Source organism: Ictalurus punctatus, chromosome 24, assembly GCF_001660625.3.
Source record: "Ictalurus punctatus breed USDA103 chromosome 24, Coco_2.0, whole genome shotgun sequence".
In the NCBI taxonomy this organism is placed as follows: domain Eukaryota; kingdom Metazoa; phylum Chordata; class Actinopteri; order Siluriformes; family Ictaluridae; genus Ictalurus; species Ictalurus punctatus.
The window spans coordinates 11249673-11321761 of NC_030439.2; the positions used below are offsets into that span (position 1 = coordinate 11249673).

The 72089-nt window shown below is 38.3% G+C and overlaps 4 protein-coding genes and 1 long non-coding RNA gene across 8 annotated transcripts; 1 reads left to right on the forward strand and 4 right to left on the reverse strand.

Moving 5' to 3' along the window:
- Window positions 1-1221: 1221 nt before the first annotated feature.
- gja4 (gap junction protein alpha 4) lies at window positions 1222-8255 on the forward strand. 2 transcript variants are annotated; one of them, XM_017454807.2, is made up of 2 exons: window positions 1222-1338; window positions 5940-8255. In XM_017454807.2, the coding sequence occupies exon 2, from the start codon at window positions 5949-5951 to the stop codon at window positions 7002-7004; it is 1056 nt and encodes a 351-aa protein (XP_017310296.1). In that variant the 5' UTR covers window positions 1222-1338; window positions 5940-5948; the 3' UTR covers window positions 7005-8255. The 2 variants fall into 2 exon arrangements, with proteins under 2 accessions (XP_017310296.1, XP_017310297.1); XM_017454808.3 differs by lacking the exon at window positions 1222-1338 and adding an exon at window positions 1356-1588.
- A 6117-nt stretch (window positions 8256-14372) lies between these two features.
- Window positions 14373-15857, reverse strand: smim12 (small integral membrane protein 12). 2 transcript variants are annotated; one of them, XM_017454810.1, is made up of 2 exons: window positions 15748-15857; window positions 14373-15358 (listed from the first exon to the last, which is right to left on the reverse strand). In XM_017454810.1, the coding sequence occupies exon 2, from the start codon at window positions 15325-15327 to the stop codon at window positions 15052-15054; it is 276 nt and encodes a 91-aa protein (XP_017310299.1). In that variant the 5' UTR covers window positions 15328-15358; window positions 15748-15857; the 3' UTR covers window positions 14373-15051. The 2 variants fall into 2 exon arrangements, with proteins under 2 accessions (XP_017310299.1, XP_017310300.1); XM_017454811.3 differs by having other exon boundaries at window positions 15739-15821.
- A 698-nt stretch (window positions 15858-16555) lies between these two features.
- On the reverse strand, window positions 16556-20403 carry pef1 (penta-EF-hand domain containing 1). 2 transcript variants are annotated; one of them, XM_017454809.2, is made up of 5 exons: window positions 20299-20402; window positions 19605-19899; window positions 18089-18244; window positions 17759-17902; window positions 16556-17232 (listed from the first exon to the last, which is right to left on the reverse strand). In XM_017454809.2, exons 1-5 carry the CDS (start codon window positions 20314-20316, stop codon window positions 17003-17005), a joined length of 843 nt encoding a protein of 280 aa, XP_017310298.1. In that variant the 5' UTR covers window positions 20317-20402; the 3' UTR covers window positions 16556-17002. The 2 variants fall into 2 exon arrangements, with proteins under 2 accessions (XP_017310298.1, XP_047006439.1); XM_047150483.2 differs by lacking the exon at window positions 18089-18244 and having other exon boundaries at window positions 20299-20403.
- A 1377-nt stretch (window positions 20404-21780) lies between these two features.
- Window positions 21781-25182, reverse strand: gjb9b (gap junction protein beta 9b). The gene is given in 3 exon segments (XM_047150647.2): window positions 21781-23014; window positions 23017-23277; window positions 24990-25182. Coding segments are annotated over 2 exon segments (720 nt in total). The 5' UTR covers window positions 23225-23277; window positions 24990-25182; the 3' UTR covers window positions 21781-22502.
- A 41629-nt stretch (window positions 25183-66811) lies between these two features.
- On the reverse strand, window positions 66812-69866 carry LOC108257418 (uncharacterized). The gene is made up of 3 exons (XR_001810448.3): window positions 68582-69866; window positions 67705-68331; window positions 66812-67541 (listed from the first exon to the last, which is right to left on the reverse strand). It is a non-coding gene; the product is annotated as an uncharacterized LOC108257418 (long non-coding RNA).
- Between the last annotated feature and the right edge of the window lie 2223 nt (window positions 69867-72089).

Sequence of the window (72089 nt, forward strand, 5' to 3'; positions counted from 1 at the left end):
CCTTCTTTGCTCATATTTACCAATCTGCCAATATTATTGGAGGGCACTGTATATATTAAATTATATTCCAGCATTAAATCAAAATCTCACTGTTTCAGTATATTCTTTTTGACATCTTCACAAACCACACTACACCATTTTAAGTAATCTGAAGTGACACCTTGTGGTGGTACAGGGAAATGTACTAGAAATCTATCTCTCTACTGTAACTACCTACTTACCAGTATATACTGGTTTATTAACAAGCATTTGAGTACAATTGAACAAGTTATCCTAGGACAAAATGAAGAAAAAGGAATTAATTTTCTGAAAGTTTAGCGAGTAAACTCCTTCATTATCACAACTAACTGCTCGAATAATAAACTTTCAAATAATGCATGTTTTAAAATCCATCCCATCCATACATTTTCCATGCTGCTTATCCTAATCAGAGTTAGGGGGAACCTGGAGCCTATCACAGGGCGCTCAGGGCACAAGGTAAGGGACACCACCCATCACCATTGCAGGGCACAATCGCACACACTACGGACAATTTGTGTTTGGACTGGGCAAGGAAACTGGAGTACCCCCGAAGCACGGTGAGAACATGCACACAATCCAAGCACTTGTATTTTTGTTTGTATTTTCTCATTTGTAAGTGGCTTTGGATAAAAGCGTCTGCTAAATGAATAAATGTAAATGTAAATGTAATGTCACTCAAGGCAGAGGCCCTGGAGGTGCGAAGCAAACATGCTAACCACTATGCCACCGTGCCCCCCATGTTTTAAAATGTTAATAGTAAAGAGGAAAAACTATATAAATTCAACCCTTCTCATTTTTGTGTAAACTGTAAACATTTTCCTTTCTTCACCCAAAAAGAATAGGATGCAATTGCACTCAACTGTAACTTCGACTGACCTCCTAAAGATTCTTAAGAATTTTAATAGCCAATGAACTTTCAGATGGTCACCTTTATGTAGCAGGCTCTAAAAACAAAAACTAAAACAATGTAGCAGGATAAATCAGGGCCAATGTTGAGCCCTTGAGATCATAAAGAAGGAGAAGAGTCTGAAGACCTATAAGCATAAATCTGTAGCTTCATGACCTTAGGGTTGAATCTCTCCATGACGACATTTGGCCAGTGTAAAGGCAGAAGAGAAAGCGGGCTATTTTTGAACACATCCATCCCTTTTTCCTGGACCATGTTCCTGTGGGAGGGCCTGGGAAAGTTTCTCTCCCTCCACTCTTTTTCTGCCGATAACAGGAACTCCTAGGCATCATTACAAGTTTTGTTACAGCTCTAAACAGGCATACGGGAACTACAGGATCATTAGAAGACCAGGAAAAACAGAGAGACAGGTAGTGATCAGTTCATGTCTAGTTACAAAGTAGATTTTAGTGTACATTTGTGTAACAGAGAATGCATTGTCCTATTTGAAAAGTACATCTAATTGCACCCAGTTGATAGTTTATTAGACCGGATAGGAAAGGCTTATATAGTAAATCTGTGTATACCACTTTTACATTATCCTGATACATTAAATTTATATCTGTAAAGATTTTATTGTGACTGAATAGGAAACAAAGGTTCACCTGCTGCCTTAAAAATGTGAGTAAACTCAGCTTGAAGATACTCTTTGAAGTTTCACAAATAGATTCATTTAAGTTTAATTTTTCTAAACTTCAGTTCAATATCTAAAACTTGTCATGACAATTGGAGTTAAAGAGAAGAAATAAGTTCATATAACTTAATGGGGGTATAATGTTTTACTGCGAGTGTTTCTGTTCTGTTCACTGCTCTTCTATACAAATTACCCTTGCAGATCTCATGAATGAATTGTTGAATATCTTAAGCAGGAATTGAGTCATCTTAAAATAAATAAATAAACAAACAAACAAACAAACAAACAAATATGCTAATAGTAAGCATTATACAACAGTGATGATGATGATGATGATGATGATGATGATGATAATAATAATAATAATAATAATAATACTTTTAGTGAGGATGAAGCACTGATGCTACCGTCTTGGCTTTCAGCATGCGTCAGTATTTGCATGTAAAAAGCAGTCTCTTGGGCCAAAAAGAACTGCGCAGATAAGACCACTGTGATTCAAAAGATGTTTACACAGATGCAAATCATCGCAAATGCCAAAGTAGTAGAACTGTTTTGTACCCTGGGCCTAGCAAAAGTGCATGAGAAAACCACTGAGAGGTATAATGTTTGAAATGAGAGTGAAGTCACCAGACATGAGATATGGAACAAACAAGATTTCCTGTGTAGGTCTTTAAATGTTTGCCTAAAAAGTGAATACAAACTGGGACAGGAATAATTGATTTAAATATTTAATTAACTGGTCATATTAAATAAATGTCAGTCACATATGCAGGCTGTGGCAATTGGGCTGTTACAAATGTCTAATTAAAAATTGCAGTGATATTAAACCAATACAAATACAAATATGATCATCAGCTTACTGTTATAATTATTGAAACATTTGATAAAAAAAAAAAATGTATAATTCTCTGACTTATTTTACAATCTTAAAAAGGTTCATCTTGAACCATTAAGAGTTCCTTTATGAAGCTTAGAACACATAAATCTATTTAAAATGTTTGTACTGTAATAAAATGGGACACAAACATTAAATTTGCTTATTATTTATCATGTGGTGTTACCTGGTGTCATTTTCACAAATTCCTGAGCACATTTCACGTCCAATAACAACATGTGGATTATGTGTACTGTAATAAATACAATTATAATGTTTTTAAAAGCACAAAGAAGAATGAGAAACACAGGTTAAGCTGGAGTTTTTACCATTTACTCATCCTTCTTTGGGTTTTTACAAACAGTTTACAAATTTATTTATTACAGTACAAAGTGTATAATCCATATGTTGTCCTAGGACACGCACCACCCCCCCCCCCCCCCCCCCATGTTATCAAGCATTTATGAAAATGAGGTAAAACCACATAATCAGTAATAAAAAAAATAAAATGTTTGTGTCCCACTTACACTATAGTATCTATAGTAACAGCTTGTACACAGGGACTTGGCAGAGTATGGTAGCCTCTGAATAAACAGAATAAACAGATTTAAAAAAAAAAAAAAAAAAAAAAAAACCTTGTTAACAAAGAAAAACATTATGTGGTGAAGTTTTTTTTTCTTTGGGCTGTTTCAGAGTTTCAGCTGTCAGAACTTTGTAAAAGTTACAGTGCTTTCCAAAGTTTTCCAACACAGGAAAGTCAGAGGACAAAGGAGGTTATGCTTTCTGGTTACTTGGTATAATTACAAACTGAATTTTTTTTTAGAGTGAGAGAGAGAGAGAGAGAGAGAGAGAGAGAGAGAGAGAGAGAGAGAGAGAGAGAGAGAGAGAGAGAACTAAAAACTACAGGAGACTATTCTTATTCTTAGAGATTATTCTTATTCTGAGATTTTTTTTTTTACTTTTCTAGTTTCTTTAATATAACAGTTAAGCATGTTAACATGTTTTAAAAACCCTCAGACCCCCACACCTTCAGTCTTATACTGATTCCACTTTAAATAAATTTTTAAGAAAAAAGTCCATAGTCCGGTTTAGAGTGTCTTCCGTGCTGCTGATGTCAACTTTCTTAGCCTGTATCTCCTGCGTGGTGAGAGTACTCTTAGCTTGTCGTTTCTTGTGGCATTTTGTGCTGATTTTAACAAATTTTTCCTTATCAGGGAAGTAGCTGTAGAGTGAAACATTCCTTTTTCCTGTGGTTAGTTGTAAAAAGCAGTTTATCTGTGCTGTACATATCTTCTGGCTGTTTGTGTGGGGTTTCTGTTATAGAATGCTGGTTCATTTGAGTCATTCTCTCTATCCTAATTATGTGTGAGATCTACTCCTGTAGTACCTGTGCTGCACTCTGCTCCTTTACTGTCCTGCATCATGGCATTCTGTGATTCACTGTAGTTTTTTGGTTCTGTTGACGGTTTGGTTTGTTCATCTTCACCTTGTTTTCGGTTGTTACCTTCCCTGTGGTGCCTCATCAGTGTTGTTCAGTGCCTGTGGGTTCTTCTGTTGCTGTTTTATGGGGTCAGCATTATCCTCAGTGCAGACATTAGGGGGCACTGCTAGTGGCAATGGTGGTATTGGGTTTAACACTAATGCTGTTTTTGGTGTCTGTGTTTGTGTTAGTGTTAGCATTGGTGCAGGTGTTGGTGTTCCTGGGTACTGTGTTTCAGTGCTGCTATTATGTTCGTCACTGACCTCCTTTAACTCTGGCTCCAGTGTGTCGCTGCTCTGCGAGTCCTTTGCCCCAGGCTCAGATTCTCTGGTGTTCTTCCACTGGATGTCCTATATGCTGTTGCTGCTGTAACCCAAAACAACTCAGGCGTTCACTGGTGGCAACGATGGTGTAACTATTGTCGTTGTCTTTGCACTTGAAATTTACATCTAATGTTTCGTCACAGTTGTTTAGAAACAATGAACACTTGTCTGTGGAATGACGGGACATGTTTAACTGCAGAGTTATTACAGCGGAGAGGAATGCTTGTCATGGGGCTTGTGAACTTTCTGAAGTGGGCCAGCTCCTTCATGATCAGCTCATATTTTATGAAGCGGGGCATGTTGGAAATGACGACTTGCGTCACAGGGGCAGATACAGTAAAGGGGTGACTCATGTCATGATACATTTTAACCACAATTCTCTTTCAATTAAATCACAGATGAGTCTTTGCTCTTTCAGGAACACCACCACAGCAGAGTCAGGAGTCAGAGTAGATGTTCTCACACCCGACCAGCTCTCCTAGCACTAGCAGCACCTCCACCTGTGCTCCACATGACACTATACTGGAGAGACAGCGTCTCCCCAATGGTCTCAGAGGCCATAGCATCCCGCTCACTCTCACACACTCTCAACTTTTTTTCTGGCCTCTGATAACCCACTTATAACTTGAAACGTTCAATAAATAAATTGAAAAAAGCAACAAAAAAGACAATTTTGTAAATAAAAAAAAAGGCAACACACCAAACAGCTTTCATAGACGCTACACGGCACACTCACTCCACTTGTGCAGAGAGAGAGAAAAGGACATGCTGGAGAAGGAACGACTATTTATCGTTGCTATAATGTAAATGATAACAGGGACTATCTTGTCTCGCAGATGTTCCACAACATTAAAGCTAACTCTAACTCATTAACCAATTAAACATCGCAATCATTGACAAATTGCTGTGATATAAGTGGAATAACATACTCCAGACTGTGCTGTTATAGGAAAATCATCCACTCTGCATCAGGTCATATCACACCAGCCCAGCATGGATTATTTTTGTATAACAGCACAGTCGGTTGTGTGTTATTCCTTACTAAAATAATGCTTTTTTTTGTTTTGTTTTTTTTGTTTTTTGTTTTGTTTTGTTTTGGGATTTTTTGGAGCAGAAAGGAAGAAAAAGGTGTTACAAGCTTCATCAAATTTGAGTTAAATTCCAGTAGAAATTACATAGAGTTCATGTCTACAGTCAGGCAATCTTAAAATACTTAAACAAGATGGTCCGGGAGTAATGTTTTAATATTCATTCTTTTTGACTTTCCAATTTTGACACTATTGCAACCTGATCTCATCAGTAATTTAGACAAATCTGAAGTCATAATAAAAAAACAAAAGTCTGAAGTCATAATAAAATGTGCAAATGATTAAAAAGGTACCATAATCTTAGTAGACCTTATTAAACTTATAGCATACTAAAATAATAATTCTGGACATTCTAGTAGAGAATTGAGAGATTGATATAAACTGGGAAAATATGTTTCAAACAAATGTTACTCTTCATGCTGTACTATGGGGCTCTGCTCTTAGTCCACTGATGTTCCTATATGCTATCACTTGTCATGACAATGTATTAAATTATATTATGCACATTTCTTTTCAGCTAGTCTGCATATTATTGACTCAAATTCTGTTGTGTGTACGTTTATATCTCTGCAGGTGCAGAGGATGTCCAGAGGTGACTGGGGTTTTCTAGAACACCTGTTAGAGGAAAGTCAGGAGTTCTCAACTGGTGTGGGGCGTGTGTGGCTCACTGTACTTTTTCTCTTCCGTATCCTCGTCTTGTGTACTGCGGCTGAGTCTGCATGGGATGACGAACAGGCCAATTTTGTCTGCAACACCAAACAGCCCGGCTGTGAGTCTGTGTGCTACGACAAGGCTTTTCCTGTCTCCCATTTCCGATACTTTATTCTGCAGGTCGTCTTTGTCTCCACACCCAGCCTTTTATTTTTTGGTTATGTGGCCCTGAGGAGACACAAGGAGCCAGGAGAGAAGCCAGAGGAGCAGCATGGGAGAAAGAAGGACAGAAAAGCCAAAGAACTCAAGCTAGATGTGATACAGGAAGAGAATGAAGATGCAAAACAGGTGCTAAAGGCAAAGAAACTTCCCAAGCATCCTAAGCTCAAGGGGAAGCTCCTGGGTGCATACACTGTGAGCATAGTCCTGAAGGTCCTAATTGAGGTTAGCTTTATTGTTGGATTGTGGTTCCTCTATGGATTTGTAATTCCAGCCAAGTATGAATGCGAGCGAACTCCCTGCCCCCACACGGTGGACTGTTTCGTCTCTCGGCCCACTGAGAAGACCATTTTCACAATATATATTCAGGTCATCGCTTCAGTCTCTGTGTTGCTCAATGTTGTAGAGCTTTTCCACCTTCTTCAACTGTCCATCACACATTATTTTGAGACGAAGTACCAATATCAGGAACTAGGGATTCCTCGAGTAATAGAGAAAATGCCAACAAAACTGCAGCCGACAGAGGTTCAGGTTCGATCTTACCAGGAAAAAGGCCATCTCTATCTTCCAGCAGACAATGGCAGCTATGCTCAGTCTGTCATGGACTGGACTGAGAGTGGGCCACACCCAACAGAGGACATGCTTCCGACATACTTAAACTGTATTGGTGACACTACACATAGAGGTCACTATAAAAAGAATGTTTGCACCAAACCCAATACGAGTGATCTTAAAGAGAAACACTCAAATGATCAACTTTATGTATAAGCATAGACAACCAGCGTAATGGATCGTGTTTTGGAATATCAGAGGGTGGGGTGAAATTCTACTTTTTGGTCCCAAAGCCCCAAAGCATTACTGTGAGACAATTGCATTTCCTCCATTTCCTGTTTGGATGAACAGTGGAATGTACTGTGCTGTAGAGTAAACTCACTTTTCGAACAGGATTTAAGGATGGGATAGAGATAGGGGGTAACACTGATTGCCAAAATTAGACATAAATTAGTGTTTCTGGAGAACCATTTGAACATAGATAGCAAAGATAATTTAGTTTGAAGCAATCTGCTCAAACAGTAAATAAGGTACAGTTAAAAAAACAAAACAAAAAAAAAAAACATAATTTAAGGAAATGTCTACTGTAGAGTTTTACAATTTTCACTCAACCGAATGCCTGTTATTGAGCCAAAGTGTGTATGATCTGTTCAGACTGATATATATATATATATATATATATATATATATATATATATATATATATATATATATATATATATATATATATATATATATATATAAAACTGTTAATGAACAATACTGTAAGGGTGTAGGTTTGAGACCACAACTCATCTTCTTTATTTATAGTATTTTTCAATTAACATGCAAAAAGTAAGGTAGCTAGGCCTAATATTTAAGTCATTATAAAATGTCACTTCTGACCCTAAGTCCATCTGCTTCTGGCCTGCTTCTGTGTTCCTTATTTTCTCTCTGAAATCAGAATAGCTATTTGTAGCTAGGTAGAACTGCTTATGCTAGTTAATGTTACTTTAGTGAAGCAACAGTGAGAACTGTTTGTACAAAATTATCGTGGTGATATTATGGATATTTCACAATTTAAACTACAATACATACACAACTTGGAATTATGTGACACATTTCCAATAGACAGCTAGATCACTTTAGCAGCTAGCATGTCTTATGTTCACCTGCCTCTTCTCTCTCCTGTAAATAGCATGTCAGATCAATGTGACTCTTTATGGCAATGAAGGGGAATTGTAAAATATCTCACTGATCTCACCAAGTCTCTCAGGCAACCATGTACAGTTATCCACACTGTTAACAAAGAAGTGTATTTCTACTTGCATTTTATATATATAAAAAAATTAATAATAATCAACTATGCGCAAGATAAATATGTGAATTTTAAAAAATATGATATATTTAAGATTCACTATATTTAAAAATTTATTCAGTATTTCATATTTATTCTAATTTCTTCTAATAAAGTCCTTTAATGTTGTCTTCCTTTCTGTATGTCTTGGTCATGTACACACACACACACACACACACACACACACACACACACACACACACACACACACACACTGTGAAGCCTTAACATTAAAACCACCTGCCTATATTTATATATTATAGGCTATGCTAACTATGCTAGCAGGCTGAGCAAAAGCCAGAGCACCAGGACTCCCATTCTGCTTTATAATGCGATGTTGATATCCCTTAAAGTTTGCCTTTTACATTGCACACATTTTTTAACATTTTGTTTAATAAGTTCGAGTTTATTTGCCACTTATTTATTTAATCTTCATATAAGATATAAGACAAGATATTTGTTTAAATTCTATTTTGTTTTTGACTGTTAAAACTAAAATTATTTGTTGTTTGCCTTAATAAAGTGGGTAAATTAAAAATACAGTGGTTAAATTCAAACCTTTTTTCTACTGGGCTTTATTTAAAAAAGAAAAAAAATATGAATAATTACTGATACCGATAATATTGAATTATTGATTGAATGATATGAAATATTATATTGTGATGCATTTTTTAGCTGTAATGCCCAGCACTATCAATATGTCCTGTTTCTCTGTAAATTGTATGCTGTGCTGAATTTCTTGCTATTCCTACATTCCTACTGAAGTACAGTGCAGTTCCTCCTAATGTAAATAGTGCATTGTTAATACCCAAAAGGAAACTGTGTTTGTTAGCTACCACTCTATAAATGTAAGCAAATCACCAGCTGTCATTTGAATAAGTCCACTTAATGCATAAGATCTTTTTACTGGGATCTGAGTAGTAAAATATAAACAGATGTTGTCACCTAAAAGTATGATACAATATACAATGTACAATATAGCTCAAATGTCCATTACATCCACATACATTCTGAATCAGAAGAGGTGAATATGATTTACTACTTAAGCAAAGTCTTAGATATTATGGGAATAGTATAAAGAGTAAATAAACATTTTCAGTCTTCAAAATCAAGCATTTTTGGCTGCAACAATCACAAAAATTGATATCCTGTAAGGACTAAAGAAATGTGCTACAGAGAAGTCTGATTTCTAATTTCAAGACTATTACTACTTTTGTGTATGGACCTTGTTATCATACCTGTTTTAGCATCATTCCATTGGCTGGCCTGTTTCCTTTAGAATGGACTGCAAATTGTATTACCAGTTTTTAAATTTCTTAAGAGTATTGAACTTGCACCCATCTCTGAATGCCTGATAAACTATGCCCCGGATTGTGTGTTAGGATTAAAAAGAGCTAACCTTTGCCAGATTACAATTATAAATCTAAAAAAAAAAAAAACTGGTGAAGCAGTTTTCATCAGGCACCGTTTATCACTAAAACATATTTTCTACTTTAGCATTTAACTAGATTTTATTATTTGCCTTACTGTTAATGCCACATTACTTTACCATTACTGTTGTATTATTTTAATTATTGTATTTTTATTCTATTCTTGCACATTTCACTATTCACATTTTATATTGTTATTAAATTATTAATTTATTCTGTCATTATCATTATGCATTACATTTCTATTACTTGCCTATTTTACTTTTTATTTTTGATCATATTTTGTTTCTGGGGAGAATGGTGGCTTAGTGGTTATCATGTTTGACTGTTTGCATGTTCTCCCTTTGCTTTGGGGGTTTAATCCTGTTTCCTCCCCCAGTCCAAAGACATGCATTGTAGGCTGATTGGCATTTCCAAATTGTCAGTAGTGTTAATGTGCCCTGCAATGGCCCTGAACTCCATCCAGGATGTCCCGACCTTTGCCCCAAGTGTCCTGGGATAGGCTCTGGGCTTCCCGTGACCCTGTGTAGGATAAGCAGTATAGAAAATGGATGGATTTTTTCCATAGAAAAAATGTATAGTAGGATAAGCAGTATAGAAAATGGATGGATTTCTCTGTTTGCACACTGTAAATTACCAATACTATTACTAAAAATACAGTAAAACATCCATGTCCTCATCATAATAAATCAAACACACTGAAATTACTCTTAATTTGTTTGACATGGTTGTGAGTGACTATATATCAAGATGATCCTAATTAAATATCCTGATCCTCTTCAAGATGATTAAATATAGCTCAGGTAGATTAGTGTCATTTTTATAATTTATCTCCATTACAAAGTTTTCTCCATTGATCAAACTCCTTGTATCCAGCTAGCTTTATGCAGCAGAAGAATTCTGCTCTAGGTGGGGGAAATGAAACCACCAGCAAACGAGGGCAGAACACTTACACTTCCTGCCAGCTGAACTGATGAAAGCACCTTTTTCCCCCAGCTGTAGCCATAACAAAGAACAAAAACACAATACCGCCATGGAGAGAAACAGAGGCCTAAGAATATCAGAGATGTTTTGCCTGGTACACATCACAAAAATATTTAATACAAAGGTAAACATATCAACCCCCAAAATGAACTTTCTGATACAGCAGGCAAATTAAAATAACTGTTGCCCCCCCCATCTAAGATGACCATAGGACCTAAACTAAAAATTAAAAAATAGGGGGGTTCTAGTGCATTTGCCTGAGATCAACATAACTATTTGCCATTATCCTTAATTTAGACAGCGAAGAGGAAATGAGTTTGTGTCTGCTTCCTGATTCCATCATGGCTCTCTCCAGGGATTGGTACAGAGGATTGTTTGCTCTGACAATGGAGCAGCAGTGGGCATTGTTACATTGTTTATAATGAAGCCCCACCAGCACTATACAGATGTCACAGCCACCTCATCAAAAACCTCTAATGGATGAGGCTATAGGAAAGACACATTGCATATGAAACCCATTAAAATTAAAATTACTTTTTTCCCCAGCAAACATTTGATTTTCATTAATAATAGTAGTGTGACGCTACCAAATACAGTATATCATTCAATATTTTAGGATAAATTTACAACCACAATAGATTAGCCATTTTAATAGGTACGCTGTATAGCTGCTCATATATGCATTTAACCCATTAAGATGGTAGCAGCGCAATTAATAAAATCATGCAGACACAGGTCAGGAGCTTCAGTTAATCTTCACAGATAGAGTCATCAGTGACTCTGATGCTGGCACAGGCCCACCAAAACTGGACAGTTGAAGACTGGAAGAAGATCAGGTGACATTTTTCCAATCTGTCTAATTTGACAACACACTGGTATGTGTTATAAGTTAGTTATTTTAGTCTACACAAAAAATGCTATCATGAATCTTAGATTGCGACTCAATGAAAACATAATTTGTTGACTAAATTTTTAATTATTCCAATATACCTCGCTGAAATCATATTCTGCATAGAAATTCACAACCTTACAGGGTCAAAATGACACTAATGGAACACTAGGGATTTATCCTAAGAGAAATGGAAGTCATTACTCCAAACATCTAGTTCAGTACAGAAAGTTATGGGAATTGAGCCATTTGACCCATGGGAAAGGGAAGGATTTTGAGTTTTGCTCAATTGTTTTTTCTTCTTTTTTTTTTTGTGGCTGATGGGAATCTCTGTATTAAATAAACGTGCCGGCATTGTGCAGTGGGTCTGTACACATCCTGGTTAAAAAGGCCAGAGAAGGCCGTTGGCGTCGCTCCCACTTCCCATTTCTCAAGAACAATGAAGCCATGTGCCTCCTGGGACAATCGCACTTCAGTGCCAGAATCTCTGTGTCCTATTACCTGTACTCTTATTCTCACACTCACATAGACACACACTCCATCTCGCAAAATGAAGGATGAAATTGTTATATGTAACATTATGTTCTACTGCTATTATCTTGAACGTTAGGAACATCCTAAGACACCCTCTTAGACTCAAACCTTTGATTACATACAATGATGTAAGAAATAAAACATGGCAGGTCATGCTGTTATAGGGAAATAATCAACAACTGACTGATGTGATGCTTAAATATACCCCCCTGAAATTGGTCATTTTCCAATAACAGTTAACTGCTAAATAAATGTCTTCTTATAGAAAGCTTCATCACAACATTTTTTAAATGTTAATTAAAAGTTTTTAAATTATGTTTATTATTAGGCTTATATTATTTGTAGTGTCTGGCATGCATCCCCTTGAACCAATTAGGACAAAGTATTAGAACAAGCACATTAATATAAACAAATCAAAACAGAAAATTCAGCAGTGCATTCATATGTGCTGCGGTTTAAAAAAACAAACAAAAAAAACATTCTACCACTATGTAACAATTAACTTTGTTGTTAAGAGCACTGAGAGAGCACTGAGAGAGTATAATTACCATTATACCATAAGAGGCATTTTTGTTATAGAAGAAAAGTTTAAATGTATGCATGGCAGTGGTAGCTCATGGTTAAGATGACTGATTGGAGAGTTCTGAGTTACATTCTCAGCACCGCCAAGCTGACACTGTTGGGCTCTTTAGCAAGGCACTTAACCCTCAACTGCTCAGATGTATAAATGAGAAATCATTCTGAAATCAATCATCAGAAGTCATACTGGATAAGAGTGTCCATAAATGTAAAAGTCCAACGCCTGTGTTGTAGAATTGGCACTAAACTGGCTGACTTGTAGGATGTGGAAATCACTGAACTTTGTTTTTAAAACCACAATCAGGATGTTTTGAGATTCAACTCTATTTTGGGCTTTTGGCGTTACTGTTGACACTGTTGTATGTTGTATGTAAAGTTGCTTGATTGGGGGTGAATAAAAAATGTGGATAAAATAAAATGAGCTATAATTAGACAGATTTAGTAAAATTAGAACAGTGAAGTAAAACCTATATAATTACTGTTGACCATTAAACATTTTATGTATGGACTTAAACTGATGATTTTCAGTGCTGTTACCTGAAGATGCATGATATTCAGGAATGTCCAGAAAGATATGGTTGCCTGTTTTTCTGGCTGATTACATTGTTACAGAGCAATACACAAATACTTGATATTTATCTGGTGCATCATTCCTAATACTTATAAACTTATACTGGCTACTTGGTAACAGTGAAACAAACACACAGTGGTGAAACATAATGCTTTCCCGTCATTAAATGTATACACAAGGCTAGTGAGAGTTGTCTCTCTTTTTTTTTACTTTCAGCTTAACACACACGGAGAGATGTGGAATTTTGCTAAAGTTATAAATTAATGTTGTTTAACATACTGTTAAATAACATCTACATGGCCATCATGTATTTTCTTTCCTAAAACCTGGGCCGAGTACCATAATCTTGCACCGTGTGATATTTCTTAGAAACACTATGAACTGTGGATACATTTGAGTGACTTTTGATGTATTACCTTAGGTGCAGTATCTGAAATGTGATTAGTGGATGTTTGGTAACTTGTCAAAAACCTGAAGAAGAAAAAAAAGATTGAAAACATACAGAATAGTACTAAACAATAAACCAGTCCATACAGGATTTCGTGAAGTTGTGTTTGTGATTTTGCTGCAGCTTTTTTCAAAATTTGTGATGCAACTTGGAGTTTTTCTGGAAAACTAACTGAATTGGCAACTGTTTTGCACGGTCTTTCACAACGATGTTTGTTGGTAAATGCGACCTTTTAGCTGTACTCATGTTCGACGCTCGTGAATCGAAGAGGGCTCTGGCTGAATGCGCTTTGTGATGATGTCACATATGGCGAGTCTGAGATAATTTTGAAAAATTGCAAGCTCCTGCAAATATTGCAGTTTCCTTGATTTTGCATAAATTTCTGTGATCACAAAATCCTGGATGAACTGATAAACCAAACATATTTACAAACATAGTGCAAATATGATCTGTAGTGACCAGATACCACACAAAATATGCTTCAATTCTGTAATAAAATAATCCACCTTGAACAACTACCCATTAATCTTTATAATTAGCATGTGATCTTCAATTATAGCCAAGATTTAGCCTGTAATTAAATTCAGAGTTCACGTTTTTTGGCTCATCAACATGTTGGTCTATATTCGCTAACCGTTTCCTACATTCCCACAGTACTGTTGCTGATAATTGTGCAAGTTGGAGTTAGCACTTGCTTCCTCTCTACCTAAAGAAACTGAGGTACAGCCACAGCAGTTAACCGCTATCTTCTCACAGGAACAGTACAAATACACCACCAACCACCAGAGAAGAAATATAAATCACACATCAATATACTAAACACATCAGAACTATTTAATGATAGTTGTTTAATTTGTTTTGGGTTGGAGTTTTCCTTTAGTTCAATATGTGAACACTAAAATGCAGTGACAGTTGATGTTGGCTAAACCTTTCACACACAACTTCAAGAATGAGCTGATGCATCATGTCCTTGCAAGGGAAGAGATGATTTTGTAATCCCTTTTTAGTTCTGCATCTCTTCCATGCTTTCATCCAGTCACACATTAAACAAGAAGCCTTTTCATGCTCAGTCTTATGATAATCAGTGAAAAGGGAGGTATCTAGAAGCTTCTAAATATTTCTCCAATGTGGGATAAAGTCATGTGCCCATGTGCCTGGGGAACATTAAGCCACAGATGAACAGAAGTCTTTAATACATTCACAGGTCTTTTTCCAGTAAGGGAACATTACAGAATGTCATAACCATGCCACACATAGATTCTCAACCCCTGTCCTGGACAGTTTAGTGTTTTCTCAGCTCCAACACACCATCTTTAATTCAGGAAACGATGTAGCTCATTACTGGGTGAGGTGTGTTAGAGCAGGGGAAAAACAAACCCTCACATGTGCAAAACCAGGGTTGGAAACCTATGATTTGATGGATTGTAGATCATGAACTTGCAGTGCACATAATGATATAATTATCTCTTTGGGAAAAATGACATGGCTCTAGCTAGCTCTTCTCAGGCCGGTTCTTTTCCAGTACTGCCCTGGGGGTGAACTCCAGTTTGTCCTTCAGACTGAGGACTTGCGTGCTGTCTCGGCCCACCAGCTCCTCGAGTTTCCGGTCCTCGCGCAGCTCCGCGACACCTTTCTCTTCTCGTGGGGTTTTGGGAGGTCCCCGGATGAACCACTCCAGGTGATAGCCCACCGCGCCCACTACGAAGGCCACAGGGAAGGTCACGTAGGGCCCATAGGTGCGCATAGCGATCCACACCATTGGCCACATGGTGGCACAAACGATCCAAATTTAAAATGGTCTAAAAATATAAATAAATACATAAATAGGCGTTATAAATTGTGTCCGAAAAAGCTAACTGTAATCATTATATATGTTATAGCAACAAACACAAACTTAAGTATGCCTTAAAACTATATTACATTATCGTTGTGTGTAAATTCATCTATTAAGCTCTTATTTTCCTTATTCTTATTTTTATTTATACGGGCACTTAGGTGAAAAGGTTCAAAGGTTTGAAGTCAGTTAGAATGGTGCCACGATGCCTCCATTACCTAATAACGTTTTGTAGGAATGGCGTGACAATGCAAATATACCTCATAACTCTTTTAATTACGTTTAGTTAAGGTACAACCACACGTAATACGATTATTAAGGATGTATTTATAAAGAAAAACACACCGAATTTACCTGCTATAGATGCTTCCGAGCAATTCTTGAACTCTTTCAGGCAGTTGCATCAAAAATCCACTTCCTGCTTTTAGGTAACGCCTCTATTGTGACGCAACTGCGACGTTTCGTGTTGTCATTGGTTTAAAATGCCGTCAGTTTTAGCGTGTTGCGGTGACGACAACATGTAGTCTATGGCCGACACCTAGTGTTCACCCTGTGCAACAAGCCTTCTCATTCAACGTTTTATTGCCCTTCTGCTTTGTTATTTAAAGATTATTTTAAATAACGCCTTAGCACATAAGTTTCTATTCCTGCACATTCCATCTCCAGGACACTGGCGGCACATTAAAGACTTGTTTTTGATGTTTAGGTTAAACCTACTCAGTTAAAGTGATCAGTGAAAAGGGCTACTGACTATAAGAACTCTACTAAATATAATAATTTTGATAATGGTGGGTGACTGCCTGGGTATGCTTTACTGACCGCTGAGGGTCCCTGGATCCTACTTTAAGAACCACTCTTCTACATGCTGTGTACCTTTTGTACTTTTCACTCATAGGAGATCACAATTAAAATTCTCTAACTTCTAGCAGAAATACACAAATTACAGTCTACATAAGTTCTGGCACAATGCTGAAGAAGATATTGAGTGGTATATTACAACATTTTGACATTTTCAAATATTACTGTTTAGCCAGTTTTCATTAAATTATCAGAACATAAAAGACCCAATCCACTCATGCAATGTTTGTCAAATGTTACTTACACCCCCTCTGAATCAAAGCCTTCAGTCTAGAACAATAAATCAATCTTAGACTGCACCATATCAATTATAATGACTTTATATTTATCAGTAACATAGAAACTAAATAGTTTTAGCTGAATGCAGTTATAATATAAAATAATATAGTTAATAAAATAAAGCCCCACAAAATACATGACTGGCAACAGATATAATAATGCAACTTCACTCCCTGAGTGAACTAGTTCTCCAAATTTCTATTTTAGGCATTACATACACAATTATGGCAAAGGTAAATAAACACTACTTGTTAGTTGTTCCTTTAAATTGCACTTTAAAATCGAAACAAATAACAAGGAACGCAAGAAACAGGAGTGCATGTGTACAGAGCATTTAGGGTAAAGGAGGTAAACTGCAGTGAAAGGCACAGTTATGAAGGAACATCCAGAGTGCCTGGTGGTCTTTGGCATGAAAAAGCAGTCCTCATTACCAGTGAAAGGATCAAACTGCCGTCTCATGGAATGTAAATCTTCACATGAGCCGTGTGATGGTGCAGGACAGGAAGTCCTCATAGCTCATGCGTACGTTGCCGGTCATGCCGGTGTCCTTCTCACGAAAGGCCTGGGTCGTGCTTTGCAGTTGAGTGCACACCTGAATAAAGGAGTCAAGCTGGAGGGCATTACTCATGCCACGGACACAGTGACGGTTCACCAGGTTCTGAATGAACTGCGGGCTCAGGTTATAACCCAGCTGAGAGAGTGCTGAGGAAATAAATGAGATTCATAGTATGATGGTCATATAAAAATGGCTGAATAATAAATGAAGATGAAAATACAGAGCACAGGAAGGCTCATAAAGTTCTGCAAAATGTCAAATTATCATAATTGTACAGAAGGCACATTTTGACAGGGGAAAAAGAGGTTATCTTTACTATCATTATGTATATATTATGCACCCTTAATGTGTTTTATTTGTTCAATTTTATAGTAGGTCTAGCCATTACAATATTGATATTATGAAAGCCCACAATATGCAAACAAGCACTCTGACACAGCAGATTTCTGTGTTCTGGAAGCATATGGACAGATCATACAGGTTCCTGGCAAGTCTTGTGTGGGTATTTTGATAAATAATCTCATTACCATGACTGAAAAATATAGGCTTGGTCAAATGAATGTGGGTTATCGTTTAACCTTAATTCATCATTGGGTCAGTAACCACTGTATAAAATTCTCATAAGAAATTATTAAGAAATGATTTTTTTTTTGCCCCCCATGTCTGACTAACCTTGATGCAGCTCATTGCTGTTGATGGAACCTGAGCGGTCACGGTCAAACTGGTGGAATATTGCCCGCCACTGCTGCAAAAACACCCAAAGAGCTGAGAAGCCGTATATGTCAATGCGGCCAGTTTTGGTCTTGTCGAACATATCTGCAAAACATAGTCTTTTAATGGTCTTTCAATATCTGGATTCCAATATCGGTAACGCATGTCATTGCATAACTCACTAAATCATTCACATTCACCATTAATATGCTTAAATGAAGTCATCCATTCAGCAACAGAAATGGCTGATTAGTAGAGAACAAGATTTAAGCTGTGTTAAAAGGTACTGACTAATCATCATCAGGCAGGTTTCATCATTGAATGCTGAGTTATTGGAGTTGAGCAGGGCCTGCTTTAGCTCCTTCAGGTTGATGTAGCCACTGCGATCGGAGTCAACAGTCTGAAACCACTGATATGCTTCAGGGTTAACTCCTGGTGGGATGTTACCTAGAACATAAAACCTATTTGAAACACTGTGACATAGCGCTGAAAATCAATATGCTCTCAAGTGGTATATTAAAGTCTGAGAAATAGCAGATACAGCACCATAGCTGAAGCAACATTAAAGAGTAAGGAAAAATAACCACTCTACAATAGGTTTCCCTTTCGGCTGAAGTAGAAGAATCTAAATGTGTCCCTGATAAAAATAGATACTGACAGGAAATGAATGGACTGTATCACTATCATACTGTAATATTTCACTTTGGGATGAAACCAAATTTGCTGTAGCCTCTTAGAAATAATTACTTCCTTTCAGAGATACAGTGATTTAGGCCCCATGGAGAACATTGTCACACATTTCACACTATAAATAAAATCACATGATGCACACACACATCACACAGTCACTTGACATTATCACATCCAACTCTCTAATTTCCACTACAGGTACAACCTGTACAATATTGTTATATGCTACGGATTCTGTGTGCTTGTACTGCAGTCAGATATCAGTCACCGAGTAAGGGATATAAGACAGCTGCAGTAAGGAAAATAAAGAAACTTGTCTGCAATACTTCAATTCTTGTTTTCTGTGTTTTAAGTGGTAAATTAAATGGTAAATGGCACACTTATATAGCACTTTTACCCAAAGGGCTTTACACTGTGTCTCATTCATCAATTCACACACACACACCGATGGTAGCAGAGCTGCTATGCAAGGCGCTAACTTGCCATCGGGAGCAACTTGGGGTTCAGTGTCTTGCCCAAGGACACTTCAGCATGTGGAGTCACGTGGACTGGGAATCGAACCGCCAGCCCTACAATTAGTGGAGAACCTACCAACTGAGCCACAGCCACCCCAGTCTGTTTTATTCACAGACTTGAGGCAATACACACCTGGCTGCAGCAGTGCGTGTATAAATTTGCACTCTGAACCTTGTGATCTGGGGGAGCATGATGGCTTAGTGGTTACACATTTGCCTGTGCCCTGCGATGGGTTGGAACCCTCTCCGGGGTGTCCCCCGCCTTGTGCTCCGAGTTCCCTGCTATAGGCTCCCCGCAACCCTGTGTAGGATAAGTGGTATGAAAAATGGATGGATGGACCTTCTGATTATCAGCCAAATCAGACTGCAGATCACTAGTCATCAGAGAACTCTTATCAACGTCATAGGTGTGGTTATACGATACAAAACTGATAGTTCTGAAAAATTTAGTTCAGCTGAAAAAAGTGCTATTACATACTGATAAATTTGATCCGATGTCAAAAATGTTAAGACCTGGTGTATGGCACCAATACAATTCAGTTAAATAGTGATTAATTGGACTGCAGTCCGTTAAACAAACAAAAATCTTAATGTTTTCTCACCTCCAGGAATATGCTGGCCATATGGTCCACCCTGAGGCTGGCCATATCCACTGTAAGGGGCTCCTGGGGCTTGACCACCTCCATAAGGAGCTCCAGGGGCCCCAGGACCACCACCATATCCACCATAAGGTCCTCTATACTGTCCTCCTGGTGCACCACCGTACTGCGGACCCCCAGGTGGAGCCTGACCCCCATACGGCCTTCCTACAGGACCACCTGGGGGTGCACCACCTCCATAGGGGTTACCTGGAGAAGGATGCTGTTGAGGAATGTTACCCCCTGCTCCTGGATAGCCCTGTGAACACAGCATTGTTTTCAACGTATACTACAGAGAGATGCCTAATTTATAAAACCTTTCAGTTAGCAATCAGTGACATGCGACTTCATTAGTCGGTGTTCATGAATCATTTTAAATAATAACAAAAACTAATACAGCAGATTGATATATATTAGATACAAATACATTTCTAGGTACTCGTGTGCACACACTTGACCACAGGATAATGTTTTCGTTAAATATCGTCCCCGCTACGTTAGCATAAACACGGTAAGCTCTGAATATACTACCTCAGTTTAAGTTTAGTTCCGGGATTGTTTTAAACAGAGTCAACATGCACTCCTATCGTTTTGACGAACAAGAGCAGAATACAAATAATAACCACATAAACGTTTTAAAACCCGGAAGCAACATTACCTGTCCGTAAAAACTCATCTCGCTGTATGAAGGAACTTCGGCTTGAGTAATAACGTTTGATTTTTTTTAGTCCCGCCTCTCGACTCTAATTGGTCCATTTCAGAGTTTGTCATGAAACCTATATTATTTTCCCACTCTCATTGGTTAAAATTACGGAAAAACGCTGAAACCCGGAACTATGAGTCATACATACAGTGGACACACCTCAATGGAAAGTGAGCACTCATTTGGTAACCGTTTAATCCATCTGAAGGACCAGTAGTTAAGTATAATATAGGTTCAATACAATATAGGTCAACTAAATCTTACACAGGAACAGTTTTTATGAATATTTTCATCCGAATTTCAACTTTTATTTTAACTATATTAAAAATTAGAATAAAATTAGAATCAGGTGCACAAGATTGTGTGCCAGTGATTAGAATCTGTTTAGGGAGTGCAGGTGGAACCTGTCTTATTTATACCCCTCTCATATCTAGTGTCTGGTGTTCCCTTTGTTATTGATGTGTGTGGTATCATCATACCAAGCTCTAAAGGGTTCTGTAAGGCCTTCAGAAAAAAAGATTGTGGATGCTTATGAGTCTGGCAAGGGATTTAAAAAGATCTCCAAATTATTTGAAATACATCATTCCACTATAAGGAAAATCATCTAGAAGTGGCACAAATTTCAAATGACTGCCAATTTGTCCAGGACTGGCTGTCCCAGCAAATTCAGCCCAAGAGAAGACCGTCGGATGCAAAAAGAAGTCTCTGTGAACCCCAAAATTTAATCTACAATCAGAAAGAGATTGCACAAAATTGACCTGCATAGGTGGTGTGCCAGGAAAAAGCCTTTGCTATCTAAAAAGAACATTAAAGCAAGACTACAGTTTGCCAATGAGCATATAGGCAAAGACCAGGCCCTTTGGAATAATGTTCTCTGGCCAGATGAACCAAAGATAGAGGTGTTTGGCCACAATAACAGCAGACATGTTTGGCGCAGACCAAAGACAGCTTTTCAGGAGAATCACCTCATACCAACATTGAAGCATGGTGGTGGAAATAATTTGGAGTTGCTTCGCTGCCTCAGGGACCGGACAGCTTGCATTCATTGATTTAACTATGAATTCTGTATCATATCAAATAGTGTTTGAAGATAATGGGATGCCATCTTTTCTTGTGCTTTTGTTCAAGTATATCAAATTTATTAATAAGCACTGTCAAAGATCATTATTCAAAGAATCATCATTCAAGGATGATCAAATGTTTGTTTGTCCAAATATGTCAAAAAGGCCAACTATTTCCATGGGGTGTGCTTATTTTTTCATCTCACACACACACACACACACACACACACACACACACACACACACGCACACACACACATGCACAAATTCAGTTAAATCTTCAGTCAGGTGAAATACAAATTTCTTTTTTCCACTGGTGTAAGTTGGACTTGGTTCCACTTTGCATAATGGCTTATACTTTTCATATACACTCTCTACCTATGCTAATATCTTCTTATTTGTCTTCTAGGATTAAATGGCAAACCATGCACCATGATATTTGAAACTCCTATTACACCCATTAATTTCACCAGCACACTTTGGTTGACGAAGCAGTGGATTATTAAACTGAATCCAGTGTATACATTTAGGAATTTAATAAATCCATGAAACAGCTGGGGTGTGAGGAGGGTTTGTATTCATTTATTTATCAATAATCTGGAAAATGCAAATAATTGTTGTATTGTATTGTCAATTATTCTAGTTGTGAATCAATACTCACGTCTGAAAAGTTCCTTATAGTATTTATATTTGTCCACCAGGGGGCAGTATTTGGCTTTAATCGCAAGACAATTCTACTGAAGCCTACACAAACATCAAAATGATAAAAAAACGAAATTCTAAAAACACTTTTTAATTTACATATATGGCAAAAGAAGATGTCTCTACACAGTATTTATATATGGTCTTAATGACAGTTTAATCACAGTTTAACAGACAAAACTAAGATGCCAGATATTTTCCAAAATAATGAAGATATAAATATCTTCTTTGATTATTGTACAGGATTATTTTGCAGTTCATATGACTGTGAAGCATGCAGCATCTTTAATGTGTTTCACATTAAGTCAACTGTATGACTACAACTCCTGAAATCATGGTCTGTCATGTGTAAAGGATTCCAGACAGAGCAGTGACACTAAGTGATATGACTAGCAGTCATGTCTTTTTCAGTTTGCTGAGGCTGTGATTGGAGGATGCAGTAGGACCCACTCTACACTCACACCTTGCCTGCCTGCGCGCTTTCTCTATGTGTTCATGAAGCACCTTGTTACAACGCTTACACACCAGGTAGGTCATCTCAATGATACACATGAGGATACACAGGGCAGAGGAGGTGACCATGAAAATAGTGAAGTTCTTCTTTTCTGTAGGACGGGACAGGTAGCAGTCCACCACATTAGGGCAAGGATCGAGACTACATTTCGTCAGAGTGGGCAAGTAAAATCCTTTATAGAGATAGTACAGGATGCAGAGGAAACCAGTATCAATGGCTGCGTTAATTATCAGACTAAGCAAGTAGGTCCACCAGATGCCACCACGCTTCTTTCCTGGGTTTTCATACAGATGTTTGCCTTTCTGAATGATGACATTATCTTGATTCTTCTTTTCACGGAACTTGACATGGCCCACCACCATGAGAGATGGGCAGGTTATTAAGATAAGCTGAAAGGGAAAGTGTGGTCATAGCACACATTGGTGCAACCCGGCTGAACTGTGTTGCACACAAAGTCTTTTGAATTGTCACCCCAAACTGGCTGTGCGGCCACCACAAACACCAACATACGGAAGATAAAGACCATAGAGAGCCAAACACGACCAAAAAGGGTGGAGTATTTATTCACGCCACTGATTAGGGCCTGCAGGGATAACCAGTTCATCTCTTAAGCTGGAGGTTGGCAGAGTATTCACCAATGAGTTCAGGAGACAGCTCCTGTAGAGAACATGATAGAAGATATAGAATCTGTATCATTTACTATGTACACTGTGGTATTTAGGCAATCAGAAAACATACTGTAAATATTATTTGATCATTTCTTTTATTATTATTATTATTTTAGAATTTGTTTGTTTTAAATTTCCAAAGGGAAAACCAAAACTAAAGCTGTTGTCATGCCACATTTAGGTGACCCAGACATCACCTTGGCCTACTTATTAATGGGACATTAGGAAAATAGATGCAATTAAAACAAAAAAACAAACAAAAATGTTTAGAAAGTCATTTGAGTAAAGATACTGAAATGATGTCTGCACTTCTCATATTATTCTGATTTAACATCCATCAAATAATGAGTTCAATGCAAATGACTGAACGGAACCTTTACAGGAGTTTTCATCGTTTTGAAAATAAATAAATAAATAAGTAAAAATTTTAAATAAACTAACAAAAGTCGACCACCAAGATGAGCAGTGAAATTCTGAAATGTTAAACTTTTGCTTTCTGATTTATCATTATATAGCACTAAGCCATATTTTGATTATATTGACTTGTGCTAGTTTAATATTGAATTCAATCACTTTGTGCCATAAACTTCTCAAATACTCACCAACCAGCTTGCACAGAAGTACACGCTGTGCCTAAACATGGTTACAAGTTTTCACTCACTATCTTCTGCTAAATATTGCAGTATTTATTTAATTTTTATTTTTTATTTAATGACATAAATAGCTGCTACCTGAGTCAATTAAAATTTCCTCTCAAAGCCAAATGCATGCCAGCTTCTGAAAGTTCTTAGGTTCTGTTTTGCTGTCTCTGCTTCGTATCGCCTGATAGTTTCCCAGAGGCTGAGGCAGGGCGCACACTGCTTTACCGGGTATGATGGATGCAAGTAGGATGTTTCTCCTTGTTTATGCCTTGTTTGGACTCGACAACAGTTCTAGGTTTGGTATTCACAATAGTGAATCTGTGTCTGTGCTTATTAGTGCATTGCAAGCAGTTTTCAATGAAAAAACAAACAAACCGTGGCCTATTATTTGAAGACTTATTCTATCTCATTTATTTATTGTATTTAGCATGTTGTGGCTTAAAACTTTTGGGGTAAAAGATTTTCAGAGAAGTGAGACTGAGACAAGTGTGATTTACTCTGTGGATCTTAGATACTTGAAATGTAATTGTAATGTAATTCTTGAATAATAATAATAAAACCATGTAAATGTCAACAGAATGTTAGATGGTGTTTGAAGTCATAGAAACACTGACACTCACCCATGGAAGGAGCACACACATGCGTGCACACACGAATATGTCGACAATATCAATAGGAGAGGACAAATTTTTTTTACAGCCACCAACATAGTAAAGTAATTGTTGTATATAAAAACTTGTGAAGGCCTCTAAATGAACATAATATAAATAAGGGAACAGGCTGAACAGGTTACTATATCCATTTTCTTTCACAGCTCTCTCTTTAACTATGCTACAGTACAAAGATTCCTTCACTAAGCCAGGGGCTGTAAATAATCAATTTTTTCCTCTCACACTATCTCAGTGTCTTCCTTTATACAGCACTGTCTTTAAGTCTAGACAAACGTCAGCACAATAGCAACCACCAAATAATGTTCCAAACATTGTCATCTCTAAAAGCAAAGCACATAGTTTGAAAATTTACAAATTACAAATCTTGAACTATGAAAACCAAATCCTACCTGTACGATCTTTAAGATACCATAGAGAGCAGGTGCCTGAGTCTCTCCCTTGTTTGTTTGATGATCCAGATTAACATGATAAATATAAAAGTTTCTTGAAAGCAATACCTCACTATAGCTAGAGTACAAGTGGGTGGATGTTTCAGCAGCCTGTTAGACAACTCAAAACTATTCTTATAGGTATGATCTACAAGCCAAACTGCCACACAAGTGATTATTTAAGAAAAATTTAGAGTTATGCCAATTTTGACAAGCTCATGCAGGTTTGTTTTGCTGGTGCACCATGTGAAGCATTTACTGTGTACAAGTTCTCTTACTGGATGTTTAAATTGGATGTGTCTTCTGTATTTCTCTTGAGCAAAATAATTTGGTGACTACGGGCCAGTGTTGCATGGTCAAACTACTTATCATCAAGTCTCAGTCGAGTCTCCAATCAGTAGGTCTGGGTCACGCTGGACTAAAAGATTTCATGTCCAGAATAGAAGTATTTTATTCACAGCCCAGTGGACAAGTGGAATAAAAAGCCTACTCCTTTACTGACTATCCCTAAACAGGTTTTCATTTGGTATGTAGGTTATGTTTAAACATAATGTGGTGCACAGTGATTCACCTCACAGCTGTAACTATAGCACTGTAAGCTATGCATGTGTTGCTGCACTACACACTGAAAGTTTTTTTTTTTTTTTCCCCTAAGAATGCACATTTGCATGGAAAGTCTGACAATACTGAGCAAATCTGAGTTATTTAATTATAAAACCAAATTAAATGCATTAAATCTAGACAGAGTTGGTGTCATACAACATTCATTTACAGGTGACCTGTTTCACTGTGGCCTCTCTACTCATTAATTGAACATGGTGAGAACGAATGCAATTTGGATAGTCAGTTGAGTAAAAGAATTGAAATAATGTCTCCACCTGTCATATTACATGTTAACATCTAACAAATAATGAATTCAGTGGAAAGACTGTGTGACATTCTTTACAGGAATGTCTATCTGTTTCTTAAGAAACTATTAACTCTTCTGTTGAAATGTGACAGAAGCACATGTAGTACTTGAAGAAGGTAAAGTCTTTCCTCATTGTCTTCTGCTAAATATTGCAGTATTTGTATTATTTATTTATTTTGTAACATATTATTTGATTCAAGATTCAAGAGTTTATTGTCGTATGTATGACTGTTACACAGTACAACGAAATTTGTACTCTGTGAATCCTCCCAGCAAACTCTGACATATTTTAAACAATACATAAGGAAAACACAAAAAAATAAATAACAAATAGTGCAGTATACATACATGAGCAAGAGAAAGTGTATACATGCATTGTAAACGTGAGAGGTTCATGTGCAATAAAAAGTAATATGTACAATGTAAACATCTGCAAAGGTCTGCAGAGGTAGACTCGGTAGTGGTCCATGGTGTTGTTCTCATTTGTAAATGTGTGTGGGGTAAGGCAGGGTGGGGTAAACCAATAAGTGTATAAAGAAACTAAATAAAATATGTGTAAGAGCCATTATGTTGTTTTCAATGTCTGTTGTAATATCATTGTTTAACACTGGGTGGACTGTGGGTCTAATTAGAATATAGGTTGCCAGAGAGTAAGAGCCGGGAGGTGTGTAATGGAGGGAAGCACAACAATTTTTGACCGTGTCAGGAGATGTGCAGCTGGAAGCCAGCTTGTGGGATTACTATGTGTGTATTGGAACTGCGAGTTTAAAATGACATCTATGAGCTTTGTGATATAAAGTGGTAAAAAAAAAAAAAAAAAAGCAGTACTAGACTGGAAGGATGTTTTGTTTGGATTTCATGCATCGGAAACATCCCTAAAACACCTCTAAGTGACAAGATGGTCATTTGCCACTACAATACGTGTGATTTATATGGGGCAACAACAGAGAAGTGACAACATGAACACTCCTATATAAACCAAAAGAGCTCAGAAGACATGCCACAGTTGAACTTGCCAACAAACTTCAAATTAAAATAGCATTCTGCTAAACAAGCAGTGAACACAGAAGCTGATTGGATAGGAGAAATAAAATTCTGGAAGAAAAAAAGAGGATATACATATACTGAGATTTTACATTTAAACATGAAAACTTAAAACTGGACTGGTCTAATTTACCTAACAAGAATACGAAGATAACTTAACATGAACATTTTTTAAACTCATACATCATACACTAACCGAAAGTAAGCATTGTATTAAAAACATAAACACAAAGGATATTTCATAAAATATTCAAGATGTGATGTGGCTAAGTATAGGTAGGTTAGCAGTATGGTGTGTTCTCAAATGGAGCTGCTAAACTACTAAAGAATGTTCTGTTAATAACTGTACAGAAGAAGAAACCATTGATCTTATTTTAATACACTGATCATGCTCAGCAAAGTTATGGCACAAAATAAAAAATCTAGGATTAGACATAAACATAAATGAAGAATCAATAAAATATGGAATCTTTTGACACAAGTCAAATGAATCGTAGATGATAAAATTTGGAAGACAAGATGTAAAATGATTTTCACATCTCTGTCATATCCCTGCAGAGATGGTTCTTAAACAGATTAAGAGTGAATTGAAAAGACAAAGGGACAATGGACAGAAGAACAAGAAATAAGCATCCATGGACTTTTTGTGAGATGTAAATATTCTGTAGATATATGTAAATGTATGATATATAAGTAACTGTATGATATATTTCAATTAATTATATAAGTTGTGCTTTTGACTATTACAAATATGTGTATGTCCATATTGTGAAATGTGAATGAGTGATTGTAACCTGCTATGAAATTATTCAATAAAGGTTGACTTAAAAAGTAAAAAGTAAAGCTTGGCACTTTAAATATTTAATAAAGTCCATGGGTGCTCATTTTTTGTTCTTCTGTCCATTGTCCTTTGTCATTTTAATTCACTCACAATCTGTTTAAAAATGATCTCAGCAGGGATATGGCACTGATTGATAATCATTTTGAATCCTGTTTGCCATTTTTTACAGATAAATACAGATAAAAAATCATGTAAAATTTTCCACATTTTTTTTGTAATTATTTTAAATCAATAATTTTGTGCATTATTGTTTGTCATTTATGTTTATGTACAATCCTTTTACACTTTTTTGCCATATCTCTGTGTGAGCATGAACAGTGTATTAAAAGATGATCAATAGTTTCATCTTCATCACAAGTATTAACAGGGCATATTTTCATGGTAACAAAGCAACTTCATTTAACTACACACCAACAATACTACATCATGAATATTTTCTGAAATGTCTTTTGTGTTTATGTTTTTAATACACTGTACACTTTCAGTTATTGTGAGATATTTATGTTTAGAAATACCTCCATGTTCACATTCATTTATTTTCTTATAAATAAAAGGTCACATTTTGTTTCTTCCCCTTTATCGCTTCCTCTTTTTTTCTTCTTCCCTGTTTTTAATTCATGCATCCAATCAGCTCCTGTATTTATGGCTTGTGTCACATTTTTGCAGAAAGCTATTTTTGGCTTGTTGACAAGTTTGATTGCTACAAGTCCACCAAGCTCTTTCGGTTTATATAAGTGTGCTCACGTTGTTATTTCTCTATTATTACCCCAGAGAAATCGTACGCACGTTTATTAAATTTTATAATACACTTATTGTCAGAATCAAAAACTGTGGCTAGGAATAGTTAGTATTTAGAGAGAATAAAAGTTTTAATTATTTAAATTCTAGTTGTATATTGTAAATGCAAATGATTGATTGTAATGAGTTTTAAAATTATTATTTAAAGTAAAGCTTGGCAACTTTCAGGATCAGAGGACAAACTGTGTCTGCAGTGTTGGGAGGAAGGGTAGTGGATGAGAGTTGTTAACAAGCCTTATGGCCTGTGGGTTTTTCAGCCTTGTTGTTCTTGCTTTTACAGCCCTGTAGCATCTGCTGATGGTCGGAGTGTGAATAGGCTGTGCTGGGGGTAACTATTGTCCTTAATGATGTTCTGGGACACCCTGGTGACTCTGGCCTAGTAGAGGCTCTCCAGCATTGGTAAGGCTGTTCCAGAAATGGTTTGGGCAGCTTTCACCACCCTCTGTAGCGCCTTACAGCGGTGAGCTGTGCAGCTTCCAAACCAGACTGTGATGGAGCTGGTGAGTATGCACTCGATTGTAGAAGCTGCTGAGGATTCTGCTTGGTATGCCTAATTTCCTCAGCGTTCTCAAGAAGTACAGAAGCTGTCAATATTTCTTCACCAGGTATGTAGTGTTGAGCCCAGTTGAGCTTCTCATAAATCACTAAACCATCTCAGTCATAAAAACACAGTGGCAAAAGCTGAAGCATAATGGGGGGAAAAAATCTACCTAAAATTTTCAGTGTTTAATGTTGCGTGTTACTGATATTTTTATATACTGATTTTGTCCTTTTACTGTATTATACATAATACTATTTTTTCTCTTTAAAATTATTCATTAGTTAATGAATAATAAAATGAACGATCTAATACTTACCTTGGTGTGTGTGTGTGTGTGTGTGTGTGTGTGTGTGTGTGTGTGTGTGTGTGTGTGATGTATACAAACATAAATAGTGTGTCCTTTTTGATTTCCTTTGGGTGAGTCTGGAGGAACATGGAAATAAAAGGGACTGAAAAAGGTCAGAGAACCATACTACAACTGAAACCAGAACATCCTCATTTTATGTGTACACACTCCCACACACCTAGTAGAGAGAGAAAGACGCAACCGTCAATATGACTCGGCCTTTAAAGAATATAACAATGGATCTAAAGGCTGTGAGAAGAAGGACCTAACATAGAGATGACTGTGTATGACTTTTTTGTGCCTCATCAATTCTTTACCTCAAACTGGTGGTGCCATGGTTACAGCATGATATAGTATGAACAAATAGTGATTAACTACAAACTGCTCTGTGAGACTTTTGGGCAATAATTGGGCAAATTATGCTCAAAGGCTTTTAGTGGGCCAAAACCCAGGAGCCTGCTCATAAAACACAGCAAGATTAGAATGTTTATTGCTCTTTTTATAATGCCCGTTGGCACATTCACACATGCAAGACTGAAACCTTTCTAAACCTTTCCAGCATGTTCTGACTTCTGCAGCTTCACTTTTACCTCATCTGCATTGACAGTGTCACACACAAACATACATACATCTCACTGCTACATAGAGATATAGAGAAGGAAAAAAAACATAAATACATTAGAAGAAAGTTTCAATGTGTCCTGTGACCAATTAACTTTCTGGTTCATTCCAAAACCCCTCCCTCATAATGACCTCACAGTATCCATCCATCCATCCATCCATCAATTTTCTATACCGCTTATCCTACTGGGTCGTGGGGAAGGAGCCTATCCCAGGAGGCATAGGGCATAAGGCAGGGTACACCCTGGACAGGCTGCCAATCCATCACAGGGCAAAATCATATACACATTCACACACCCATGCATACACTACACACATTTTGGATATGCCAATCAGCCTACCATGCAGGAGGAAACCGGAGTACTCATAGAACATGTAAACTCCACACACAAAGGGCTGTGGTGGGAATCGAACCCCCAACCCTGGCAGTGTGAGGTAAATGTGTTATACATTAATGTAATTTGTATTACGTTACATTATTGTAAAATTTATACTGTAATTGGGTTATATAGCTACAATGTTCTGCAACCAATATACTCAACCAACCTGCATGGTATTTGAATAATTAGACTATGTTCATAAATTTAATCTGTGGTGTGAACAGGACATGGTCTGCTGATTTAAAAAAATATATATTATGTGTATATATATATATATATATATATATATATATATATATATATATATATATATATATATATATATATATATATAAATAAAATTTATTTATTTATTTATTTATTTTTACAAAGGGAGAGATGCCTGGCTGTAAAAATTTGAGAACCCTTGGTGGAGCATTTACAGTATGAGACCAAATCTTGTGAAGAAGAGCATTTAATAGGATTGGCTATACTAATTTGCCACAGGCATGAATGAATGTGCATATGTGCTTGTGCATGGTGCTCTGTGATAGAATAAACCGTCCAGGGCAAATTCCAGCCTCATGCCTAGTGTTGTTCCTGGGATAGTCTCTGGATCCACTATGACCCTGACTAAGATAAAGAGGTTACAGAAGATGAATGAATGAATGAATGAACGAACAAACAAATGTTGCTATGCTTAATTTGGCAGATATACTTTTTCAAACTGTGTTTAGTCTTTTAGTCTCTATTTGATTCTCATTGCTACAAAATCATGGCATTAGAATTTGGATTTTGAAGGGCAGATTACTATTACTGTAAACGTACCTTCAACTTTGTCATTTTTGATACTATGTGAAGCGAGAAAGTAAGAAAATTTATATTCATTGGTTAACATTATGACCATTCCTTTAGTGGTGTCACTGCAAAGAACTGGTTACTGCCGCAGCTGTGATGGAGAACGGCTTTTCAGGAGCTAAAACTCCCTTGCTACTGAATAAGTCTACATTTACCACCTTTGTAAGCAAGCTGTAAGCTGTGGGGTGGTAGTGCATGGTTTAATGCCTCTTTTTAGAAGGCACAATCGATTTTCCCTTGAAAAACATCATTCCCTAAGGTCACTATTACCTGCCTGTGCCAAGTGGGGAGAGGGGGGGGGGGGGGGGGGGGGGGGGGGCACCTCATGCAAAATGCATGAAACAGAGACCATACTAGGAAAAGCTTGGGACCACAATGGTAAGTGTGAGTGAGTGATGGGGATGAAAAATCCCTAGAAACTTTACTCTGGCTTGGGGAGTTTTGTCAAAAGGAGAGAAAGAGAAAATTTAGGAGTCGAAACTTGCACTTCTCAATGTCAGTGGGAGGTCTGGGTTGTATCAAGGGAGAGATAAAAGGAGAGATGTCAGCTAGCGGATATGCCTGACTGCTTGGCAGTGCAGATGTGTGCTGCTTGGTGGATGACACAGAAGCAGGAGATGAGTTCCAGTTGTCATACCTGGCAACCTAAATGCTATCTGCTGGGAGGGTCACACTGCTAAATTCTTTTGACAAAATCTCTCACTTTCTATTCTTTCTATGCTGTGTGTATGCATTCTATGTGCCTTCTCCATTAAAATAACTTATGTGTGCACTTTGTGTCTGTTTACTATGGAAGTTAGTGAAGTATAAATGACAATAAGAACTCTTATATTCTAATTGCGTTATGGATGTGTTGTGTAGATGAACTTCAATATAACTTGGTTTTATTCCATCCACCACTTGTTATATACAGTATGGGGTGTATGGTTGTCAACTTCATTTCAAAAGTTAAGTACTTTGTATAGAGACTTGCAGTGATTTGAAAAAGCAGCTGGGAGTCATTTAATGAAAGCTGGAGACTTCTGGCAACAGTAGGCAAAGTAAAGTAAAGTGGGCATGGGAAACGGTGTGGAAAAAGCTGAGCAAAGTTTAACTTTATGCAAATGAAAAGCAAGCAATTTAGCACTGGGAATGAGGGATGGTAGAAAGTTCTTTTTTTCAGTGACTATGAAACATTATCCATTTTTTTTTTGGTTCCATAATTGCAGCTCCTGCATCAGTCAGTGATAATTGCTGAAGGCTGACACAATATATAACTATGCAGAGGTTTTCATTATTCTATTTTAATATGTCAAAGCCCATCAAATAAGTGACAGAAATCATAACAAGCAAAACAATATTTCTGAGGATGTACAGTTTTCAGAACAGCAGTTTTTCAGTTGTATCTAGATGCTGGACTACTGATCGGAAGGTTCTGAGTTCAAATCACAACACCACCAAGCTGCCACTGCTGGGCCCTTGAGCAAAGCTCTTAACCCTCAACTGCTCAGTTGTATAAAAAATTAGATGTAAGTCATTCTGGATAAAAGAGCCTGCCAAATGGCATAAGTGTAAATGTAAAACAAACAAACAAACGAACAAACAAGAAACACCTTTGAAGACAACCACTTTTCAAGCTTTTTAAGCTAGAAAAAAATTGGGGATAGAAAATGCGGACTCCCAAAAAGAATATATATATTTTTAATTTCTCATTCAAACGTGGTAAATTGGATGCACAATTTATTGTGACAAAATTTTATGTATTTAAATGTATTTATATGTATGCATTTGTCTGGCATTTAAAATAAGTTTAGTCAGCAGCCAGAATGAAACATTTTATTGTGTCATTCTCCTCAATGCCCAAATGTCCTCCATAGGATTTTTTTTTTTCAAGATTCAAAACATTATGACACCATTAAAGACATATTTTCAGTATCAGGTATAGACTTATTTCCGATATCTTTTATTATACTATAATGGAGTATAATAAGGTTTTATTTACAACAAAAGAAGCACAACTCCTCACTGTAACTTAATTCATTAAACAAGCCATTCAAATCCATTTTCACTTTCTCTCTGGCGCATGGTTGCATTGTACTACAGCCATTATCTGCATCTCCCTTACATAAATTTTAATTACTGTCTCAGCAGGCATGAAAAAAAACAAATTGTTGCGGTACCTCGTTGGAAGCAAGCACGGGTGAATGGGACTAGAGTGCGAGGATCAGGCGGAAGATGAAACACGGAAGACAGCAGTAGGTCAGGCGAAAAAAGTAGAAATCCAAAACAATAACAAAGGCTTGGTGAAAGACAGAGGCAAGACTGCTGAGTGTTTACTTTGCGAGGCTCTGAAGTTAACAAGGTCCTTTATAACCTAAGCTGGAATACAGGTGTCTGCACTCAGTACTCCAGTGAACGTGAGTGTCTGCGTGACTGGGAAGTGTAGTTCTGGTCGGCCATGTTTGTAATTTGTGCTGCACTCTGGGAACTGTAGTTGCGAGTTCGCCGCGATGTTACAGACCCCACCCCCAAAGAGCTCACTCCGGGAGCCGAATCCTTCCGAGGCCTCCCTCTCCTCCATGGTCTCGGTTTAGTTGGGTGAGCGGTATGGAAGTCCCTACACAGGCTTGGGTCCAGAATGTCCTGGGACGGGATCCAGCACTGCTCCTCTGGGCCATACCCCTCCCAATCCACCAGGTACTCGAGTTTACCTCTCCAACGTCTGGAGTTTATGATGTTGCAGACGCGGTAGGCTGGTTGCCCGTCAATCTCTAACGGTTCCAGTGGGGAGTTGCACCAAATGTTGATGTGCGCGTTCCCAGACCTGCTCACTCCGGTGGAGCCATTCATCCACCGCTGGCGAGTCAGTCGGGTTGGCATTCCAAGGAACTAAAGGCGGCTGGTAGCCCAAGACACACTGAAAGGGGTGAGCTGCATTGTGGAGTGTCACAGGGAGTTCTGTGTGTACTCCGCCCATGGGAGGAATTGGCCCCAGTCCTCCGGGTTGGTGGCACAAAAGGTTCAGAGGAATCTAGCGACTTCTTGGTTAGCCCGTTCTACCTGACTGTTGGGAGGTGAGATTAACGGTGACACCCATCTTTTCCATGAAGCTGGCCCAGACTCGAGACGTGAATTGTGGCCCCCTGTCACTCATGACCTCTTCCGGGATACTGAAGTACCTGAAAACATGGAATAGCAACTTGGCCATGGCAAAGGCAGACGGGATGGCGGGCAGTGGAATGAGGCGCAGGGAAAAACGATCGATGAACACTAGTATCGTGGTGTTCCCCTGCAACTCCGGCAAGTCCGTGATGAAGTCTAGGGCCAGGTAGGACCATGGGAGTACGGGGATGGGTAAGGGCCCCAGCTTACCAGCTGGTAGAGTACGTGGTACCTTGGCCTGGGTGCATGTGGAGCACAAGGAGCACGAGGATACGACGCGCTATACTGTGTGGTCCCAGGTTATGAGCTCCAGTCGGTATCACTTTGGGACAAATTGCTTGCCGGGAGCACATGCTGCTGCGATTTGTGACCTGGGGAAGCGTGCTAAGGCCTGGTCCAGAGTCTACTCTATGGCGCCAACAATACAGGATGGGGGCAGGATATAATCTCCGTGATCCGCTCAGCTCTCAGAGCAGTGGATTCGTGACAGAGTGTCGGCCTTAGTGTTCTTTGCTCTTGGCCTATATGATAAGGTAAACTGGAACCTGGAGAAGAGCAGGGACCAGCGGGCCTGGCAGGGCATGAGACGTTTGGCAGTCCTCAGGTGCTCAAGGTTTTTGTGGTCTGTATAGATAACGAACGGGTGTGTGGCCCCCTCCAACCAGTGCCTCCACTCCTCCAGGGCCAGTTTGACTTCCTGAAGTTCTTGGTTCCCCACATCATAATTGCGTTCCGCTGATGACAACTTTGTGGGAGAAGAATGCTATGGGGTGCAGCTTGGGCTTATCTCTGAGCCTCCAGGGTGTATACTCCGAGCCCCTACCACTGCCTCAGAGGCATCAACCTCTACGATGAAGGTTCTGGAGGGATCCGGGTGTCTGAGGATGGGGGACGTGGTGAAGGCCCTCTTGAGCTTGTCCAGTGTCTCCTGGGCGGCTGGGGTCCAAAGGAGCCCCTTGGGCTTGCCACGCAAGAGGGATTTCAGGGGTTGTGCTATCGTACTGAAACCTTGAATGAACTATCGGTAAAAGTTCCTGAAGCTAAGGAACCGTTGCAACTCCCTGATGGTTCGGGCCGTGGGCCATTCTACCACTGCTTGGACCTTACGCTGGTCCATGGTGACCCCCTTCTGGCTGATGATGTATCCTAGGAAGGAGATCGTGTGTTGGTGGAATTCACACTTCTCGGCCTTTACGTAAACCTGACATTTTAACTGTCACTTGGTTTAGGCCCCGGTAGTCGATACACGGTCGTAGGCCCCCTCCCTTCTTTTCCACGAAGAAGAACCCGGCAGATGCGGTGGATGTGGAGGACCTAATGTAACCCTGTTGGAGGGCCTCTTGAATGTATTCCTCCATGGCTCTGTGTTCAGCTTGGGAGAGACGGTATACATGACCCCGAGGTGGACTGGCTCCAGGAAGGAGGTCAATTGCGCAGTCGTAGGGACGGTGTGGTGGTAAACCGCTTACTCTCTCCTTGCTGAATACCTCGCTGAGGTCCCGATATTCAGAAGGGACCATGACTGGAACAAGACACATGGGGCTCTCCACTGTCGTGGCTGCTAAAGGGGCCGCAGGGCCGTGTAGGCAGTTGATCAGGCAGTACGGGGACCATTGGGTAATTTGCTTGTCCGTCCAAGAGACCTGAGGGTTGTGGAGCTCCAGCCAAAGTAGGCCTAGAATGATGGGATGCCAGGAGGAGACTGTGATGTACAGGACTATGGTTTCTTGGTGGAGGGCACTAACTTGAAGTCTTAGCGGCAGTGTACAGTGGGATATGACTCCCCCCAATTGGGGGACCCATCAATGGAATGTATTTGCCGTGGCTGGAGCAGGGGGCAGACGGAGAGGCCGAGGTTCTGCGCAATCCTCTGATCTGTGAAATTCCCGGCTGCTCCTGAATTGATTAGCGCTGAAAACACAAACGACTGCCCTGAATGCTCTATTTTAATTGGTGGCATGAATATATGTGGAGTGCGTGCTCAGGGTGGACTCTCCGGTTGGCGATGAGGTTGGCGGTCCGCACTCCCCTCGGCATGTCGCGTGTCTTGTGGGGGCACTGATGGACAAGGTGGGTGCCCTCGCTGCAATAAAAGCAGCGAGACTCGCGACGTCGCCTCTCCCTCTCCTCCTCAAGGATCCAGGTCTGCATGAGCTGCATGGGCTCAGCTGGGGGTGCTGGGTCTGGTGGCAGGGGACCCCACAGCATGGAGGGCGGTTGGTATGGCGCAGACGGTCCAGCCGTATTGCAAGGTCAATGAGGGCGTCTAGGGTGAGCTATTCGCCTCGACATGCCAACTCTCTCACCAACTCGGGATTCAGCCCCTGACGGAATGCGGTCCACTTGTGACACAAATATTGTATGATTATAGTTTTGTTTCTCAACATAGGAACACTTAAACCAGCTGGCTGTATTCTATGGATAATTAAATTTGATCTTTCCTGAAGAATGATGACTGACAGTGCAATGCTAAACCCACCGTGCTAAATAAAAACATATAAGGAATATGACTAGCCAGCTAGGTACTATCATACTATCACCATTCATTTTACACTCAAACAAAACTAATCATGAATAAATATGATATTTTTTCATCTTACACAACATTAGTCTTTAAAAGTAATTAATCATACCTATAAACTTATCTTTACTGAAGAGTTAATTTAGTTAGATATGTAACTAGCTGAGCTAGCTTGCATATTTTGCCTAATTATTACTTGTCAGTTAATTCTGTCAATTCAAGCTATAATGTTCACTTGATATACGGATTTAACCACACAGATTAAATACAAATTGTTTTACTTTCATTCAAGTGCAATTCCACATGACATGCCTTTTATATGAAATTTCAGATTCCACGTGCAGTACATGTCCATTAAAGCATGCTTTCATAAGAAGGAAAAAAGTGGACAGTTTGGTTCAGAAGAAAAAATATATTACAAAATATAAAGTGTTATTTGAATAAATGCCATACATAGTATGTATATGCAATATATATTGAGAATTAAGACCTGTTTTGATCCAGATATTGAGATATTATATTACATTTTTATGGATGTTTACACATGATTGAAACATACCACAACATACAATGTATTATTTGTTTTGAACCTCTACAGAAGTCTAAAACAGTCCAGGAAAAATTGTACAGGGTTCTGATCCAGATATGTTTAGCTATTGAACCTGTTTTTGCATGTCCACAGATGTTCAAAATAGGTTCCATTTATTGAAACGCATTGAAACTGTATTGGACATCACATTACAGATTATGCTCTGGGAAATGAAGTATTACTCAGCCAATAAATGTCTTTGCCATATAGACTCTGATGCAAAACTGAGGTGATAAAATCGTAATATGGGTGGTTATGTATTCAACTATGTAAAACAAACAAACAAATCCATACCCAGGTTAAGCTGACTAAACAGTGATCTGCTGTGGTTACAGTTCACTTTAAGTAGGTGGAATTCCTCATTTAAGAATTATTGTAAGAACAATGCCATATGAAATTCCATCTTTGAGATAAATATTTAGAAGCTGTCTTCACTGATCACTTTCATGCACACCACATAGTTTGAACACTAATTCACACCAAACTATTTGTGGCCTCTACACAGTAAAATCCCTAGTGTTGAATTAACACCCAGAGTGTTTATTTGAGTCCATCGTAGGGTGTAAATTCAACACTGTGGGTGTTAAATAAACACTGGTGATTTTGCTGTGACAGAGATAATTCATCCAAATAATGAATTCATAATGTCATATCTACATAAAGGTGCATTCAACTGGTATTCAACAATTTCTGAGTGTATTTACATTGTCCAAAATTTGTTTCAACGTGAAATTATTTGTTTTAATTAATTGTCAGACAACCATTAAAAGCATCAACAGTGATTTATGGTCTTCTGTGTTGGTTATTGGTTGATGACAGAAAATCAATATTGAATTAACATTGAATCATGGTGAAGCTATTAACTTCACATTAATGTTAAAAATATGACACTGATCAATCAAAGTATAACTGTAGTTTTATTTCACCCTTCCTAAGCACCAGGGATGGTGAATATCCCTTTATTTTCAGCATTTCATTACAGAAAGAATTCATTCTGAGGTGGTAACACCCTGGATAAGATAGCACAAATGAATACCTAGGGACAATGCACCTAGCAGCATGCTTTTAGGCGGAAGGAGGAAACAAGAGAGCCTGAAGGAAACCCACATGGACACAGGGAAAACCACCTGATATTTCGCTCCCATGCTTATATGTTTCTTGCGTGACTTCTTGTCTTTTGATGTTAAAAATGAAAAGGGACCTAAATGCCATCAAGGCCCTAGGGAACAGCATATCAATTCATTTCATATTTTGTCTTTGCCTGGAAACACATAATGGCAAAAGGTCTGACTCCAAAAAAATTCTAAATATTCTTATCTCTCCTGTTAATTATGTTGATATGGAGTGACTATACCTAAAATTATTGTAATCATATATTATTATTATTAATATGTTGGTTGGTGGGTTGCAAGGTGGCTTAGTGGTTAGTACATTTGCCTCACACCTCTGGGTTAGGGGCTCGAATCCCACCTCTACACTGTGTGCGCAGAGCCTGAATGTTGGCCCCCTGGATGTTGGCCCCAAGAGTTAAAATAAAACAAGACAGAGATATGATCAAATTCTCAAAAAACATTTGAACTCACTCATCAGAACAAGCAGAGAGCCGTTTGAGTATGGCATAATAATTTAATGAAAATGCTTGATTGGTATCTCTGTGCATATGATATCCAGCTTGCTACATCTTCAAACATGCTGCATTAGCCACTGCTCTTAACTACTACAATACATAAACATTACCACCACATTAGGGCTGAGATTTCCTTGTAAGCCAATGGAAAGAGAACTTGCTGATAAAATGAGCTGTAACTCATCCTGTTAAAATCAGCTGTAACTCATTTTATGCCAACTGATTTTCACAAGTTTACATGCATTGTGGGCATTTTGTTTGAGCCTAATTCCTGGAAATGTTCTCCCCATGTCCATATGGGTGTCCTCCAGGTTCTCTGGTTTCCTCTCACCTCCCAAAATGCCTGGCTACACTAAATTGTCCATACTGTGAATGTGTGAATGTGTGTGCATGGTGCCCTGCAATGTACTGGCACCCGTCCAGGGTGTATTCCCACCTTGCGCCCACGTTTCCTGAATAGGCTCCACAAAAACCTGAAGATAAAGTGTTATTGAAGATGAATGAATGAATACTTAATGGAAACAACTAAATCAGGTTAGGGTTTGGGTTATACTTCTGTATAGGTGGACATAACCAAAGATAGACAACAATTATTAAAAATAATGGTAACACATTATTTTAAGGAACACATATTAGGGGGAAATTAAAGTCTTGTCCTTTATTAGATATTTTTAAATGGTTTATTCACTATGAATCAGACTTTTCACTTTGGCACAAGTTTAGAGAGCATACTATAGTTCTAATTCAAACTTATGATAATTAATTTTTGTTAAAAAAATGGTCAGTATTTTCTCCAGGTTTTCGAGTGGAAAATATTAATTGTTGTGTGATATATTTACTTTAAACCAATTTTACCCATTCTCTGGAGGGGGGTCAATAAGGCTATAGTTCTCTAAAGTTTACGGCTTTAACTAAATATAAATACATTATTTGGAATGAACAGATAATGTGTTCCACATACAACTCCAATTTAAAAAAAAAAAAAAAAGTTGGGACACTATGGGTTTGTGAGATTTGCAAATCATTGCATTCTGTTTTTATTTACATTTTACACAGTGTCCCAATTTAGATATGAATGATCAGTTTAGATATGATGTTAGATATGAAGCTCGTGGGACAAAGTATGACCACATTCAGTAATGGGAACAATTCATTATACAGTGATGTATACAACATTCAAATATTCATATTCATCCTAAGTAACCGACTGGTAAGGATTAATATCTGGTGGTTTAAATTATGCTACTAGCTTGTTTTAAGGAAATATAACCTATTTATTAAAAAATATCACAAAGAGTGACAAATAAAAATAATAACTGTGAGCAGGATTTTAAAAAAAGGTCCTGCACACATCAGCTGAGATTAAGGAACTGTCAGAGTCAGAACTCACAGTCCATGCTCAGAGTGCTGTCATTTCTATCTATTTTTTCCCAGTGTTTCCATGGACATAGTGATGAGGTTCACATGTAATAAATCAAAATAAAACAAAACAACAACAACAACTCCGTCCAGTTTAGGCAATGCCCACTTAGGTTTAAATCTAAATGCAGATATTGATATTTTGAGCAATAAACATTCAGTATGCTGATATTGATGAGTAAATGCAGCTTTTAAACACTCCTTTATAAATTTTGTGTTATTCTTCTGGGTGCTTACAGATGCATCTAAAATACAATAGGTTCCATGATCTCGATGAGGATATTTTTTCTTCTTCTTCAGTGTTTACGCTGTATGTAGCTCTTTTTACAAGTACACTGGTGTTCCATTCCACGGTGAAAACTGACTTATCAGACATTTTCAATCAGTATAAACAAATTAATTATTTTATCGCCGCAAGTCTGTTAGTCAGGACACTGTTGGCTTTCTGTGTGTGCAGTATCATGAATAAAAATACACTACATGTTGCCAGGCAACCATGTCTGTGTTTCTGTAGTCGATAGGAAGTTTGTGTTAGGAAGTTTGCTGGTCAAGAATATTTACAAGTTGAGTTTGTATAAGAGTTTCATCATTATGGAAAGCTGCACAAGCAAATAAAACAATGTACACATTTATGTTGAATTAAAAGCAACATTATATGTGTAATGTGGTACACCAGGGGGCAGTCACACTCTATGGTGTAAGGGGCAAGTCAATAATGAACATTTTTGAAGGAGTTACTTTGTTTATGTACATCAGTGGTCTCAACTTGTTATTGTCCCAATTAATGCCATGTTTTGCTAGACTGCATGCAGAACACAGGATACATTTTGAAGGAGAGGCAGAGGGAGATATCTGACCTGTCCTTGCATTTATATTATGAAGTGCTGCTTCTACAGACAAAAGCACAGCTGTGGTGCAGCTCATTATCGTGCCATTATCAGACTGGGTCACCCAATGACAAGTAATTCTGAAAATTTTGAGACAAGTTTGTGATGTGACTTCATTTATCATGTTAGAATCTACCAGCTCAAATGATAACAAGAATGATAAAAATGTCTGTTACACAACATCTGGTCTCAAGTCTGTTTATTAATGTGTTACTTTATGTTATGAAGGCTGTACTTTGACAATTAGTATTGATTCTCTTGCCAACATGAATTGTTATCTCTTTCTTATGTAGAAAAATACCAGCAGCCCTAGGAATGTTAGCCTGTGAAAGCTGATAGCAACATAAGGAAACAAAAGAGAGGGGGAAAATATTTATCTTCAAATTAGAGCCGGGAGAAGTAAAGGAAAGACAAAAAGGCACCACTGTGTCCTAAGAAAGCTCATCTTAGCCTGCTGAGAGCAGCACTCACCTCTGGACAAATGACCCTAGTTAAGATGGGAAAAACTTCTCTTTCCCTGTTGTTGGTCTGACCTGAGAGTGACGACATGACTGGAACAACGAAAATCAATACAACTGAACACAGGTAATTATGCATGTGGCCTGGACCACTATAGATGATTAATGGGCAGTGCATTTGTGCTGTCACTGTGTATTCAAGTAAATCTCCTGGCAAAAGATGAGATGGTGCTTATGTTCACCTCCATCTCAGTTTTTCAGCAGTTTAACTCGTTAAAATACCCATGCTGTTATCTGTCATTAACTGTCAGCTATGCTTGTGCTTTTTCTCAGCTATGCTTATGATTTTTCTGCTTCATTAATACTCTGGATGAGGAAACAGTAGATACCAATAATATATATTTTAGAGAACAGCTCAGTTAAAATATTTAGTCAACTGTCAATATAAACCTCTTTTGTACTAAAAAAAAGTACCAAAAGTAATATGTGCTAGTGATGTTGACAGTTTCTTAGTGAAAAGAACAAACATCTAAACCAAACAAAACAGCTATTAATGACTGACTATCAATCTGGCAGTCTTTATAGTTGTTCCATTTGCGATATTTATTTCTACTTTATATTCCCAAGTCTGCACCTATAAGCCATTTATCATTTGTTAGGCTGCCACATGTGTCCACTTAACACATTTGATTATATGACATCCTCCTACTTACTGGAGAAATGTGTGTATTTCTGAATCAGGCAGGTGAGGCTAATTTTTTTTCAGGCATTACTCTCTCTGCCTCTTCCACAACGCCTTCTCCCTGCCCTTGCGCATGACTAGCAACCTCTGAATGATTCTCCCTAGAAATGTACTCTATCAATGCTTTTAATGTGAAAATGCAATAAAGTCATTTCACGCCATGTTGAGCAACATCCACTCGTTATTTCAGGGCTCCTGTGACTTACAGAGGGAAATGACCTCCTCTTCCAATGATAGCCATAGCTTTTCAGTCATTTAATGGGTGAGTTTGCACATCAGCACATTAACAGACTCAGATTCCCAGCTTCAATCAATTTTAATAGGAATTTTGCTGCTTTGTTTGTGTTCCAGTAGAATGACTTTAAGGTCACAACAATATTTATTTAGTACTAGTGATTGACACTTTAGATGCCACACACTCACACATTCAGTAATTTTATTGGGCTTGCTTACTTGTGCAGTTTCCTTTTATGTTAATTTATCTGGCTAATGATATTCTCCTGATGTAGATGTACTAACAGAGTCAATATTACAATCTTGTTCGGGTTCTTGTAGAATGATTTTGGAATAGCTTTTAGGGTACTTAACTAAAGTAAATGTACTCAAGGATTTGCTGTGTGTGTGTGTGTGTGTGTGTGTGTGTGTGTGTGTGTGTGTGTGTGTGTGTGTGTGTGTGTGTGTGTGTGTGGGCGGGGGTGGTGGTGGTGGGCGGAGGTTTTAATGGGTGCAGTTGTAACATATTTTGGTTTGAATTTGTTTGCTCAACGTTTGCTTCTTTATCAATGCAAGTTATCCACTGAGAGTACTGTGCATTTTCACTGAAACCAAAAGGAGTCCAGTTTTACAGTTGTACAGGCAAAATTGTAATTGTAAGACCATTCAAAATACACTGTAAATTTACATGTACATCAGAAAAACCTCATTCATCACTCTGTGTGATATAAGGGTACCTCAGAAAATATTAAATCATTACAAGAGAACATTAGATGTCTATGATGCACATGCAGAGAAGCATAAGCAGAACAATCACACTTTTAAATACTGGAGTAATAAACAATTGAAAGACAATAAGGATTGTTGCATATCAGATGCTGCAGTGTAAAGAAAAACACTGAGATAGTTTCTAAATTAGTTTCACTAATTTCATGCTCAGAAAGATATATTGTAATTGATTGTTGATGTACAACACTTATTTACAATTCTTATTTTTGTTTGTTTTGTTATAGTAACCATGGTAAAATGGTGGTTGAAACATACATGTTATTATAGTAACCATATTTACTATAGGTTTGTGGCAGAAGCAGGATGCTGTATAACATATGTTACAATTGTAGAGCAGGTTACAACCATGCTTTCTCACAATCTTGCAAACAGAAGTAACATACACAAATTATGCTAACTGTTAGTGTAGAGATATGGGCACATATAAAAAAAAAAATCCAAAATTCTTCCAGTTTTTTTATTTATTATTATTTTTTAAATACTCCATGAAATACTTCCAGCAATAATGGACGCATTTTGTAAATGGATATAAATGGATATACTGCAATCACAAATGTATGTATGCATTTAGAAAAAACAAACAAGTTACAATTCTGCCTGTTCTCTCATACATCTAACTGAAACAGAGTTTAAAGATAAAACTATCACTTTTCCTCAAAAATGTTACGACAGTGGTTGACTATTAAATACATTAAATATAATTTTAATATTACAAATATAATTATAAATATAAATCAATTATCTCATAACTTGTACTTCCCTTTCATAATTATACAAATCTTGTACAGGCATACACACATGGAGGTGTGGATAGTCAGTTACTGTAGATGATTCAAAGGGTTGTGGCCAAATAAATGCACAATATTGTCATGAATAAGGATATGGCTCATTACCCTAATGTGTTCACCTGTTCTGTGTTTGGTCCATAATCCATGTGATTATTCCCTGTTGTGTCTGCTCCCATATGTTATATGTTCCATCATTTTTGATGACAGATATTTAATGAATATATAAGGGATATATTTCTAGAAAGTATAGGATGGATTTTTTTCTGGAATAGGAATTATAAAAGAAGTTAAAGGACTGAATGTTGTAGGAGACAGAGTGAGCTCTAGACATGATACATTGTATCATGGCAACAGAGGCAGTTGGAAAAGAAAAAGAGACAATGCTAGGTCAAAGAAAAGGCCAAGCTTTATACAACCATATACAAATCAGATACATACATATGAGATGTATGTATATGTATTTTAACGATCATAGCCATATTTAATTCATTTTATTTACATTGTGAGTCAGCATTAAAACTAAATGACCCTAATGCAGTACAAAGAAAGTAAAGTGTGTTTCTTATAGACACATGCTATAAGACATATTTATTCTATAAGACCTATATATTTAGCTGCAAATTTGCTTCAGAGATCTCAGTTCATTAGTAAGACACTTGCCCCAGTCATTCTGATGAGAGGGTGCACAAGCAATCCTGGATTTAAAAAGACACCCTGGCATCTCCTTCTAAGAATGTTTGTGCAAACACCCAAGCATTTTCCCAAGGGTGCACTCTTGACAGCTTTCTGTTCTCCAGACATGGCCCTACACAGAAAAAAAAACAACAAAAAAACAAAACACAGTACTGGAGACCAAACACTGAGAGAAGCAGACATGTTTACACAGGCTAAAAAATCTTGAAGATTTATACACTTCTCTTGTAGAATGCAGATTCTCTTCATATCCAAACGTATGTGTCTGTTTATTGTGTCCTGTGGATGTGCCACCATTCCCGATATGTACGGTGACCCTATCTCTGAAGAAGATGGAAGAAGGAGAAGGCTCCTTTACATTTCTACTAATAAACTTTTTATTAAAAAAAAAAAGAAGAAGAAAAGAAAGAAAAACTGAGAATTGATCAGACTTGAATACACTTGTACACCAATTTACATTGAGAGAACAAAGGACGTAGTCTGGTCTAAAAGCCAGAATCCACAGCACAGCCTATTAAAAAGTCAAACAATCCAATTCCAGTTGATCAAACTAAAAATCTTTGGCACAACACTGTCACCTTATTGTTTAATTTGTTTCATTTTGTAAATAATTTTTTTTTTTAATCACAGCTTAAAATCAGACAATTTTATAAGCAACTGGTACAGTTATGATGGTTTCTGTTTTCTGTTAATAACTTGAATAGTTACATGGTTAGCTAGTTAATATTGTAGATTAAACTTGCTGAGCATTTCTAATTAGAGAAATGACTGAAACTATGGACTAATTAAATGGTTCATTTTGATGTTTATGTGTTCATTTTTTGTTTGATACAGCAGGTATTCTCATCACCATTGTCACAGTGTGTGAGATGAACACAGAAGAGGTAATATCATATACTGTCCTGTCCACTGACATTTCCCCTACTCATAAACAAAATGTTCATTGAGCAAGCATGGGGCAGTGTGGTTCCTGCTTAAATGGGCAAGGATTAGTGATTGTTGTATTTCCCATTTCTGACCACCAGGTACAATAATACTGTAGCTCTACTGTAGCTTTCTGATCTTTCTCTGAAGAGATGTAAATAATCTAATCTAATTCATACAAATTTATCTAGCAAAGTTGATGCAGTTGGATTTTGTTACATTTTATACATATAAAGTTCACGAACACTGGCCCCTTCCTTTCAGTGGTTCTCAACCCCAGAGCGCAGAGAGATCGGAAGGGGGGCGCAAATTGTTTTCAGGAAAAAAACAGACAGGGCATCATTTGGGTACTCTGTGTATTTTATTGCTTTTCAAATAGAACGTGCATAAATTGAAAAACTTAGCATTTCCTAACCCTCTGTATTTTCTTTTCGCTGAGGAGAGGCGGAGCTTAGCATGTCTTTTATCTAGCTGTCAGGGCAGACCAGTGTTGCCAACTTAGCGACTTTTCAGACCATTTAGCAACTAAAACAGCGCCTAGCGACAAATCTAGCGACTTTTTGGACAAACTTTAGCGACTTTCCAAATGTGACCAGTACAGTTCTGCAAGCACGAGGTCTTGCTTTCCCGCTGCACTCTCACCTCTCTCACCTCTCTCTGCGTCTGCTCTGTTCAGTGATTACGTTTACATGGACAGCAGTAATCTAATTATTGACCTTACTCTGATTAAGATAATAATGTGATTAAGGTGTTTACATGAGTCGCTTTTAGATTACTCCTGTCATGTTCCCGTTTTACATGTTCTAGAACATAATTAGATTAACAGCCCGCGTCATTACGTCACTGCACCACGCCGTCCGACGTCCCTCCAGAATTTCACGTATCAACATATAGTTCATCTTCGTTATGGTACCGTATACAGTTTTGGGTGTTTTTATTAAATTTTTTTTTACGCACGCTTTAAGTGCAGTTAATTATATGTCATGCTGTACATGCTAATAGACATCTGCTTGAAGCCATGGGCTGTGTCCCAAACCGCGTACTTACTGTCTATATAGTAGCCGAGATACATGTATTTTTCCCCACTACAGGTAGGTAAGTATGGGTTTTGGGATTCAGCCGAACTCTCTTGTTCGCCGTAAAATGTTGAAAACTGCCATGTGTGATCGTGTCGCAATATGCAGTGAAAACTCTTACACAACATTCATAATGTGATTAAGGTATTTACATGCCTGTAATACACGTCCATAATGCGACTAAAACAGGAGTACTCCACCTGTCTTAATTCGATTAGAGCTTAATTTGAGTATGACCTTAATTAGATTAAGGTAAGTAAAAATGGCTGTTTACATGGTAGTTTCTTAATCAAAGTATGGTCTTAATCGGGTTTATAGTGGATTATTGTTGTCCATGTAAACGCAGCTAGTGAGTATCTGAGAGCCGGAGCAGCACATTCCGGTGATCTCACGGCAGCTGACACACACGAGAATGTAAAAAGAAGCAAGCGCAGGTGTCCCACTGATTGATTTAGCAGTGTCATGGCTAACGAGACACACCCTTCGTCCCAATTTATATAATTCATATGCGAATTTTTTAGAATGCAAGATTGCAAAATGTTTTACATGTAAAATAGTACACGGTATTACAACCTAGTTCTCTTGTTCAAAGTAGTTATAACATTCAGAAACAAGATACATTTTAAAGATCACCCGTTCATGTTCCATACCTGTCCGTTATATTGTTTTATAAGTCATAAACATTATTTAAAAAATCATAAAAGTTATGAAAAGTAATTTGCAAAAATACAAAAACACCAAAGCAAAAAAATTCTATCTATCTATCTGTCTATCTATCTATCAAAACAGATTACAGATTAGGTTACATATAGATAGATTTTATAGACCATGAGACCATGTGTGGATCAGTAGGAGTAAATATCTGAATTACACTGCAGCTTACCTAGTGTTTTCTATGAGCAATTACAAATGAAGAATTTTCTCCCAAAAGAGAAAAATCATTTTCTGCTTCTCAAAGGAATGTTGATTTATATAATTGATGGCTATATTTGATCAGCCTAAGCCTTGCCTAACCTTTTGTAGACCTCATCCATCTCTCAAATTTTGATCATGCATCACAGAATAAATTAGAAAATGGGATATCATTTATATCATAATGGAAACCATTTTCCTGCCACATAATTAACAGGGCCATTCTTTAAAAGTGTAGATTAATTCATTTGGGGAAATGCTCTGAAGTTAATTAAGACAATGAAGCTTTTGCCCCAGTGAACTTGTAGAAATCTTTCCTGAACATTGGATAAAAGATGACAGACACTGCCTAGGAATAGTGAATGCGTAGCTAGGCAGTACTGTTCCCTACCTTCATTATGATATTACATATGTTTAATTTGGCTGCAGAATATTTATGGTGCAGAATATTAATCGAGCATTTCCACCTTGAAAAGCCAGAGCCAAAGGCCATTCGTGTTCTTCATTTGCTAAATTTCATCTCTAATTCTCTGTATTTCTTTTCACTGTGAATTAGGATTGATGTTAAGAAAATGCTTTTCATTTTCTTGAAAGGTGCCTCAACAATAATTGGCTTTTTCCTGGTTTCGTGCTTACAGTCCCCATGAAATGATTTGAGAGCCTGTATGAATGAAATATGTATGTAAAATATGAAAAATATTTATGTTTTTGTTTCTGTGATGTGGCTGGTGGTCCAGAGGCTCTTGAAAAGATCATAAAATCATGAATTGGGATAAGTATGAGGATATTTTATCCTAAAACCTGGCTGTCTCCAAATCCCATTGAAAACCTGTTGTCTGAATTGAAAATGTTCACCTTCACAAATCCATGAATGTGCAGTATAATAAATGTTCTGCATGAAGAAGTGGTCCAACAACCTTCCACAAGCTTTCTTCAGCTTAGTTACAATCCTTACCTAAACTTAATAGTGGGGATGTCAGTTTGAAACTAGCTTTGCATACAAAAATAACACCACTCATGAAATGTATTCATATTTGAAAAATCTGAACAAAATACATTGAGGTAAAATGAATTTACCTATCATCAACATCCCTGATTGCACGCATACTGTACATCAACATGACATCACATCTCATATAGGCACAATGTCGTTTATTTGAACACCTTCTCACAACCCTCCTTGAATATATGTAATATATACCCTTTGTATAACTTTCCTCTGTGATTATTTTATATAAACTACCTTATTGCCACATTTCTAAATGACTGACTACAATCAGCTACTGGATAATTATTCAAACTTGTCTAAAGCTTTTAAAAAACAATGTACCTATGACTAATTAGCAAACAAGCTGCATGCAACGTAATTAAGATATAATTTGCACATGTTGTGTCAAATGTTGTTGTGTGTGTTGGCTAGATGTGTATGTGTGGTAGCTGGTGTATGTTTAATCTCAAAATATTGGTCATTGCAAGGGTTGCTCAATTTATAGATTTTTAAAATTTTGTTTTCTCATTTTAACAAAGGATTATAACAATTTTGAAGATGACATTAATTGTAAAGTTCACCTCAAATGTCTTTTTTGTCACTAGACATTTTTCATTCATTCTTATAATAAAACACATTGCATAGGTGTACTACAGAAGATTTCTGAAAAGTATGATTTGGAAAATCAGAGTGGAGGCTATTTATAGTTTTTTTTAGGGGAGCCAATTAAGAGGGAATAGTAAAATAAAGATGGGATAGAAAGAATCCCAGTAAGACATGGCTGTGGTGCAATTACTTGCTCCCTACCGCGTATCAAACAGGTCCATTGTTCTTAAGCCTCTAGAATTTATAGATGTCCAGGACAGTATGGGGACTTTTGGAAGTAGACTGTCAGAGCTGCTTAACAGCTGTGACCATATTTATCCAAGCTATATTTATGGGCTCCTGACCCCAGAGAAGTAAGATGCAGAGGGAAAGAGACAGGCTGTGGGATGAAATGAGACTGATAGCACTGAGGTGTCATAGTGTTATCCCACACACTGCACACTGGGCAAAATCTGATAGGTCTCATAGTTCATAGGTAGGATGAGTCATTGACTGGGTTTTTATATACACACAGGCTGGGTGAGAGTGTGTGGGTTAAAGAATTAAAATTGCGGAATGTTTTTTATATAACCGATCTGCTCTGAGACCTCCATTTTCAAGCACTGCTGCAATTCTTTTTTGCTGAAGAAGAAGCACAGATTCCCAAAGGTTGTCCTACTTTATCCTAATGACAGCAGCATTCACAAAGTTGGCACAGTAGCAGAAGGACTGGCATCAGGGTAAAACATAAAAGTGAATGGAAACATTTGGGCTGAGATAGTAGGAGAGCAATGGGGACAGAATGAAAGGCAATGTGTGATGAGATTTTGTGAAACATGAAAATTGTAAATGGTAGAGAGATATAGTGCTAAACATAATAAAATCGAGAAGGAGACTGAGGCAGAGCAGATGAAAAAGAAGGGTATGATTTTGCACCAAGGAGATGAACATGTGAGAGTGAGGGAATGTGAATCTGTTCCTTTATAACAACCCCCCAATGAATGTCAGAGCTGAACTGCTGCATTCTTGACACTGGCTTATCTCATCTTCAGCCCAGAATAAAACCCATTTTCAGGCACTGGAACAATATAGTGAGAGGTTACAGAGCCCAACATCCGTGACAGCCCATTTAGAGTGGGACTAAGGTGTTAAAAATGCACAACACATTGCCTTCTGCGATTCAGTATGTTTTCATTTTCACAGGTCATAATAACCTGATAAAACAATACTAGTGAGGTTATCTGAAATAGTCACTTCATTAACGATATACTCCATACTATGATAACAGAGCAAAAACAAGCAAAAGGAAATCTTACTTACATTTACAGCATCTGGAACACACCCTTATCCAGAGATTTTTATTTCATTTATATACCTGAGCAGTTGAAGGTTAAGGGCCTTGCTCAAAGGCCCAACACTGGCAGTTTGGCAGTGCTGGGTTAGAACTCAAAACCTTCCAATCAGTATCCCAACAGCTTAACCACTGAGCTACCATTATCCCCTTACTTCCTTTGATCTAAGTGAATCAGTTTTTAAAGTGTCATGCATCTGGCCAGGTGACAAATGATTCATATAATTAGTAACCATAATTCATTACATATATATATGTTAAGCTGGTGACTTACTGTATGTCCAAAAGTTGCATAAGTATTTACATGGGAACAGTTATGGGGGCTCATATTCAAAGATGCATATGGACTTGTTCAAGGTAATTTCCTGTGTGCAAGAAATTCAGATTATGCTAATCACCTACATGTAGCTCAAGGCCCCATGGTTGCCTGATTTTTCTAGTAGAGTTCTCAAGTCTTTTCAATAGCATTACACCACCACCTTTAAAAATAAGCACTTGTCTTTACGCCTGAAAAAAAATCAGGGATAAAAAATACAGACTGAAAACAGATCTAGAAGATCAACGCTGTAGTCATGCTGCTGCCATCACTGGAACACTTTTGCTAGGGCTGAAAATAGCCACTAGAGGTCAATGATCAGTGATCAGAGTGAAGTGTTTCCCATACAAATACTGATTAAACTTCTTCACTACCTCTAACAAGCTTAAGCCCTCCGGATCAATCTGGGCATATTTGCGTTCCGCAGCAGTCAAGGACTGAGATGCAAATGTGATTGGCCTCTCAGATCCATCAGTCATTTTGTGAGACAATACGGCACCTATTCCGTATGGCGAAGCATCGCACACTAGACATAAAGGGAGACTGGGCTCATAGTGCATTAACACAGTCTCTGAAGTGATCAATTATTTAGCTGTCTTGAAAGCCTTGTCACACACTTTGAACCATATCCATTTGCTTTTCCATTGCAGCAATGCATTCAATGGATGCACCATTGTGGAAAGATTTGGGAAGAATTTATGATAATAATTCACAAGTCCAAGAAATGAAAGAAGCTGGTTCACATTTACTGTTTTGAAGGTCTCCATGTCTTCAAAACAGCTTTGATTTTATCTGGCGATTTGTGAAGGCCATCTTTGTCAATTTGGTGTCCACAGCATTCAAGTTTGCCAGGTGAATATCATCATGGCCAGTGACTATAATATCATCTAAATAGCACTGTGTGCCTGGGATACCTGGCAAAACTTGATCCATGGCTTTTTACCACACCACTGGTGCTGATGAAATCCAAAAACAAGTCTGTAGCAGAAGAGACCCTCATGCGTGTTTATTGTCAGGTACTTTTTTGAAGATTCTTCCATGTCCATTTGTAAGTGCGCCTGGCCAAGATCAATTTTTGAAAAACGCTGCCCACCTTATAGTGACGCAAAGATGTCCTCAATGCGAAGCAAGGGATACTGGTCTGCCTGCAAGACTGGGTTAACTGTGACCTTAAAGTCACCACAGATACTTACATAACCACTTTTCTTGATAACTGGAACTATAGGTTTAGTCAGTCCAGCTTACCTTAGACAGGACTCCTTGGTCTTCTAGACCTTCTTGGTCTTTTAGCTCAGCCTTCATTTTTTGGCGTACTGAATATGGTACAGAGCGTGCCTAATGAAATTTTGGCTGCACACCACTCTCAATAGTAAGCCTTGCTTAACGTGTTTCAGTGCTCCAGTGCCATATTGAAAAACTTGTGCAAACTTGGTCTGTCTCTTTAAGGGAATGCAGCTCAATGTATGACAAACCTGCTATATCAGCGTTTTCTGAGTAGGAGTCATTCAGTTCATTTACCTTTGTATTTCTTTTTGCAAATGTCCTTCTCTTCTTCTCAGTTGGTTTTGCTTTACACATTTTCTGTATGTGTCCTTTTTTCACATTGTCTGCACTGACTTTTTACCACATCTCTAACATAGCAGACTTTTTCCACTTCGCTTTGTCGCAAATTTGTTTACGTGACATTCAACTGTCGCTTTTCTTTGCAGTTTCAGCGTGTCAATCATGGCTGCTTCCGTAGAGACGGCGAGACTCAGTAAGGAGCCTCTTTTGCGTTCTCTCATTGTGCAAACCGCAAGCAAGCCTATGTTTATCTGAGCGCGTCAAAAATCCATCGTCGAATTGAGAGTGCTCTGCAAGCCTCCCAAGCTCGGCCATGTACTCCAACACTGATTCTGTCTTTTTCTGTTGATTATGCTTATGAAAGTAAAAGCGCGACGCGATTATCAAGGGCTTCAGATTCAAATGCTTTTGCAGCACATCCACAATTTATTTGAATGTTTTCTCTGTTGGCTTTACTGGTGCAGTTAAACTGCAGAAAAGGTCGTATGTTTTCGTCCCCATTACACAGAGAATGGCCACTTTTCTCTTGTTCACAATAGTTATTGGCTAAACAAAACTTTTCAACTCTCTCTACATACAGTGGGGGGAAAAAGTATTGAACGCGTCAACATTTTTTTCAGTAAATATATTTCCAATGACATTATTCGCATATTTCACCAGACATCAGTATTAACTCAAGAAATCTGCAAAAGTATTCACAACATTAAAGTCCATAAATAAAGTTATGTGTAATAAAGTGGTATAAATAAAAAATAAATAAATTCCTCCTTCCAGAAAGTTTCACCAAATCAATAATTTTTCACAATTTCACCATTTAAAAAAATCTATTTATCTGTCTTAGATTAAGTCAAACATCTGCTATTCAAGTCCATGTGAAAGAGTTACTGTAGTGTGTTAATATAAACCTGTCAGAGCTGTAATGTTATAGAAAATTAATCAGAACCTTCTGACCAGCAAGCAGTGCTGTGTTACAACTGTAGACAGGGAACACTCTCAGTTTAACAAATATTTCAGTGTTTTTAACCAAATAATTTAATATTTGCTCTGTTAAACTGTTGTCATTGTGTGATTGTTTTCATAGTAGTTAAACTCTAAATATATGTAAAAAAAAAAAAAAAAAAAAAAAAAAATCTCTGGTGCATTTTGTTGATCACAGTCAATTTGGCAATTAATTCTTTGACAAGACTCTTGCCCCAGGATATAGAGACGAAATCTCAGAGCAGATGAATCACATATACTTATGGTGGGAGTCAGATAGACTTGAGATACAAGACATCATGCCCTGTTAAATGTTTTATCTTTTGTCATTGGGGCAACATCACTTCCCTCAAGGGTGTCATTCAGGAACAGAGATAAAGGGGAAATTGAGAGTGTGACTGTTGCCATGAGCTCTTGTTCTGTGCCTCCTCTAAAGAGGATTAGTGGGAGGAATGTGCCATGTGGCTCTGATGCTCTGGCACAGTGGATAATATCCCTTGTTCTGCCCAGCAGTAATATTCTCCCTCCATTCTTTGTTTACAAGAAAGCCAAAAAAAGTGAGCAGCCTGAAAGCAGTCCTGAGAATCCGGTTACTTTAATAAGTATGATTAATCAAACAGATTTAAAATACTTACACACATGGAGATCACAGTAGTCTACTGTATTGCTAATGACAATCCACCAAATAGCTTTTTTGGCATGAATTGTAATTTTGTTTAGATTCATTCAATTCTGAACACTGGATTTGATGTAACATACAGTAATGATTTTAATTTTATTTATTTTTATTTTTTGACAAATCATATTCAATGAAATGACTTTAAAATTAACCCCAGTCCATAGCAGGGCATCTCAAACACATATCCACACTCTCAATCACACCTAAGGGAGAACTAACCCACCTATCAGAATTATTATTTTGAGGTTGGAGGAAACCCAAGTACCCATAGGAAACCCATGTAACCTGAGCTCAGAATCGAACCCTAGGCCCTGTAGATAAAAATAGACAATGCTACTTTCTGCAGCACAGTGCCAGACCACATGCATTTTTGTTTAGTGAAGTGTCATTTTACAATTCTCCACATTTATATTGCTCTGCATCCATCATTTTGACTTCCCAATGACTTCGGATAGAGAGAAAGTGTAATTTTCTGTTTATAGAATTGCATCACCAACCTGTTCACCTTGCACACTGCATGAAGCGTTTCATGGCTGCTAGCCCATGCTTAAAGGAAAATCTTTACCAAAAATTTTTAGACTCTGATCCCAGCAGTGCTGCAAATATGCCATTTTAGTGTTCTATTTCTCTGTTCCTGCAACCGTGAAGAAGACGCTTCAGCAGGCAAGCCACAGGCCACTGTCTGGGCCAATCTGAACACACTGAAAAAACAATTCGGTGGTCAGGAAATAAAATTTAAAAATCTGTGATTTTTAATTGCTTTATGTTCTGTACTAAATTAATTCTTGCACGTATGCTGCGAAAACCCTATTTTACTTACTTATCTGGGTTTAATGTTGAGTGTTATTGAGGAGTTGTTTTCAATATTTCTTGTTTTGTGCTGGCTTTAAGGCCTAAAGCTATTGTATAATGAAAAGTTTAAAAGATCAAGTGTTTTGGTAACATATTCTTGGTTCACCCTCTTTGTGTTTCTCAGTCAGGTGTATTGTGTGTGTGTGTTTGTGTGTGTGTGTGTGTTTGTGTGTGTGTGTGTGTGTGTGCACTCAAATCAGTGAAGTAGTCATTTTGGGTTCTGCTAGTGCAGTCTTTATGAAGGCTGAGGGAAGTGCACTTACCCATTGGAGTGCTACTTCTGATTGGAAACATCTAAGGGGTTAATGGTCATTAAGTAGTAATGATAACTTTTAGATGATGTGATGTGTTGAGATTTATGTAGTTTATCTGAGCTCTCTTGCATGAAGTAGATAACTAATTTTCTCCATACAAAATGAGCAAAAGATTGAGTACTTGTTTTATTTCTACAATTTATCTTAGGTTTGAGTAAAAAGTTACCTATTTAAAAAATTGTTAGTTAAATTTACCTTTTTTTTTTTTTTAAATGATAATAATTATTGATGCCATGTAAACCTTACATAAAATATGCTTAACTTTACTATGACTGTTACCATGCTTTTCAGGGCACATGGACAACTACAGTGGTGCTTGAAAGTTTGTAAACCCTTTATAATTTTCTATATTTCTGCTTAATTATGGTCTAAAACATCATCAGATTTTCACACAAGTCCTAAAATTAGACAACTTTTAAAACATTGAAAACAAATTAAACAAATATATTATACTTGGTCATTTATTTATTGAGGAAAATGATGTAATATTACATACAGTTGCAATCAAAATTATTCAACCCCCATTGAAAATCAGGTTTATTGTCAAAATTGACTTTAAGCTCTTTGCAATGAACAAATCAAACAAAGGAATTGAAATAGTTAAACACAACGAATGCTTCAAGTGGTTTCCCCAAATTCAACTGAAAATGCAGCTTATAATGATTTCTCCAATTTAAAAATTATTCAACCCCTTCATGGCAAGCATCTTTAGTACTTAGTAGAGCACCCTTTTGCTGTTATGACTCACTGCAAATGCGATGCATAGCTTCTGGCAGTGTTCCTGAGGAATCATAGCCCATTCCTCATAAGCAGTGACCTCCAGTTTAGTAATATTCTTGGGTTTGCATGCTGCAACCACCTTCTTCAAATCCCACCAGAGATTTTCTATAGGGTTCAAGTCAGTCAAATCTTCCAGGACTTCTTCTGCAACCAAGCCTTGACGAAATTTGAGGTATGCTTGGGATTATTGTTCTGTTGGAAGGTCTGATGACACCCAAGCTTCAGCTTTCTCACAGACAGCATGATGTTTTCTCCAAGGATTTCCTGATACTTCAATGAATCCATCTTGCCTTCCACACACTGCAGGTTTCCAGTGCCAGAGGATGCAAAGCAGCCCCAGAGCATCACTGAGCCACCACCATGCTTGAGTGTGGACAGAGTGTTCTTTCTTCATTCTTCTTCCTCCAGACATAACGCTGATCCATTGTGCCGAAAAGTTCTAGTTTTGTTTAATCGCTCCACAGAACAGATTCCCAAAACTTTTAGGTCATATTTATGCAGATATATGAAAAACTTCTAAACTTCTAAAACTTTCAAGCACCACTATACAAGAGACTGTTCAGCCTTTTCCATCAGCTTCACTCACTGTTTGCTGTTAATAGTGATGAGAGGAAAGTACTTTATGCTACATAAATATACAGTAGCTCCCACTCAGTTGACTTAAAATGACATAAGAACATATACTAAGACAATATAATGGAACAAAAATACAAATAATAATTATATTAAAAAACCAAAAACAACAATGGAGAGCAAATTATTGCTTTATATTTTTCTTATAAACAGAGATCAGAGTTAGGTTTAAAAAATTATTTAGCTTAGGTCCTTTTCTGTGTATTTTTACGCAAGAATCCTGAAAGCCCCTTTTATCAGATGGTGATAGTGCAGGTAAAATCAATAGTGTCTTGGCCTGTGACTGTGAGACAGTTCCTGGATCACAGCCTGCTCTCATTCTCTGTAATATTGATCTTCATTACCTCCATAGGACTGGACTCTCTGTTCAGACATCAGCATGGTTTCTGTTCTTATCCAGAGTTAGGAACCACACTCATTTCAAGAGTGGACATTTATTTTTATCCAAGGAACACAAAGCCTCAGAACAAACCTGCAGAATCCCAGAAATATTGCTAAGTTTGCTTGTCTATGTAACTTTTTCTAAACACTTCTTTAACGTACAAGACCATTGTTACACAAAATGTTTCAATAAATGTATAAGGCAAAGCAAAAGTATATTAGCATAATTGCTTACAATGTGCAACACTATTTCCTTCAAATTCCATAATACATTTATACAGGGATGATTAACAAAATTCACCATGTTTTCAAATATTTCATGATATCGGCACACTTTTTGCTGCCCTCTTCTACATTCCTTCAGTCATTCCTTCTCCTTCACATTAAAAGAGAAAATAAAAAAAGGTTAACTGAAGAATGAATGATAAGGAGAGCATGATGAGTAAATGAATGGGCTTTTATTGAATAGAAAAGCTCTAAGGTGCTACTCACTTTCACAGAGTGAGACTAATTCAATTGCCCCAACCCTGCTCTGCCAAAGCCTGCTTTAGAGAGGACCAAATCAAAGCTGGTCTGTAAAACACATAATGACGATGCTAACCCTGTCATATCTTTAAGTTGATGCATAGGCAAAAGACACTCATGTAAGACTACTAATGCAGATTTTTATGGACAGCCCATACAGTACATCAAACACTTACCACTTCACCACTTCAATTCAAATCAGTTGAGTATATGTTATTTATTTATTTATTTATTTATTTATTTAAATATAGTTGGTGCAATCTTTTGAATGTCCACCTTGTCTAAGCTTGTCATTAACAAAACAAAACACATCAACTCATGATACATTACTGAAACCATCAAGGTTTTGACTATTTGCATGTGAAGGAATTTTTTTTCTATTATACTCTAAAGAAGCATGCCTGAAAACCATTTTAAAAGCATTCATTTCAATAGAAGATTTTTTTTTTATGAATGCATCATGAAAGTCCTAATAGTAAATAATAGAAATAATAGTCCTAATAGAAATATTAGCTTCCAAGATAAGGTTTAAAACATAATTACAGATACAACAGTCTCTAGCAGTCAACCCATAATGATTGTGTCTTCTCTTTTTCATGTAAAGACAACGCAATATACTTTAGAAAAATGTTTGTCATCTTATAGGTTTTGACAAAAGCATAATATAAAGCTTTCAGTATTGCTTATTCCTTCAGTAAGAAATATTGAGGCTCATGCATGTTTATGAATGTGTTATAAAGGCCTAATGTAGGTACTCTTCAAATAAAACCAGTATATTCATTGGCATGTATATGACTTATAACATTCACTCATTTTTTAATGAGTGAATTTTTCTAATAGATTTATTCACTTGTGATTCTGGTATAAATTTTGATAGGCCTTCCTTTATATTCTAAATGGAAGAACTACTAGACAGAAGGAAAGCAAAATTCTTGTACTAGCTAATGATTAACAACCACATAAATTAGTGCTAACTTTTGCCACTTCCACTGATCAGCCTTGAGGGTTTTTTAAGTTATTTTTATTTTGTTGAGAATCCAATGAATTGTATATGTTTGGCTGGATGGAGCCAGCTCTTTGTGGAGGATCTTCTGTATGCATTCATTAGCACAATGTAAATGTTTTTAGTTAAGAATCAAGACCATATTTGCAGTAAATAACACTGAGCCTGGAGAGGGCCTGATGTGTAGGTGCTATTTCTTTACCAGTAAATGGGTAGAAAGAAGTCAGCACATACAGATAAATGAGCAAAATTATATGCTCAAGCATCTGTGCTAGTAGAGGACAGAAATCTTTTGTAGCTGCATAAACAAATTCAACTTTACATTAACATGCAGAGCAGAAAGTACAGAGAATAGAAACAAAACAGTAGCAAAATTTAAGAAATTTAAACTTTATCAAAACATGATCTGGGTGGTTGTTAGTTGCTTAATTGCAGGAATACATGTGGTTCTGGTGAAGGATAAAATGCAAATCTTAAAGACAGCACTGTAAAGTTATTCTGTACTAATTCTGTATACTTTTTACAGAGGGAAATAACAAGCAAGTATACAGTACACACAAATTGTTTGCATACTTGTTTATTATTTGATAATGACATTTAAATCTGGCAGAAATGCTTGAGACCATAAGTTACTTCACATTTTATTGCTACTTTTCCTGCTATTGAATCTCGTCTATGATAAATAATAATGATTATAAGTGCCAAGTGTCAAAAAAGTGCTGTCTTTCATCTTGGAGTTTTTTTTTTTTTTGCTTTAATGTAAGTCTCCATTAAGTCTTCCTTGCCAGTGTCAGAGATTTCCCCTCGCACCGAGTGCCAGAACGAGCAACGTGGTCAGCAGCCCGAAACACGACAGCGCGCAGTTCCGGGTTTTTGATATTGACTTTGTTTACTGTTACACGTTTGTTTATCTCCAGACTTGTACCAAGCCTTTGATCCTTGTTCCTTGTCCCATGGTTTTGATCTTGTTCTGTCCTCCTGGTTATTGATTCTAGTTTCGCGTAGTTTATCCTGTTTGCCATTTGCCTGATGTTTTGCCTGTTTTATGACCATGTTTGTGTTTTACACTTTTGGATTTGTCTGCCTCTCTCTCAGTTAAAGCTTTAACCACAATTGCATCTGTCTGAAACCCCAGTTACATGACAGAATACTTTACCTACACCATGTATGCAGCAGGAAGGCGAGAGGGGTGTAGCGATGGGATAACCATGTCAGCACTTAAGTCTGTCCTTGGACTTCAGTCTGTCAGTGGACTTCTCTGATTCCCCTGGAACCATTTGATTGCTTTGATGTATATCCAGAATGTTATCTCCTTGCAAGCCTGGTGGACCCCAAGCCTAAAGAACTGCTCCGCCCAACTCCAGTGGGCAGGGCTCCTGATTGCCATGAAATCCAGCAGCCTAAGTAGTGTAGCCCAGTTTGTTAAACTTTTAGTCAAGGTGTTTGGGAGTTCAGAGTTCAAAACTGACCTAATAGAATTTTTGGGTAGGGCCAGCCTGACAGACTAACCCACTCAGACATTCACTACTTACAACAAGAGGGAGCCAGAGGTTGAAAGTGCAGCCTCCACAGCCCAGCTCCATTCAAAGGCTGACAGGGCAGCCTCCATATCTCCAGAACTCCAGCCTGAGATCCACTAGGTGGTCTCCCCTGCAGAGCTCCAGCCAGAGGTCAACGTGGTGACCTCATCTCCTGAGCCTCATTGTGAGACCCACGAGGTGGCCTCTCCAACCATGTTCCTGCCTGAGGTCGATGGCACGGCCTCCCAAGCCATGTTCCAGTCAGAGGCCAGCAAGACGGCTCACTAAGCCATATTCCTGCCTGAGGCCGACGAGGTGGCCCACCAAGCCATGTTTTGGCTTGAGGCCGAAAAGGCGGCCTACCAAGCCCTGCTCATGCCTGTGGCCAATGAGGCAGCCTACCAAGTCCTGCTCATGCCTGAGGCTGGCAGCTCCCAGCCTCAGCCATCTGACCCCGTCAAGCCTGTCACAGACTCACCATCTGCTTCCTGCCTGCATGTCCCAAATCTGCTTCCTGGCTCCTCCGGAAGTAGACCACATAGTCAATTCCAGCCTCGGACTTAGTTTTGACACCTTTGCCCAGTTGGCCAAGACCGCCAGGAGGGAGAAAGTGTTTTTGGGCGCTTCGGGAGAAGCACCCTTGGTGGGGGGCTCTTTCAGAGATTTCCCCTCGCGCTGAGCACCGGAACGAGCAAGGTGCTTGTATTTTGCTTGTATTTTCTCATTTGTAAGTTGCTTTGGATAAAAGTGTCTGCTAAATGAATAAATGTAAATGTAAATGTAAATGCTCAGCAGCCTGAAGGGTGACAGCGCACACTTCTGGGTTTTTGACATTGACTTTGTTCACTGTTACATGTGGGTTTATCGCCAGGCCCGTACCAAGCCTTTGATCCTTGTTCCTTGTTTCATGGTTTCGATGGTTATTGATTCTTGTTTCACCTAGTTTATCTTGTTTGCCATTTGCCTGACCTTTTGCCTGTTTTTTGACCATGTTTGTGCTTTAACCTCTTATAATTAATTTCTTCATAATTTGATTCACACCTGCAAACCAAATAAGAAAGAATATGAATGTGAATTTTATGAATAATTCAATAAAGTCTGCCTGCAAGTCCGCCTGACACTTGCCTCAAAAACATAATTGTTCCCTGTGCAATTAGCAGAAGTATCACACTAGTTTAGTGATTGCAGGTTGTTATATGACATGAAAGGTCTAAAATCTAACCTCTGTCAATAGCATGACAACTAATCTCTATCAATAATGCGACAATGACAACTATTAGGGTTGAACACTTACATCAAGAGGTTTCATCTACAACAGAAAAATGTATTCAGTCGTTCAATAAATGACAAAACACGTGATTTTTATACAAAAAAATAATTATTAGAATTAGAATTGCTTTAAGTTCTGTATGAAATAATTTCCTTTAGTTATGTGACTGAAACCCAGAGTGTATATTTTAATAACTTTACTGTGTAAAATTAAATATTATTTTGCAAGTGTTCACAAAACTTGAAATTTTTTGTTACATTTACTTGAATAGATTGCATACTATGGTGGGGGCATGGCTTTTAAGCTTGATTTTCATTTGCAGAACTTTAAATTTATTTAATTTTGAGCATTATGGATGGGCTGTTTTCAATATTTCTTGTTTTGTGTTAGCTTTAAGGCCTAAGGCTAGGCAAGGAGCTGTTGCTGCTGGCAGGGGTGTCGGCCTGGCGGCCTTCCCTCAGCAACACATGCTTAAAGGTAAAATATGCAGCTATATTTATGATTTAATCTTTTTTTTTTTTTTTTGTCTGTAATGGTCTACTGTGTTCATGCCACATTTCCTGTGAATACCAAAGTTGTAACCCTTCCATTCAAACCAAAAACACTAAACTTATGTTTCTGTCTTCATTTGGTGTAATTTGTACTTTGACTAGACAATTTGTGTTTAGTCTATCTGCATTTAGCTCCTCCTTTAATGGCGGAAAAAGGATGATAGCATACATAATCTGCTTCATTCACGTTCGTTACATCAGTGACCGTATTTCCTATGTGCCTTCTTAATTGCTGATGATGATGTTACAAATGTGTCAGCAACATGGCTGAATAAAATGTCAGCTCAAATGGAGATCGAATCTAGGCTGTGTGAGAGAGATTTGATAGTGGTTATATAAGTGTATGATAGTGTGTGCCAGGATATAATAGTTTCTGTGAGAAAGGCTTCATAGTGTGTGTGACAGGGTATAATTGAGTGTGTGAAGGGGCATGTTAGTGTGCGAAAGGGTACGGTAGTGTGTGAGAGGTTTAATATTGTGTATGACAGGGTATGATAGTGTGCAAAACAGGTACATTAGTGTGTATGACAGGGTATGATAGTGTGTAAAATAGGTATGTTAGTGTGTATGACAGGGTATGATAGTGTGTATGACAGGGTATGATAGTGTGAAAGGGTATGATAGTGTGCTTGTCTTACTAGGACCTTCTACTGACATAGTTATTAATGTAGCTAATTACTGCTATGCTACACTGTATATCTAACCCAAACCTCAACCTCAGTAACGAAAAGGTGTGTGTGTGTGTGTGTGTGTGTTCTCTTTGTGTTTTCCTCGTGGTGAGCAGTTAAATGTCTCCACTGGGTCAAAACTTTCTAATACTCCTGTATTTTGGGCCCCACCAAGCTATTAAATATATGCCCTCCAACATACTCTCTCTTTCTTCTCTCTCTCTCTCTCTCTCTCTCTCTCTCTCTCTCTCTCTCTCTCAAACACACACACACACACACACACACACACACACACACACTGCTGTCAGTCTTCTGTCAGAGAGACCTGTAGGGACCTGGGCAGACTGTGGAACTCTAATCAGCTGACCTGGCTGAATGTGTTGCTCCACTTGCCACTGTAATTAGAAGACTTTTCCCAAACTGACAGCTGCTGACTGGGGACAGATCAAGCAGAGCGATATCTCAGAGTTCAATGTCAGGCAACAGCTATAGATGCTAAACATGTATACCTCTGTTGCACAGTAAGCATGAGCTGAGTTAACACAAAGCACCCCACACCCCCTAGCGGCTGTGGCACTAAAAGCCTCTGTTACTAAAATAAATCATAAACAAAGGATATTTTCTGCTTGCAGAAGAGATATTGAAAGTTTAATTAGCATTTGTTGTCTTCTGTTACTACAATGCACTAGGGCTGCATGATTATGGCCAAAATTATAATCACGATTATTTTGATCAATATTGAGATCCTGATTATTTATCACGATTATTCATTGATTTTAGGGACAACATACTTATACAGTGAGGGGAAAAAAGTATTTGATCCCCTGCTGATTTTGTACGTTTGCCCACTGACAAAGAAATGATCAGTCTATAATTTTAATGGTAGTTGTATTTGAACAGTGAGAGACAGAATAACAACAAAAAAATCCAGAAAAACGCATGTCAAAAATTTTATAAATTAATTTGCATTTTAATGAGGGAAATAAGTATTTGACCCCTCTGCAAAACATGACTTAGTACTTGGTTTAAAAACCCTTGTTGGCAATCACAGAGGTCAGACGTTTCTTGTAGTTGGCCACCAGGTTTGCACACATCTCAGGAGGGATTTTGTCCCACTCCTCTTTGCAGATCTTCTCCAAATCATTAAGGTTTCGAGGCTGACGTTTGGCAACTCGAACCTTCAGCTCTCTCCACAGATTTTCTATGGGATTAAGGTCTGGAGACTGGCTAGGTCACTCCAGGACCTTAATGTACTTCTTCTTGAGCCACTCCTTTGTTGCCTTGGCCGTGTGTTTTGGGTCATTGTCATGCTGGAATACCCATCCACGACCCAGTTTCAATGCCCTGGCTGAGGGAAGGAGGTTTTCACCCAAGATTTGACGGTACATGGCCCCGTCCATCGTCCCTTTGATGCGGTGAAGTTGTCCTGTCCCCTTAGCAGAAAAAAAACCCCAAAGCATAATGTTTCCACCTCCATGTTTGACGGTGAGGATGATGTTCTTGGGGTCATAGGCAGCATTCCTCCTCCTCCAAACACGGCGAGTTGAGTTGATGGCAAAGAGCTCCATTTTGGTCTCATCTGACCTCAACACTTTCACCCAGTTGTCCTCTGAATCATTCAGATGTTCATTGGCAAACTTCAGACGGGCATGTATATGTGCTTTCTTGAGCAGCGGACCTTGCGCGCGCTGCAGGATTTCAGTCCTTCACGGCGTAGTGTGTTACCAATTGTTTTCTTGGTGACTATGGTCCCAGCTGCCTTGAGATCATTGACAAGATCCTCCCGTGTAGTTCTGGGCTGATTCCTCACTGTTCTCATGATCACTGCAACTCCACGAGGTGAGATCTTGCATGGAGCCCCAGGCCGAGGGAGATCGACAGTTCTTTTGTGCTTCTTCCATTTGCGAATAATCGCACCAACTGTTGTCCCCTTCTCACCAAGCTGCTTGGCAATGGTCTTGTAGCCCATTCCAGACTTGTGTAGGTCTACAATCTTGTCCCTGACATCCTTGGAGAGCTCTTTGGTCTTGGCCATGGTGGAGAGTTTGGAATCTGATTGATTGATTGCTTCTGTGGACAGGTGTCTTTTATACAGGTAACAAACTGATATTAGGAGCACTCCCTTTAAGAGTGTGCTCCTAATCTCAGATCGTTACCTGTATAAAAGACACCTGGGAGCCAGAAATCTTTCTGATTGAGAGGGGGTCAAAAACTTTTTTCCCTCATTAAAATGCAAATTAATTTATAAAATTTTTGACATGCAATCAGAAAGATTTCTGGCTCCCAGGTGTCTTTTATACAGGTAACGATCTGAGATTAGGAGCACACTCTTAAAGGGAGTGCTCCTAATATCAGTTTGTTACCTGTATAAAAGACACCTGTCCACAGAAGCAATCAATCAATCAGATTCCAAACTCTCCACCATGGCCAAGACCAAAGAGCTCTCCAAGGATGTCAGGGACAAGATTGTAGACCTACACAAGTCTGGAATGGGCTACAAGACCATTGCCAAGCAGCTTGGTGAGAAGGGGACAACAGTTGGTGCGATTATTCGCAAATGGAAGAAGCACAAAAGAACTGTCGATCTCCCTCGGCCTGGGGCTCCATGCAAGATCTCACCTCGTGGAGTTGCAGTGATCATGAGAACAGTGAGGAATCAGCCCAGAACTACACGGGAGGATCTTGTCAATGATCTCAAGGCAGCTGGGACCATAGTCACCAAGAAAACAATTGGTAACACACTACGCCGTGAAGGACTGAAATCCTGCAGCGCGCGCAAGGTCCGCTGCTCAAGAAAGCACATATACATGCCCGTCTGAAGTTTGCCAATGAACATCTGAATGATTCAGAGGACAACTGGGTGAAAGTGTTGAGGTCAGATGAGACCAAAATGGAGCTCTTTGCCATCAACTCAACTCGCCGTGTTTGGAGGAGGAGGAATGCTGCCTATGACCCCAAGAACATCATCCTCACCGTCAAACATGGAGGTGGAAACATTATGCTTTGGGGTTTTTTTTCTGCTAAGGGGACAGGACAACTTCACCGCATCAAAGGGACGATGGACGGGGCCATGTACCGTCAAATCTTGGGTGAAAACCTCCTTCCCTCAGCCAGGGCATTGAAACTGGGTCGTGGATGGGTATTCCAGCATGACAATGACCCAAAACACACGGCCAAGGCAACAAAGGAGTGGCTCAAGAAGAAGTACATTAAGGTCCTGGAGTGACCTAGCCAGTCTCCAGACCTTAATCCCATAGAAAATCTGTGGAGAGAGCTGAAGGTTCGAGTTGCCAAACGTCAGCCTCGAAACCTTAATGATTTGGAGAAGATCTGCAAAGAGGAGTGGGACAAAATCCCTCCTGAGATGTGTGCAAACCTGGTGGCCAACTACAAGAAACGTCTGACCTCTGTGATTGCCAACAAGGGTTTTTAAACCAAGTACTAAGTCATGTTTTGCAGAGGGGTCAAATACTTATTTCCCTCATTAAAATGCAAATTAATTTATAAAATTTTTGACATGCGTTTTTCTGGATTTTTTTGTTGTTATTCTGTCTCTCACTGTTCAAATACAACTACCATTAAAATTATAGACTGATCATTTCTTTGTCAGTGGGCAAACGTACAAAATCAGCAGGGGATCAAATACTTTTTTCCCTCACTGTATTGCACTTTCACATTTAAATAAATAGACCACTGCTTTCACCTACATGTTGTGCTACATTCCTGCTAATGTACAAATCTTTGCATCAAATTAGACTGGTCCTTAAAGCACATCATCTCGTTGAAGCAAAATATAAATAAAATTGTACCCAAAATATAGGATAAGTAAAAATAAATATGCCATCAACCAAATGAAAATATGCAATCAAATATAACAATATGCAACCAAATGAAAAAAAATTCAGGCCTATGCAGAAAAGGAAATATGATGGGTCTTTACTGGTCACATATACATTACAGCACAGTGAAATTTGAACAGCATGTTAGGAGGTTGGGGTCAGAGCGCAGGTTCAGCCATGGTACGGTGCCCCTGGAGCAGAGAGAGTTAAGGGCCTTGCTCAAGGGCCCAACAGTGGCAGCTTTGCAGTTCTGGGCCTTGAACCTCTGACCTTCCAATCAGTAACCCAGAGCCTTTCCCCCTATATTTCCCCCAGTGCTAAAAACCCTCTCTGAAGAGGAACTTCTGGCTGGAATGCACAAGTACTTTTTTGCTAGTTTCAAGAGTATTGGATAAAGTCTCTGGTGTGCCCTCCACCAGTGCAGTGGGTCCTCCTCACTGTCAATGTTGTCTAATTGTAGGTAGGACTGTAGAAGGTGAGGGTGAGAGTCTTGGTGTGGTTCCCTCAGTGGTCTTGTAGAAGCTCCCCTAGGTCTTTTCTTTCTTTAAAGTGGGTGCATTCTCAGCAGTCTCAACATGGGGATCAGTTGGGCCCATCTTCTTGAAAAAAGTATGGTAAATCTAATGATCAAAAATCTAATTAAACATATTTAACATCCATATCCAGAAAGTAGATTACAGCACATTACAACATTTAATTTTGTAGCACATTTTAATCCACTTAATTTAATTCATTTATAATAAATTCTGTATCTGACTGTATGTAATCACAATAATCACTTACTATAACCATGTCTGCAGGTGCAGTCCTAGCCATCTGAGAAGTAAGTCTGGCTTATATTGGTGCAACATTTTCTTTACGCACATATCTGAGCTTGTACCACGGGTTCAGGAGCAGAGGCCATGTCAAGCAGTTCCTGTGTCAGAGGGTCCTTTTATTTTTCTTCCAGGTAGCTCAGGATTTTGGTCTTGATGGTGCATGTTAGGTCTGGATCATCATCCTTCACTTTCAGGATAGAGGAGCCGAAAAGGTGGAGTACTGGTTTTACAAAGGACACACTGACATATTTTTCACTGGAAAGCGCATCAGTAAACTCAGTCAGAAGGCAGACGGATTTGTTGATGGCCTCCAGGATGTCAGTGTCCTGCCATGTGGGGGTGAGGTATCTGGCCTTTCTGTCAGTAGACAAGACATGAGCAATGGCCCTCTGCTGCTCCTGAACTCTTTCAATCATAGCCTGCCTCGATCCCCACCTTGTGGGGCACTCGGTCTTTAGAGCATGCTCTGGAAGCTTCAACTCCCTTTGTGCTGCTACCTCCTTTTTATGCCTCCAGCTGTAGGAGAAACTGGTCACCAGCTTTTTGCAGAGGCCTACTGCATGGTCAATTCGATGATTACTCATTGCGTTCTCTAAAAAAAAACATGAGAGATTCATATGTAAAATTAAAGCACAGAATAAAACCGAATCTGTTTCTATATATACTTGATAAACAATCCCAATCATATTATTGTTATATTACTATTATATTACAAAGTCTTCACATACATATTAACACAGTCTGCACAGATTACATACAATTAATCATCAGAGATTACACAATATTTCAATTAATTACAATTACACTTTTTGTTCCTTTTTCAAATATATCCTGCTACTTACCTATTGCTAGATGGAGCCTGTGGCCAAAGCACTGAAGCCTCATCCATTTATTCAGAGAAGCTGCCTTCACAACATTTCATTGTAATGCAGACAAGTCTCTCCTCCTGCAAGCTCCAAGAGGCCATCACTTCCCTGAGTCCCTGGGCAATTGACTCTCCTGTGTAGTCTTGTGGGAAAAATTACGTTAGCAAAAATCGACTCTTCGCTGTAAAATCACTGTCAATCTAATGGATTGTCAGGCTCATGTATGGCTCCATTGTTCTCAGTGGTAGTCACAAAGTACTTGACAGCTGTAACATCCCTCTCTATTTCCCCTCGACATTTTGCATACAGTGCAGGTAATGCTACTTTAGAAAAATAATTGTGTGAGGGGATCACATATCTTTTGTCCAGTATGTTGGCCATTTTCCTGAAACCTTCACTGCTCACAGTGTTTTTTGGACACATATCTTTGGCCAAATGGAATGCGATTGCATCCATTATTTCAGTCTGTCTTTGGGAGTTGGATGGATAAAGTGATGCGCTGTACAGCGTCGCTGTTTTGTATGTCTGAGTTGACACTGGTGAAGGACAGGGATCAGTGAGCTAACGTTAGCGACGTTATTCTACTTGCCCTTCATACATTCATCGTACTGCAGTTTGTGATGTTTTTTCAGGTGGTTGAACAAGTCAGTTGTGTTGCTGCCCAGTACAGAAACAATTCTAAAGCACTGTGTGCATATGATTTGTTTTGCTTAACATCACTTTCTCTAAATCCAAAATAATTCCAAACAACAGATGATGATCCGTTCCTAGGGACTAGCACTTTGCCTTCTGCTCCAGACATTTTTGGTTTGTCTGTCTGCTCTCTATTGTATACTCTTCTACTCTGGACTGCAGCCGCAATATAAGGGAAATTTTTGCACATGCTGTAGCTGGAGGGTTCGCGCACAGCCAAATCACCCAGTGGTGACTGGCTATAAGTGCTATAAGTTAATTTGATATGCAGTGGAGTTTTCTATGAGTGGAGGACGAACTTTAAATGTCAATATCGCAGTTGATTATGTTCATGTTATCGTGGGCAGTCAAAATCGTAATCGAGATCAATATTCAATTAATTGTGCATAGTAAATTGATAACACTATGAAGTTGCATTTTATCCTGTTAACCTGGTCTCCCAGAGACACAATTGTCAAACTGCATCCAAGTCAGTAAGCTTTAGCTATCTATCTTAGTTAGACAGTGTTAACTTAAACCTAGTGCTCTACAACTGTTTTCAATCCTATCCATGCTCAGCAAAAAAAATAAAAAATCCATTAAAGGCCATCTTCCTAATTCCCACTAAAACTGGTATATATTTAGAGGGTATGCAATTAAATCACTTTCCCGCCGGAACACACCCACCTTGGCCAGACCGAGGGCAAAACATCCAGCAAAATGGCTGGTTTTAATAGGGGAAGCTGAGAAAACGCTAGTATAACTAATGATTATCAGCTTAAATTAAAGCAGTTGGACTTTGACCCTTACAACTTGCCATGGACATTGGCATGTGGCCAGAAATGGGTTTTCCCGACATTTAAATGTGTCTGATTTTGACGCTGGGGAAATACACTAAGCAAAGCCTGAAAGCATGCAAAAGCCTTGACACTACTTCAGGGATTTTCTCGAGAAATGAAAGTGACAAGAACACCAATAAACATTCTGGTTGTATGTGGACAGGTATGTACAAATATTTTTATTTTATTATATAATTTTATCTGTAAACTGTAAGATAGCTAGTCCTAATTTGTTTGTAGTTAACACTGCTTCCACTTACTAACGTTATATATAGGCTAGGCAGGAATCTAGGTCAATAACCAAAACAAGAAACAAACTATGACGATGAACTGGAAGCGGATATCCAGCGCGAACTGACTCTGACTCTGACTCTGACTCTGACTCTGACTATGACTCTGACTATGACTCTGACTATGACTCTGACTATGACTCTGACTATGACTACACTAACGCTAAACATTCACTTCTTATTACTTACGACTTAATCTTCCGCGTTGTGTGCTGGGAAGCGCGCGGTATATATGCGGACATGATTACCCTCGCAACTGCTAACAGCTGAGGGTAATCCGGACACACGTGACTTCCCAGCCAATGACGGAACAGGGAGGAGACATGACAAACATAAACAAAACACACGTGTCCCAATGTCACTACGGTCGACAGCGCTTAAAGCACACTGCTTCAAGGGGGAATCGTGACAATATATATATATATATATTTGTGAAGGTAAAACACAGTCACAGAATGAATGAGCCCCCATTATTCATGAATGGAAATAGGCAGCGTTTAAAAAGAAATGTGTAGCAAATTATTAATCATTGTGCAACACGAATACCACATGCCAAAAGAACTTACACTTACACTGCTCAACTTCTGTGAATGGTTCTTTGGCACTCTGTAAAAAGATAGTTCACAATTCTTGTTGAATCTGTTAGCACAGTAGATGGCACAACAGCTTTTCACACTGTACACTAATGCTGCCACTCAATCTTTTTGCCACATGACCGTGTGTTCCGGCTACAGTGATTTCACGTGCATACCCTCTATTAATACTGGACAAGACCATGCATGAGCAGGTGCCATTCATGAGATGTTTAGGAAGTATGTGGAATATTAGCCCATATTAGACCTTAGCCATTTGCTTTGCTGTATTTCATTTCATTCATCTGTACTGGCCTCCTACTTTTCCACGAGTTTGCCCTATTGGACCTTGAAGCTGACACTTTAATAATCGAGGCTATCCCATGGGATTAAATGATCCGGTATACATCTTTTTGAGTTCCCATTTAAGTGAAGACAGGCTAAGGGAATTATATAAATTCACATTTCTTTATAACCAAAGAAAAAGGAGTTCCTCAAATGCTCTTTTGGTGGTTAATGGTTCTAGTTTTCTTAATAGGTTTCAGTAATATTTTAGATTAAGGTTCCCTTAACTAATTTTATTTAATTCATAAGTTAACATTAGCAAACCAAAATTCAGCTTTAATATACCATAAGTAAATGTTAACAAAGTACAAAATAAATGAACACGTTCATGCAGGTGCATTAGCTGGACTGTTAATCATCCAGGGCTGAGCCCAGATTCTTCTCCATGCATTTTTTCCAGCTCAGTTAGTAGCCTAAGTTTTGTGTTATGGAAACAGCGGTAACTTAGCTGTCAGTGTATGACATGATCAGAAAAAGTTGGATTTACCAGAAAACTTGCCTCGGGTGTTATCGATGTTTGCAGGACTACCAGACCAATAAAATAAATAACTTTTATAACTAGGCTAGTTTGGTGTCACTAACCGAGGGGAAGCACAACTAAGCTATAATTGTATGGGTTTAGCTACTACACGGAACATATAAAATTACAACACCACCATCTTCTTTTACTGATGTTCAGTTACATAGTGACAAACCGCTCCAAGTGGAGAATTATTAAGGGCTAAAATAAAAATCACAGGGCCTGGTTACACCCCTGGGTTCATGT

Excerpts from the sequence above, each read along its gene's own strand:
- gja4 (XM_017454807.2), top strand. The coding sequence starts at position 5,949 with ATGTCCAGAGGTGACTGGGGTTTTCTAGAACACCTGTTAGAGGAAAGT.
- pef1 (XM_017454809.2), bottom strand. Across the intron at positions 17,903-18,088 it reads AACCTGCCTGATGATGATTA|ATATGTTCGACAAGACCAAA; the intron begins GTCAGTACCTTT and ends TATGTTTTGCAG. Across the intron at positions 17,233-17,758 it reads CAGCAATGAGCTGCATCAAG|CACTCTCTCAGCTGGGTTAT; the intron begins GTTAGTCAGACA and ends TTATTTCCTCAG.
- smim12 (XM_017454810.1), bottom strand. The coding sequence starts at position 15,327 with ATGTGGCCAATGGTGTGGATCGCTATGCGCACCTATGGGCCCTACGTG.